This window comes from Felis catus, chromosome X (assembly GCF_018350175.1).
Source record: "Felis catus isolate Fca126 chromosome X, F.catus_Fca126_mat1.0, whole genome shotgun sequence".
In the NCBI taxonomy this organism is placed as follows: Eukaryota; Metazoa; Chordata; class Mammalia; order Carnivora; family Felidae; genus Felis; species Felis catus.
In genome coordinates this window covers 83,809,448-83,881,536 of record NC_058386.1, presented here as the reverse complement: position 1 = coordinate 83,881,536, position 72,089 = coordinate 83,809,448, and the positions used below count along the sequence as shown (strand labels likewise).

Genomic DNA, 72,089 nt, shown 5'->3' with positions numbered 1-72,089 from the left:
TATTTGAGGGGTGTCTGAGTGGCTCAGTTGGTAGAGCATGTGACACTTTAGAGTTCAAGCCCCATGTTGGGTGTGGAGATTACTTAAAAATAAAATTAAAAAAATTAAAAAAACGTCATTTGAGTTTATTACAGTAAACCATAATTTCTGTACAACTTATAGATCATTAGAACAGGCTAAGACCCCTCAGTCTTCTGCCAGACCTGATATCTGGGATGAAGAAGGGTGGATAAATTGAGCAGCTTCATAGCATGCTGAATGGTCATGGATTGATAACAAAATATATGAAGGAGGATTTGAGAGAGTAGACTTAAGGATGACTTCCATGTTTTTGCCTTGGCTTTCTGGAAGGATGGTCAATATAAGATAGGGGCTATAAGAAATAGAGCAAGTTTAGAGGAGAAGATGAATTCATGTTTGGCCACATTTGAGGTACCATCCAAGTCAAAGTACATCTGAGTCTGGAAGACTGGAGAGAGATCTGGGATGGAGATTTATATTGAGGAATCCTCAGTAGATAAGTGATAGATAAGGCCATAGGTGTAGAGGATATAACTAGATAGTATATGCAGAGTGAGAAGATAATTGATAACAAAGCCCAATAGTTAAGGGGAGAGCATAAGACATGAGTCACTTTAGGAGACTGAGAAACAGCCAAAAAAATTAAGGGCAAACCAAAAAAATGTGGTATATAGACGCCACGGTAGGAGATTTTCATGAAGTAGTTAGTGGTTAATAGGGCCCAATTCAGCAGAAAAACCAAGCAAAGCAAGCACTGAGCAGTATGCATTGGATTTAACAACTAAGAGGTCTTTACCTCAGAGATTGTGATTACAGTGGAGTGACAAGGAGTGTTGCCCGATTGCAGTTGTTGAGGAGTGCACAACTATGATAGATTTTAACATGTGGCTCGTATTGACTATTCCTCCCAATAATCATGCCCCTGTGTTGTCCCCTATTCTTGAATTAGGTGGTCCCTGTAAATAAGTTTAACTGCTAGATTGCAGGGAAATAATGATGCTTGACTTCCAAGGGTAGGTCATAACAGGCCTTGAAACTTTTGCCTTGGTCTTTTGGAGCCCTAAGCAATCATGTAAAATTCTGATCACCCTGATGGAGAGATCTTGAGAACATATGGAGAGAGAGAGAGAGAGAGAGAGAGCACAGCCCAGCTGTGCCCAGCATTCCAGATATCCCCACTAAGGCACCAGGCATAAAGGAAACCGTCTTGGACCCTCCAGATCAACCTAGCCATCAGCTAGATACCACTGAATGACTCCAGTGGATGCCATGTGGGGCAGGAGAGTTGTTCAGTGAGCCTTGCCCAAATTTCTCACCCATGCAATCATGAGTATAACAAAATGATTATTGTTTTCCCCAATTGGTGGGGTGGTTTATTACACACCAATGTATGTCTGGAATGTTGGGATTGAAGTAATGGAGACTGTAAATGCATGTTATACTTTCAATAAGTTTGGAAAGGGAAAGATCAGATGGCAGCTGGAAGGTCTCATAAGATTGAGGTAGCACTTTTTTTTTAAAGATGGTAGAGACTTGAGAATGTTTATATGCTGATGTGGAAAGAGTTAAAGAAGTTCAAAGATGAAGAGAGAAGAGATGGCTGATGCACTAGGTTTCTCAGAAGGGAAGGTATAATATCTAAAATACTACTGGAGGGGCTCATCTTGGACACAGGGGTAGTGGGATACTTTATCCTCTAAAATAGGTGTCAGCCACCCTCTCACTCAGTCTTTCCATGTATTGAATCTGAGGGAATATATGATGGTTTGTTGGACAACAATAGATCTCTCAAGAATTGGTTGACTGAGGCACTTTGGCTTATTCACTTACTCTAGACCAGGAGGTGACTTGAATTCATACCCTTAGTTTTATTTTTCCTCTGTTAAATAAGAGTTGATTCTGTCTACTGAGAATATTGAGAGCAGGGATAGGTATTGGGCTCAAGGATAGTGACGATTTGGAAGAGCTGTTGTGAGAAATGAGGGCAGGAACTGACTAAAGTTTTGTGAGAGGATTTCCAGGCAGTATTATTGGTTGAAAATCACAAAAATGGGATGACACTAATCATCATATCTACAATACTTTTTTCATCAGTGCTTAGAAGCCATGGCATAAGATAGAGAAGACAATTCTTGGATGGATTCAGAGCTGATGTCTTGTGGGTAAGATTTGGTGAGCATATTGGTCAGAGAGGTTGAAGCAATTGATTTTAATATGTATGCTAAATAAACAAGGAAATGGGAAGACATACTGTGAGAAAAGTAGAGGGACCAAGGAGGTCTCAATAATGTTGCAATGTTGGGGCAGTGGGAATAAGAGAAGGAATGAGATGCAGAGATAGTAGTAGACTAAAGTTCATTGTTTCAAGGGTAAAGAAAATTCTAAGTGATCACAAAGTTCAAGGCATGACCATGGAAGAAGATCATTGGAGATAAGATGATCAGGGAATAAGAGGCCAGGGTATTAGTTGAGTAAAATTGTGAAACTTGAAATCACTTAAGATAATGGGAATACTTGGGGGTGGAGAAGTAGAAATTAATTGAGATGTCATATCCCTAAATGAATATAAGGGAATGAACAGGGATCAGTAGCTGATACAGCAAGAAGACGGTGATATGCCTTACAGAGAAAATGCATGTAACTAGATAAGCTTCATTCTTGAATGAGTTATAGTGTTGTTGGCTGTGAGTTCAATTTATTGAATTAACAGTACAGTACATCTAGAAAAGGAAAGAGGAAATTTATCTGTAAGTGATGCTGCTCCAGAAAGTGCTAAAATATTATTTATTGTGTGTGATGAAGCTATGGAAAAGATGGAAAAGCAGGTAAATTTGTGGATTCATGAGATAACAATGTAATTGTAAAAAGCATAGTAGACAACGTTGTTGTAAGGCTGAGAGCCAGAGAAATTTCAGATCATGTTACTCAGGGTCAGGAAAATGTTAAACCCTTTACAGCTAGTGTTTTATTATAAATAAATGCTGCATATAAATCATTATTTTGAGAAATATAAAATAAGGTGTCTTTAAACAGAAGCACAAGTGAAACAAGGTTATATATTGATTGGTTGATGGGAATGTGACCAGGGGTTTGCAGGGACCTCACTCTGCATTTTTACTAGGAGCACTAGCTCAGTATTTGTTAACTCACTGCTAGTGGTGATATTATTGAACATAACTACTGCATATAATGAGAATTTACATGTGTGTATATGTTTTAGAGTATTTTAATTCAAATTGCAGACATTCTAACATTTACTTTGTAAATTTCTCCAGCACTGCGATTCTCCAAGTGTGGTCTGACTCTAGGGACAGCTGACACCTGAGACCTTTCCAAAGGTCTGGGAAATCCTGCTTTTTCCAACTACATATCTCCATAAGGTTGGATTTTTTTCATATACTTCAACCAAAACAACCATATCACAATGCAGAAGCAAATATGAGAATCTGTCTTGTATTAAGGCAGACATTAAAGAGATTTTCAAACATATAAAACATTTCTAAATCATTTTTTATTTTGGAAAATATAGTTATTTTATAAAATATATTATTTATGTTAATAAGTAGTAGGTTTATTGGTATTTTTGATGAATTCATAAATACTTTTAGATAATTTCAGTTTTGATTTCCAATACAGTAAATATTGGTAGATCTGTAACCTACATAAGCAAAAACTCTTTAGGGTCTAAAAATATTAGTAATATCTTTTTACCATCTGAATATAATTTTATTTTAAAATGTATCATAAAAATAACTCAGAATTTTTTTAAAAAAGCACTAGCACACTTCCTTTGAGCACATGTTTGTAAAACTTGCCAAAAGATGGGGAATTTTTAAACTACTCCAGCTATGTGTGGAAAGCAACCAGCAGAATGATTGCAATAATTAAATTTACCAAGGATACTTTTTGAAACTCTGGACACCCATAGTAGCTCTTTAAAAACCATGTGGTTTTTAAATAATTATAGATTCACAGGAAATTGCAAAAGAAATTCATAGAGGCCCGTGTGCCTGTTACCAAACTTCTCCCAATGGTGGTATCTTATGTCATTGTAGTACAATATCAAATCCAGAGAATTGATATTGGTACAATAGTAACTGGACCATAGACCTTATTCAGTTTTCATCATTTTTTACATGCATTTATTTATATGTGTGTGTAATTCTATACAGTTTTTAAATGTTTATTTATTTTGAGAGAGAGAAAGAGAGCACACAAACAGAGGATGGGCAGAGAAAGAGAGAGGAAGAGAGAGAATCCAAGTAGGTTTGCGTTGTCAGCACAGAGCCTGAGCCAGGGGTTCTATCTCACACACCATGAGATTGTGACCTGAGCCGAAATCAAGAGTCAGAGGCTTAACAGACTGAGCCACACAGATGCCCCTACAGTTTTATTAATATTTATTTTGAGGGGGGTGAGGGGCAGATGGAGAGGGAGAGAGGGAATCCCAAGCAGGTTCTGTGCTGTCAGCATAGAGCCTGATGGGGGAGGGGGGGGGTTGAACCATGAGATCATGACCTGAGCCAAAATTAAGAGTTGAACGCTTAACCGACTGAGCCACCCAGGCGCCCCTCTATACAGTTTTATCCCATGTATACATTTGTGTAACCACCACATTCAAGATATAAAACTGCTCTGTTATCTCAGAAGTGCTTCCTTTTGCTAACCCTTTATATTCACACCCTCTGCCCAATCCTTGTACCCTGGCAGTGATTAATATGTTATCAATCTTCCTAGTTTTCATGTGGATTGGAAAGTAAGTAAAACCATTATTTTATGCTTATGTATGCAGAAAGAAGGTAAAGATAAAATTTATAATTATTAAGAGAGATTAGCAAATCAACATACAAAATTAACATCAAAAGATCAGTTATATTTCTATATACCTTCAATAAGAACTTAGAAAGTGAAATTTAAACAAATATTGCATTTACAAAAGCATACAAAATCAAGTACCTTGAACTAAATTTAATAACAGATGTGTGAAACTTTAAGTGAAAATTATAAAGCTTTATTGACAATACCAAGTGTTTGTGAATATATGGAGTAACAGAAACACTTTTTAATTTTGTTTTAATTTTATTTTAAACCAAGTTAGTTAACATATAGTATAATAATGATTTCAGGAGTAGAATTTAGTGATTCATCACTTACATATAACACCCAGTGCTCATCCCAATAAGTGCCCTCCCTAATGCCCATCACCCATTCAGGCTATCCCCCCATCCAACACCCCTCCAGCAACCCTCAGTCTGTTCTCTGTATTTAAGAGTCTCTTATGATTTGTCTTCTTCTCTCTTTTTACCTTACTCAAATTCCACAAATGAGTAAAATCACATGATATTTATCTTTTTCTGACTGACATTTCACTTAGCATAATACACTGTAGCTCCATCCATGTCATCGCAAATGGCAAGATTTCATTCTTTTGATGGCTGATTATTACTCCAGTGTGTGTGTGTGTGTGTGTGTGTGTGTGTGTGTGTACCATATCTTCTTTCTCCTTTCATCAGTCGATGGACACTTCGGCCCTTTCCATAATTTGGCTATTATTGATAGTGCTGCTATAAACATTGTGGTGCATGTGCCCCTTTGAATCAGTGTTTTTGTATCCTTCAGATAAATACCTAGTAGTACAATTGCTGGGTCATAGCGTAATTCTATTTTTAATTTTTTAAAGAACCTCCATACTGTTTTCCAGAGTGGCTATACCAGTTTGCATTCCCACCAGCAGTTGGAGCAACAAGAACTCTTAAACACTGATGGTGGAAGTGGCAGTTGATACAACTTTGGTAGACAGTTTGGCAATCTCTAGTAAAGTTGAAAGTATACATAATTTATGAGCCAGATTCCACTCTTAGAAGTGGGGCGCTGTGATCTGGTGGGAGCCAGTGGTTTAGGCAGTGAAAGAGTTCACCCAAGGCAGAACAAAAGAGATAGAAATTTATAGAGTACACCACAAGGGAAGAGAGGGCAGGACAGCAAAGGAGAGACTGTCTGCAAAGAGACTGTGGTAAGGGCCACCGTTATAGGAAAGAGTATGGATATGTATGGAATTTTCCCTTTTTTGGTAATCTTAAGAACTGTGCCTGATTGTAATTGGTCAGTTGAGGCCTATGGCTATGTCGAGGTGGGTAACTTAATAAGTCTGTTTGCACTCAGCTCTAGTGGTTGCTGTGGGCCCTTTTGCCTTGCTCAAGTTTCCATTGTTCAAGCCCGTTGCCTAAAGTAGCCTCTACACTAGGTAGATGCCCTATGTTTGCACATGTGCACCAGGAGGCAGAAACAAGATGTTCATAGAAACATTTTTCATAATTGCTCCAAACCAGAAACAACCCAAATGTCCATCAACAGTGGAATGGATAGATAATGTCTTGTAAACTCATAGAATGGAATGCTGTAATGCAAGGCTGAAAATGAGCTAATGCTACATGCAAAGAAGGTGAATCTCAAAAACCTAATCATAAAGGAAATGAGCCAGATATAGGATACATGCTATTTATATAAAGTTCTAGAACAAAACAATAGTGTTTGGGGATTCCTATTTGAGTGGTAAAGCTCGAAAGAAAAGAAAGAAAATATTAGATATAACTGTCATGAGTGTGGTTTGATGGGCAGGGACTCAGGGACTTCAGGAAATCTGGCAATATTTTATTTCTTGATCTCTATGGTGGTTTGCTTTATAATAATTTGTTAAGGTGCATATTTACATTTTATGCATAGTCTCATTTTTTCCCCTTTACATAAGAATGCTTTTGAACCTGGGGATAATATTAGGATCTATCTCAGGTTTTATTGTGAGAATGAAATGAAGCCATGTGGAGCTCTTAGAATATGCCTGGCACTTTGTAAGACTTTAACAAATGTTAGCTATCAAAACACAATAGAACATTGCTGTTATTATGATTTTTCTTATTTGTTGTCAGTACTTATAGTTTGGTATTTCTTTTTTATTTCTGTTAATGCTGTCTTCTGAGTTATTGTTCTTTCCTTTATCATTTCTTTCATCACTCTTAAACATGGATTAAAACCTCTCTCCAATCCAGAGATTTAATATGTATTTTCTTGCAGTTTTAAGAGGAGTTGCTTTTTGGGACACCTGGGTTGCTCAGTCGGTTAAGCCTCTGACTCTTGATTTTGGCTCAGCTCATGATCTCAGGGTCATGAAATTGAGCCCCCTTCGGGCTCTGTACTAGGGGTGAAGCCTGCCTAAGATTGTCTCTTTCTCCCTCTGCCCCTCCCTCTCTCTCTCTCCTCTTTCTCTCTCTCTCCGAAAGAGGGGTTGCTTTTGAACTTTTTATTCTTTTTATTCCTTTCATAACAACAAAATATATTATTTCATAATTAGTACACATTTGCATAAAATCTACATTTATTTATCAAATTAATCTGGATTCATATTGAGTGTCATGGGAGAAAGCAAACTGATCTTTTTTTTCCAATTGACTAATGAAGTTCCCCTAGCACCATTAATTGTACAATTAATCCCTCCCCCACTGCCCCCACTGATTTCTGCTGCTATCTCCTCTTACATATGTTAAATTCACAACTGTTTTCACCTAAGGCCTAGAGGGAAATACCACCACCATGCTTGAATGGAGTATGATAATGCAACTGAAGACAGGGGAGGGGGTGGTTGCCAGGCAGCTGGAGTTCTAGCTGCAATACAGGGGGAGAGAAAAAGAAAGGTAGAAAAGCCTCCAAATGTTCCTTAGAAGATTCCATCCTTGTGTGTGACACACACCACTGCTCTTATGACTTTTGGCCAACCACTTCATATGTGTAGACCTCGGTCTTCTCATGCATCATGTGCAGATAGTCATAGCACCTACATCATAGAGTGCTGTGTATGGGAACTAAGGAGTAAGGAGCACTGACTTTGGAGTCAGTCAGCCAGGCATCTCATCTCTGACTCCACCACTAATTAGCTGCATGACCCTCAGTAGTTTCCTAATTTTCCAGCCTCTTTCCTCATCTGAAATAGATGGCAATTAATAGTAATTGAATTAATGTCAATAGTAAATTAGAAATGGAATAGCAATAGCTATGTAATGGGATTACTGTAAGATTAAAGAGCTAGTACATATAAAGGGCTTGGCATTAGGGTGCCTGGCACCTAATAATCTGTCAATAAATCACAGTTGTGGTAGTTTTAATTTTTATTGTGTTACAGAACCAGGCTGGAACGCTGGTGGAAAAGGCAAGCGGCACTCGGAGATCTTGGTGGATCAGAGATTTATTTAACACTGGCGGGCTCAGAGGAGACTGTTTCTCCAAAGATCTGAGCGCCAAATGAAAGTGGGAAGGGTAATTTATACTTGTCAGCTTCCATATCTGTGGTGGGTTTTCGTGCGCGCAGCAAACAAGGCAAGAAGAACCCAGAAGAGGGGTCTCTAAGCTGGAGACCAGAGCTTGTTTTAGTCTCGTCGGCCATCTTTGGCACAGTACTTTATTCATTTCTCCAACATTACCCCGCTTTGATGCCTCTTAAAAAAAACTTTTGGTAGGCATCACTTTTTAGTTTTACAGGTTGGTGCTTTCGGAAGGCTAAGATACATGCTCTAGTTTGGCGAGCAACAGTGTTTTCAACAAAACATACCACAGCATTCAGTATACAAGGGCCGATGGATACAAGTAAAATTATGGAGAGGAGGGGCCCCACCAGAGCAGAAAGCCAGAATACCCAATCTATGAGATCCCATCCTTTCCATTGATTGATACTTTCCTGTTGTCTACCTTGAATTCTTTCCTTGAGTTCCTTAACCTTAGTTGTAACTATTCCTGACTGGTTTACGAAATAACAACATTCCTCCCACAGAAAGATGCAAGTACCTCCTTTTTCTGAAGTGAGGAGGTCTAGGGCTCACCTATTTTGGAGGTCACTGCGGCCAGAGAGTTTATTTGGCTTTGTAAGTTTACCAGAGAATCTGCCACCCATTTCATGTCTTCATTTAGCTCTTGAGATAGTCTATGGTATAGTCCTACGGATGAACCTATGCCCCCATTTTAGTTCCTATTCCTGTCTCAATTCCTGCTCCTATCAGAACGGGTAGCAGGATTGCCTGTTTAGTCTGGGACTTGGGGCTAAAGGATGTTAGGAGCTGATCTTCAGTGTATACAGATATCTCTGGGGTTAGGAAGACGGAATAACATATCTGAGTCCAGTTGGCTTCTAAGCATCAGTAGGCTGAATTAGAACATAGATAGTACACCCTAAGGGTTGAACATACGGTTGTATTCCTCTTTAAGGTTATATTTCTTCATTCTAGAGAGGTACCATTCATACCCTCAGGGACTGTACAGATTAGATTGTTGGCATTTATGAGACGGACCCCAGTGGCCAGGGGTCCAATTAAGACAGAAATTTTGGTTTTGAGATTTTCAGGAGCTTCCCAGATCAAAGGGATGGGAGTGGCTAAGCCCTCAGTCTGAGGGGCAAACACATCCAGCAGGTTTGGGTGTGATTATATGTTTTATGGAAGACTTGTAGAGTAGTGTTGGCCCAACGCTGGAGTGGGGAATTGGTAAGCATCTGATTTAAGGCTGAAAGGTTCAAACCCTGGTAGGCTGCCAGGGGAGTGGTCACATTTATGGCTTGTATACCTATCCTGGGTATCCTTTATAACTTTTTGAAGGGCCCTGTCTTGCACCCCTCCTCCGTCTGAGATCCCCCATTGAGGAAGGTAACTGTAGCAAACTCGCTTCCCTCTCTGGAGGTCCTTGTTGTGACATGGGTTCCTGACATTTTGGATTATCTCTATGGTCCAATACTTAGCCCTTGGGGCACCGGGTGACTGACAGAGAGTGGGTGTTTTTCCCTTGTAGCAATCTTTGTGGAGGGAGGTGAAGGTGTTGAATGCCCTTGACCCCCTTATTGGCATATAACAATCCTGGGGGCAAAGTGGGTAAGCAGCAGTTGTGAGGGTGAGAGAGGTTATCATAGTATACAGGTAATACTTAATAATCCTCCCATCTAGAGGAGGTATGTGAGACCTGGCAAGTATCTTTTGTCCCATGTCCAGCTTGTTGGTGCAGTCTCTATCAGCCCAACAGTAAGAAGTAAAATCAGGGCTATGACACCAGTAAGGGGCAAGGGCTGGCAGAGTTGCATCCAAACCCCTGGGCTAGGTTCACACAGTGATTCTTCAAGCTTCTGCCGCACAGGCCAGCCATCTTCTGGGGTGTGGCAGGAGTAGGACTGAAGGTCTCAGGGGCCAGTGTCTTTTTGAGGGTCAGTTTAAGCAGGTTGACTGGATCTGGATCACTTTGCCAGGTTGTGGGTTCTTCTGAGTTGGCCTTCTTAACTCTGGAGTGATGGACCCATGGGGTGATACCTGTAACTTTAAGGGCTGAATCCTTTATTTGGCTGTATGTCAGTAAAGTCCACCTCTATGTCTTCAAAATGGGCGGCCCCCATCCTTTGTGTGCTGGGGGTGGGGCGTGGGGCAGACGGAGAATTGTTTTTGGCACACGTTACACATTGTTCACCGAGAGCTCGGCATAATTCCAGTAGCTGGCTGATATAGTAGTTCTTTTTGAGAAGGGCCTCCAGTGCAGTTTTCCCTAGGTGCGTGAGTTGGTGATATTCCTTCACTAGGTGTTTTCCCATAGACGACAAGACAAAGATGTGCCCATTTGGCATGACCCACCACCCTTCTTTGCTTACTGTGCCCCCTTCTGTCGAGGCCCAACTTCTTTCCTCATTTGTGTACAGGGGTGGGGAGGCATCTCTCTGGGGTGCAAGAGTCATAGTTTAGGTAGGAGCTTTGCCTAGGTCAGGCCGCTCTGGCTCTTTTGTTGTCCAGTCGATTTTTTTTTAATATGAAATTTATTGTCAAATTGGTTTCCATACAACACCCAGTGTTCATCCCAACAGGTGCCCTCCTCAATACCCATCACCCACCCTCCCATCCCTCCCACCCCCCATCAACCCTCAGTTTATTCTCAGTTTTTAAGACTCTCTTATGTTTTTGCTTCCTCCCTCTCTAACCTCTTTATTTTCCTTCCCCTCCCCCATGGTCTTCTGTTAAGTTACTCAGGATCCACATAAGAGTGAAGACATATGGTATCTGTCTTTCTCTGTATGACTTATTTCACTTAGCATAGAATGCAAACTGGTGCAGCTGCTCTGGAAAACAGTGTGGAGGTTCCTTAAAAAACTAAAAATAGATCTACCCTATGACCCAGCAATAGCACTGCTAGGAATTTACCCAAGGGATACAGGAGGGCTGATGCATAGGGGCACCTGTACCCCAATGTTTATAGCAGCATTTTCAACAACAGCCAAATTATGGGAAGAGCCTAAATGTCCATCAACTGATGAATGGAGAAAGAAATTGTGATTTATATACACAATGGAATACTACATGGCAATGAGAAAGAATGAAATATGGCCTTTCGCAGGTGAGTTTTTTGAGTTATGGGGTCGTCTCCTTTCTGATGTCCCTTACAGTGTAGGATAGCTACCTTGTCTGGCAGCCATACGGCCTCAAGAAGCTTTAGTATTTCTTCCTTGTTTTTTGATAGTTTTCCCTGCAGCAGTAAGGAGGCCTCTTTCTTTATAGATGGCCCTGTGTACATGCACAGTAGTGAAGGCATACCAAGAATCAGTATAGATGTTAACTCGTTTACCTTTGCTAAGGATGAAGGCTCAGGTTAAGGCATACAGTTCAGCTCGTTCTGCCAACCATTCTTCTGGCAATGCCTTGGCTTACAGAACTTCGGTGGTTGTGGTTACCGCATATCCTGCTCTTCGGCTGCCCTCTTATAAATAGATGCTCCCATCGCTGAACAGGATGGTTTCTGGACTTGTTATAGCCTGGTCTTGGAGGTCCAGGCAGCTGGCATGGACTTCATCCACTACTTTGGAACAGTCATGGTCAGGTTCTCCCTCTTCTGTGGGAAGGAAGGTGGCCGGGTTTAGTGTTCTTACTGTTTCGAGAGTGACCCTTGGGTTTTCATGGAGAAGGCCTTGGTATTGTGTCAGCCAAGAATTGGAGAGGAAACGATATCCTTGGGTGCTCATGAGGGACATGACTGCTTGTGGGACCTTAACATTAAGTATTTGTCCCAGTGTGAGTTTGTCTGCCTCCTTGAAGAGCAGGACTGTGGCTGCTAGTGCTCTGAGGCACAGGTGACCATCCTGCAACCACAGGATCAAGATTTTTTTTGACAGGTAGGCTAATGGCCGTTTTCAAGGCCCCATGCTCTGAGTGAGCACTCCAAGGGCTATTTTGTCCTTTAATGTACGAAGAGGTTAAAGGGCCTTTCTATGTCAGGCAAACCCAGGGCTGGGGCTCGTCCCAGAGCCAGCTTTATTTCTGTGAAAGCAGCCCTTGCATCCTCAGTTCATGCGAGGGGGCTCCCAGTCTGACCCTCCCAAGAGGTCATAGAAGGGCCTCACTATGGCTGAGAATCCAGGAATCCAAATGCGACAGAACCCTGCGACCCTTAAAAATTCATGCAAGCCTCATTTTTGGGGGGGAGCTGTGGCAGTGTGGTGATAACATTTTTCCTTTCTGGTCCTAGTTCTCTTTTTCCTTTTGTGAGGAGGAAGCCTAAATATCGGACCTGCTTCTGACAAATCTGTGCCTTTTTCCAAGAGGCCTGGTACCCCAAGTAGGATAGGAGCTGCAGGAGGGCCTTGGTACCTTTCATACAGTTTTCTTGGGTGTCGCTGGCAAGGAGGAGGTCGTCTACATATTGGAGGAGGACACACCCTGTGATTTCCCTCAGAAAGTTGATGAGGTCGGCAGCTAGTACTTCCCCAAAAAGAGTGGGCAAGTTCTTGAAGCCTTGGGGAAGTTGTGTCCAGGTCAGCTGCAGCTGGAGCCCTGTAATGGACTCAGTCCATTCAAAGGCAAACAATGGCTGTTGACTTTGAGGAGCCAGGCGGAGTCAGAAGAAAGCATCCTTTAAGTCGAGGCATGTAAACCATCTGGCTGACCCCGGAATTTGGCTGAGGAGTGTATACGGGTTCAGAACCACTGGGTGTAAGGAAACACTTTGTTAATGGCCCTCAAATCCTGTACTGGTTGGTATCCTCCTCCTGGCTTCTTGACTGGCATGAGTGGGGTATTCCAAACCGATTGGCACACAGTTAGAATACCTGCTTCTCTGAGCTTGGTCAGGTGCTCTTGTATACCCATTCTAGCCTCGAGTGGAAGGGAGTACTGCCTTTGTCTCCAAGGTTGGGCTCCAGGGATCAGGTCAACATGGGGTCCAGTTCCAAGCTAGTCCAGGTGGGTTATCTTCAGCCCATACAGAAGGGAATGTAAGCCTGAACTCTGAAGGGCTACAGGGTAGGGCCTGGGCGCAGAATAGTCTCCATTCTTCTTCCCTTGGCAGGGTAATCACCACGACCAGGGTATCCTTCTGCCTTGAGTTTAACTGGAGGCTAATGTGTCCAGTGGGTTCAAAAGTTATCTGGTCCCCAAGTTTAGAGAGCAGATCCTTGGCCCAGGAGAGGAATTGAGCAGTCAGGTAAGTAGAGGAACTCATGCCGGACCTTGTGACCCCCAGGTTCACATTGTCGAGCTTGATGGAAGGGCTGCATCACTGTGTCCCAGTAGCCCCAAGTATGGTTTCCATCTTTTGGCTGAAGGGCGCCACCAGGGAAGTAACAACCGAGTGTTCAGCTCCAGTGTCAACAATGAAATTTATTGTTTGGCCCCCTACTTTCATTTCATGGGGGCCAAGAGAGAAAGAGCCCTGTCCCTTCAGTCTGATTCTATCCCAGCCAGACTGATGAGGTTCTTGCCTCAAGGTTCTTCCCGATATCAGCAGGGCTTTGAGGGGCCCTTCCAATTTGGACATTCATTTTTCCAGGGTCCCTTCTATTTGCAGTATGCACATTGGTCCCTTGCTAAGGGGGCTCTGGTCTTCCCCCCTTTTGGTGGTTGGGGTCTTCCCATCTTCACAGCGTCTGTTTCTTTTAGTGCTGCTGCGAGAAATGTGGCCTTCTTTTTTAGTCTTCTCTCTGCTTCTCTTTTGGCTGTGACTTCTTTGTTCATGAAACTTTACTGGCAACCTCTATCAGCTGATTGATATTCATCCCGGCAAAGCCCTCCAACTTCTGGAATTTTCTTCTGATGATATTTTAGTCACGTTCATGGGCTTTTTGGCTCCAGCTTGGATTCTCCCAAGGAGGGCTTCCTGGTATCATCGGATGTGGGCTTGTCCTTCTGTGGTGAAATCCCATGTTGGGCGTTCTTCAGGCACAGCAGCTTGAGCCCAGACAGCAGGATCATTGATCCCCGGAGGTGTGTGATCTTCTAGATACTGTCATGTTTCTCTCATTCTTCTTCTTTCTTCTGTATTAAACAGAGTATGGAGTAACTGTTGACTATCTTCCCAAGTCAGTCGGTGGGTCTGGAAGAGGGACTCCATCAAGTTGACCATTGCTTGTGGCTTTTCAGAGTATGATGGAGTATTGTGTTTCCAGTTGAGGAGGTTGGTTGTAGAGAAAGGTTGATAATACATCATGGAATGGCTGGCTGGACTGTTCCATCCTCATTCTGTCTTTCAGGCTCTCGTCTCCCTTACAGGCATTTGGAGAGCGTTAGGTCTGGGTCTGGGGTGCAGTCTGGCTGCTGGCCCTTGTCTCCCGGGAAGGGTTCTCTGGGTGCAGGAGGTGAGGAGACATGGGCAGCAGTGGCAGCAGAGGAGAGACAGATGGGGGAGGAGTTTCAAGCTCAGGGGCATGGGGGAGGGAGCCTGGTGAGTCATAAGGTGGCAGAAAGACGGGATCTTCCTCCAGGTGTCATGCAAACACTAGGGGAGTGGTGAGTTTCTTCTTTGGCTCCCTGGGTGAATCTCCGGATAAAGCTGCTAAAACCTTTGCCTGACTCTGCTTGCTATGGATGAGTCGCACCTAAGACAGAGGATTTCAGGCAATTTCAAGTCAGGAGTTGATGTATGGAAATTTATCAGGGTGACCTGGGTTCCCATTGATTATCAGCCAAACCCGCTGCACTACTTGAGCATCTAATGTCCGTTCCGGGGGCCATCCTACATTCAATATAGGCCATTCTAGTTCACAAAAGGTCCTTAACTTCCTGGGTGTCATTTTCACCCTGTGATTGCCTGAAAATCCCTTTTTAAAATTTTTGAGCGTGACCTCTAAAATTGTAGGCTTACTCTGTTTTGATCCCATTATTAATTCCTTTCTCGTGTTTGGTGTCAGGGAAACAGACAAAGGGAGGGTATCCGCTCGGATGCCCTCAGGACCAACCAGATACTCCATTGGTTGTGTTCCCAAGGGAAACTTTAGGTGAGGCTTGGCCGTAGCAGACTCAGCTTTGTGACTTGTGATCGGAGTCTAATCTGATGCCACCCTGGACCGTATGCCTTTCACTGAGACTCAGGAGAGCCCACTCAGACTCCGTAGAATTTTGGGACCTTAAGGGTGCCCGTCCGTGGAGCCACAAACTCGAACTCAAGTGGCAAGCCTGGCCAAGCCGCACATTCTCTCTCTCTCTCTCTCTCTCTCTCTCTCTCTCACACACACACACACACACACACACCAGAGTCTATTACATTCCCTCCTGTAAGATTTTCTACCTGTGAGACCACTAAGGTCTCCAGGAAGTGATCAAGTCCCCCCCTTCCACCCTTTTGGTTGGGCCTGACTACTTTGGTAGTCTCACTTGTGAGGTTCTCACTTCAGGTCCAGGTCCTCACCTACCAGGTCTCTTTGAGTCCAGCAGGAACGACAGAACACAGCCAGCCCCAGGTGACTGAACACGGGACTGCCAAAATTCAGTCAGGACACGCCTTCTTCTTTATGATTCCTTGCTCCTTGCTCCGTCACAGCCTAGCCATTCTTCCAAACCAGTGGCAACAATGGGCCAGCGCGGTTAGGTTTCTCAGTCAGGGAACCAAATATGTTATGGAACCAGGCTGGAACAGTGGCAGAAAAACCAAGCAGCACTCAGAGATCTTGGTGGATCGGAGATTTAGTTAACACCGGAGGGCTCAGAAGAGACTGTTTCTCCAAAGATCTGAGCGCCAAATGCAAGTGGGAAGGGTAATTTATAGTTGTCAGCTTCCATATCTGTGGTGGGTTTTCGTGAGCGCGGCAAACAGGGCAAGAAGAACCCAGAAGAAGGGTCTCTAAGCTAGAGACCAGAGCTTGTTTTAGTCCCATCGGCCATCTTTGGCGCAGTACTTTTTTCATTTCTCCAACAATTGCTGTTATGAAAGGATCAGGAAGAGAAAGAAAATTTAACAAAAGAGACTGAGAGGTAGGCACCGAAAAGATCTGAGGGAAACTGTGAGATAGGGGTGTCATAGAAAACAAGGGAAAATAGTATCTAGAAGAAGAGGGATAATGCACAAGAAGGTCATGCAAAGGCTAGTTTCTCCTGACAAAAGATTCATTTCATCTCTTAGCAATTCATGAGAGTGAAGGGAGAAGGGGAAAAATAATCTCAAATAAAGGGTACCAGGCACAAAATTCTCTAAAAGCCTTATTTTGGTTAATCCCCTTAGTTTGATCTGAATTCCCAGGTCCCTCGGGGAAGATACATATGTCCTGAATACTGGAAAAGCAAATGCTACACAAAGTAAAATAAAGGATCAGGTTTGTGTCATTTTGGTGAAATAAAAACTCAGACAATTTTAGGTTTACAGGACAAAGAAGATGATGAGGGAAGGAAGTAATGGGGATTAATCAGAACAGTTTTACAAAGCAGTTGTCTGTACTGAACTCCCAAGCTAAGGCCAGTGAAAAGGAGGGCAGTGGTAGGTGTTGTATTTATTTTTCTTTTTACCCTACCTGGTCCCAGAAAGAAATTATGACAGCATAAACTGTTTATTTGGGTAAATTATTCAACAAGCATTTATAGAGTAAAAATGAGAAAAGGTGAGGAGAAAAAGAAAGGATACATTAATCTAGGATAGATAAATGGGCAGATCCCTTCCAAGGGTAGATTTACAGAAGAGTAGGGAGGAATAAAAGACTATAAACCAAGAGTCAGGGAATGTTGTTGGGCCCCTATGGCTTTGGGGGCCTGAGTGGAACTCAGGGGATAGGGGTCTCTTTTGATGCTAGAAAGATGGAGGTGGCTACCAGGGGTCTAGAATTGTCCCAGAGGGATGCAAGAAGTGGGCCTCATGAGCCTTTGCTCCTGGCCAGTTCTCAGCTAGAGGGTCCAAGGCAGAAGGGCCCTCCCAGTCTCCTTCTGGCCATGGGGTTAAGGAGGTGAAGCTGAAGGCAAACACAGGGTGCTAAGGGGAGGGGAGGGGTGCTGGCAGAGCACAGGAGGCTGAGCCTCCACACCCGTCCATAGAGAGAGAGTGTGTGGCTGGGGGAGAGGAGAGGTGGGTTGAAAGGTCGGATTAAGGGGTCAGGGACAAAGCAGGAGCAAGAAGCCAGGGAGGAGCTGATGGGGATGATTCTGGAAGGAGAAGCACTTCATGGCAGGGTCTGGGTATGGCAGTCCGGGGAAGGCTGCAGTGGGCTTCTTGCAGTGCCTGGCTTCTACCCCTCCCCAGAGGCCTGAGCCTACACCCCTTTGTCCCTGTTGAGGGGCCATTAACTGCTAGCATAATTAGAGCCCCAATACCCTTCTTCCCTCAGGACCACACAGCCCAGGGTTCTGTGTGAAACCTCCAGAGTCTGCCATTCCTACCAGTCTAGATGTGAATCCCCTGCCCAGTCAAGGTGCCCTCCCCTCCTCTCCCTGTCTTCTCCTCCCCCAATCTCTACAGCTCTATGCTTCCTCTCCTCCACACACTACCTTCCACCGTGCCACACTCTGTCCTCTCAGCCATATTTCCTTCCTCACAAACCCCTCAGGTCTGTATTCATTCCCCTCTATCCCCTGATTTAAATTAAAACATCCCCTATCAACCTTGTCTTGCTCACAAGGATAGGAACTGATATACCTACAAAGAACAGGGAGACCCTTATGCACAGAGGGTCATTTTTTATCACTTTCCAATGTGAGGCCATGAGATGGGGCAGGAACAGGTGTCCAGGAAGGTCCTTCCGTGATCTCTCTTTCCTATTGATGTCCTCAGTTCTAAAAGGGTATATGGAGGGGTGCCTGGGTGGCTTAGTAGGTTAAGCATCTGCCTCTCTTGGTACATGAAACCAAGCCCCATGTTAAGCTCTGAGCTGACAGCATAGAGCCTGCTTGGGGTTCTCTCTCTGCCCCTCCCCACTCAAAATAAATAAACACTAAAAAATAAAAAGAGTATGTGGACTTTCTAATTCCCATGTATTTTCATATTCCCTGGCACCCAGATTCCTTGGGTGTTCCTTCCTTGGGTATTCCCATTTGTTGGATCAGAACAAGGTTAGCTTAGAGTCCTTGGGCTGCTGTCCTCTACAATGTAGCCAGGGGGAGCTTGGGAGGTGCTGAGGTCCCTGGTACTAAATTCTGATGAGTAGCTGCTTTCTCAGTACTGAGGGAAGAAGCATAGGGTAGTGTCAGCCCAAAGGACAGTCTTATTGGTGCCACCAGGTATTGTCCAGAAGAAGCAGTAGCAGCAGTCTAAGGAATCTACCCAGGGGAGGGAGAGCACTCCTTCCCAAAGTGAACAGGAATAGAACCCCTGAGATACCCATTCCCCATTTTTCTCCCAACCCTTGTCCATGATCACTTTTCTCAGGATGCATTAGGGAAGAAAGCATTGGGATATTATTAACTAGTGGATGCAGATTTGACCCTGACCTAGGACCATGCCAGTGTGATAAGGGGCTTTTGGGGAGATACTCAGCCCATTTCAGCTTCCCTTTTCCTCATCTGTAAGTGAGGCTGGTAAAAAACTCCATTTCACAATATGACCCCACCCCCATTAGAGCTTCTATATTTGGTTCTTATTTTTTTTTCTTCTATATTCCTAAAAGTTACATCACACACAGAGACATACACAGTATAGAACATACACAGTATAGAACAGAACTTACATTTGATCACTTTTATCTATACATACCTGTACACAGTTATAGGGAAATATCTAGAAGGACATTTATCAAAGGGCTCACAATGTTTATATAAGGATGGAGAGTTTCAGGTAATTTGTATTTTTTGTATATTCCTTCATTTTGTGAAGGTTTAACAGAGTAACACTTCTTTCATAAGAAGAATAAAGTCACCAAGGAAATGGACACAGGCAGAGAACAGACCCTTAGCAGGGACAGAGGGCAGGCCATCCTCTCCACTTTGGTGGTATCCAAGACCTCTCCAGTCCAAAATAAAGCCAATTTATGGATTAATTAATGCAGATAGAAGTCTACCCACTCTCATTTTCCCATCTGAATACAGTAAAGGATTCACTTAGGGCTGGGTCTAGCACCTTACTAGAGGCCCAGAGAGGTCATGGTGTCTGCTAGGGACTTCTTTTGACCTCTCCTTTTCTGTATGTGTCAGCTCCTGCAGAATGATGATCAGATTCTCAAACACCTCAGCCTTGTTGCTCTCACTGTCACAGGTTTCCTTTGAGTGGCCCTCCTCACTGCAATACGAACAGAAGACTGTGTATTTTCGCTTCCTGGCTCTACGCATATCCCCAGGACCATCATTCTTATACCCAGAACCCCCACTGGTAGAAGGAGATTGAGCCACAGAACTGCTGGAAGAATCAATAACCACTATTTGATCCAGACATCTGGTCCTGCCTCTGAGAGGAGGGACATTCATGGATGTAAGTGGAGGGTCCTGAGACTCAACTAGGATCACATCCTCATTTGAGTCATCAAGAGTATCGTCTACCTCTATCACATTGCAGTCATCATTGCTGATTGCTATTGGCTGAGGGCCCTGAAATGCCATGTGGCTTGCTGCCCTCTCCAAGATTAGCCCAGACCTTTTGAGTCTCTTCGGTTTCATAAAAGTGTCATTTCAATCCCCTTCCTCCCTTATCATCTTGATTAACTCCAAAAAATTAGGACGATGCTCTTGATCATTTGCATACATCCTAAGAAGATGCTTCAGCTTAAAATGCAGGTCCATATTCAGCTTAGCTCCTAAAAGGAGTTGGTGCAGGCAAGTCTTGTTTGCATCTTTCTGAGCTATGATCCCTGCGTGAATAGCATTCTGAAGCTGCACTTCTAAAAGAATCACATAAAGGGAGGCTTTCTCCCTTGTGCCTACAGAGTGTTAAAAAATTTACCATGGGCAGCGACACTGCTTTCAGACTCCCCAAACACCAATTTCATTGCCCGCAAGAAATCAGCCACTCTTAGATTGGGGTTGGCAGCCTGGAGCAAACGCATGACCTCCCTGGCAGGGCCCCTAAAGGTTTTCATCAAGCACTTGAGCTTTTCCTCCTCAGACATACTCCAATTGGGCAGGACCCCATTGACTTGGATCAGTTTTCAAAGGTTTCTTCCCCTTGGGCTGGCACCACTCTCCCTGAGAACAATTTCACATTTCTTTCTGCCATGTTGACACTTAAAGGACCAAGACTCCTCCCCAGAGACCTCAAAATTGAATGGGCCCAAGGTGGCCAGGGTGTGTTTTGCCTCTGGCTGTTACCCACACATGCAATGATGCTAGCCATGATGGTGGATGATCTTCTATCTGAATATAACAAGATGCTCAGGCTTTTCAGAAAAGCCTAATCTGTATGAGGAATCCCCAAAGCAATGTTCCCAGGCTCTGCTTTCCTTGTATCTCAATAGGGACTGTAAAGAAAAGGGGGAAGAAAAGGTCAGTAAGTAGTAGATTGCAGGGAAGTGGTCTGCAGTCGCTCTACTTCCATGAACACCCTGCAATACATTTTATATTTGCTAACTGACCTAAAAATATGCTGCAGGAGACTGGCTATTACAACTTTCTGGAGATACTGGATGTCTTTGTGCTAGCAGGGTACTTTTCAGAGCTACATCCATCACTCCTGTAAGTCCTACAGGAGGGAGGGCAACTGTTGCTTTGAATTCTAGGTGAAATTGTGTGTGGGACTGTTACTGGGCTCTCAAAATAGAGTGCAAAGGTCTAAGTCTCATAGATTTGTGATAATAAATAAGATATCCATTAAAATAATTGTGTGTCAATCATACTCAAATAAAAAAAAATGTAAAGATATCCCTTAAACTCACTTCTCGGATCTCAACCACAGCCCCTTCTCAAAGTCCCTCACCCCTTATTTCTTAGATTATAAAACATAAGCTAGGAAACAAGTGCACGCCTTTATTTCACTTCCAGCCTCTGCAACAGGTGCCCTCCTGAGAAAGCTCGCTGTCGGAGTAGGTCGACCTCTGTCCACTGGGGGTTGCAGATCCCAGCCCTGACTTCGGTCCACTGGGGGTTGCAGATCCCAGCCCTGACTTCGGTGCACTGGGGTTTGCAGATCCCAGTCCTGAGGACGTCAAGACTGCGTGGTCGGGGAGGGCCAGACAGAGAAGGAGTCAAGTGCAGCCTCATCCCTCATTCTTCATCCCACTCCCTCTCCCCCCTCTGCCCCCCCCCCCACCTCCGCTGTAGCCAGACGGAAAATTCTATCTCCCACCTTCAGACAGAAAATTCCCTCTTCTACCTTCTGAATACAAGCCAAAGCAAACCTTTCCATTACTTTTCCCTGGAAAATCGTTGGCCTGCCAGCTCTGCAATCAGCCGCAAAGAATTCAAGTTCTGATTTGGCTTTGATGGCCTGGCACAGAGAAAAGGAATAAGAGTTGGACATGCACACCCACATATATTCCTCCCCAGGAAGAGATGGGGATATGCAAAAGGAGTTCAAAGCAGACAGTTTGTGATTCTCTTCCCCTTGTCCCTCCCTTACCACCCTTTGCAAATGCCCCCCCTTTCAATTCAGGCAAATCCTACCCATTTGGCAGCTTCCAGCAAAACCCCACCTCCTCCCTTAGCTAGCGGGGCCAAGGGAGTGCTCCTTCCCTGCCTCGCAGTTCTTGATTCCCTAAGTGGTGAGCCGCCCCGTACTAGTGGAGCTTCCCCTTCCTCTCTCCTCTCGGGGCAATCGCGCCCCCCCCCCCCCCGCGTTTTATTATTTTTTTTACCTGTGCTCTGCTGGTGGGCAGAGGATGCTTCGTCTTGGACAGCTGTGGATGTCTCCTCCCAGTCTCCGCGGCCTTGCATGGGGATGCTTCTTCGACCTCAGAGCGAACGGGTGCTGCCCAACGGAGCTGCTCCACAGGGCAGACCAGTAAGTGGTACCTAAGCCTAAGCAGCACGGTTCCCAAGGCAGCTGCGGCCGCCCCCGCCCACCCACTGGGTCCTCCCAGCAGCCGCCGCTAAGGTTAGCCTCTGCCCATTGACACAAAAGAGCTTGATGAGCGGGGCGGCGCGGCCAATCAGCGGAGCGCGGGGGCGGCCTCCTCTCTCAGTCTACCGCCCTGAGGCCATTGCCAGCCAAAGGGGGGAGCCGACCAGCAGGGGCTGCGGCACACGGGCGACAGAGCCAGCGAGGTGTCAAGTGCAGCTCGGACGCACGGACCGGGCCGATTTGCATTTTACCCGTGAGTTTGCTGCTTTCCCCCTTGCTTTCTTTCTCCCTCTCCCCTCCAACTCAACTCTCCTCCCTCTGCGCTTTGAGACCGGATGCCTTAAACACGAGGTGGGACAGAAATCAAGTGAACAATAAGAGTTCCTCACCTTTGTATAGGGGGGAAGGGGAGAAAGCATTTACTGAGCGCTTTCTGCGTGCGAATGTGCTGGCACAGACATCTCATTTATTCTCAGCAGCCCTGTGAAGAAGGTAGTGGTGTGCCTGTTTAACAGAGAGAGAGATCTTCAGCACTCAACCAGTATGGTTAGGAAGTGCAGAGCTAAGCGCTCACACCCAAGTCAACATGTCTGATTTCAAAGGCTACCCCCTGTAAATACTCTCTACTCTTTGAGGGTTGGTGGAGAAAAGCCAAAGTGGAGATGTGAGGGCCCATTTGGAACTATATAGAATTAGTGAGCAAGGACTATTATCTTCATTGTACAGATAGGGAAACAGAGAGGTCAGGCGTCTTGCCCAGCATCACACAGCAAATAAATTTCAGCATCCGATTTTGCATCCAAGTCTGTTGTTCTAATGCCAACTATTTGCCTAGCTGACCTACCTAGACAGTATGTTTACATCGGTGGTCTCAAACCACCAGGAGTCTTGGTGTGATAGTAGTGTTCAGTGAGAGGGGGAGGGGAGGGAGTGGGGTGGTGGAGTGGGGTAGGGGAAGAGGTAGGCAACTTTTACAGTACCCACTATAGAAAAGAGGAAACTAAGGCACTTTTCTTTCTCATTCTACACTATACTTTATACTACAATAAGCTGTTTGTTTATTTAAAAAAATAAAACATTATTTCTACGGCTTATGAGCTCAAAGGAAACAAGGCTCAGAGAAGTGAGATGACTTGCCCGAAATTACAAGGTGAAGCCAAAATTTGGACCAAATCTCTCTGACACCAGAAACTATGCTTTTAACCAAAGTATGGGTACAAGACTGGTTGCCTCAGAATCATTTTGGAGAGCTTGTTAGAAAGGCATATTCCTTAGCTCCACCTCTGGGAGATTCAGATTTGCTAGGACTAGGGGTGGGGAGTGTGATTTATATTTTTAACTAGTGCTGTGGTTAATTCTGAGGTGTAGAGAAGTTTATGAATCACTGCTGAAGACACCACATCATGCTGAGGGTAATAAGTAAATGGCCTGGTGCCAATGTATCTGGCCACAGCACATCTGTCATGAAATGTAACCCCACTGAGCAGAGGTTCCTACCCAGGGTTCCTTATGAAATTGTCTGCAAAGAATTTGGACTCTGTATATTTTTCTGAGTTCTTAGTTTTGTAGATTTTTCAAGATAAGTTTGTGGCCCAGAAATGGTTAAGAATCATTCCCCTATAATCTTTCTTCATAACATCTTTCAACTTGTACTTCAGGAAGAAGTGTGAGAAATGAAACAGTTTGATCTAACCGCTGATCCACAGCTCTCTACCGCTGATACAGCTCTTTCATTTCCTGGCTTGAGGACAGGTTGCTAGGTTGCCCTTCTGTGAGCTCTTGAGGGGACCTCTCCTTTGCTGTATTTGGCATCACTGGCCCCAGAGAAAGAATAACTCCATGGAAACGGCATGCAAGGCTATGCTGGTCATGCAGGGCCACCAGCTTGAATGGGCTGTGAGGCCAGTGGCTGGGAAACCTTCTCTATATTCTAGGACTTCTCATTCTTGGAGAGCAGGTCTTACTTTCCTTATGTAAATTGTGGCTAGGAGGCCCCTGTGGGGCTTGTTCTTGACTCCTGATGTTTAGAAGCAAATGAACAATCTAATGCCCTTCCACGACTATTGTTGGGTTCATCTTCAACATGCCAAGGTATTTCACCTGCTCCTTTCTGCCGTCTTATTTACAAACCCAATACCTATGGTTCTTTGAAGTAAACAGTTCAAATTTGGAAATGAGGACTTTTATCTGAGGGACCTTTCTCTTGTGGATGGAACAGTGTGGAAGGGGTTGTGGAGGCTGGAGGGTATGGGAGGTAGAGAGAAGGCTGACCTCACCCAGTCAGCAGTGATGCTGGCAGTAGCTCTTAGGCTTCTTGAGACTTTTGCTTCTGCTCCCCAATACCATGAAATCGACCCTGTGTCACAGCAGATTCTGTGTTTAAATTGTCTTCACTGCCAAATTAGGTGATCTGCAGGTGGACCTGGTGGGGATGGGATCATATAGGAGAAATAGATTCTAAAAATCTGACCAAAAAAGTGAGAAGAAATGGATTATGTAAAGGTGTCTAGATTGGGCCCTTAAAACTAAGCTAAGGTCTCTTCCAGCAAGGCTGGGAGGAGGATTTGCTAAACTGGCTCCAGTTGGATATAGAGTATCCCTTACCTCTGGCCTCATGTGTGGGAGTGTGTTCCAATTCATGGCTCTGATGAGACCACATTTTCCAATTTCAACAAAGAAACCTTAAAAGTCTGAAGGTTAGGGAGATAAAGCTTTTCAGCTGAAACAGTAATAGCTTCGCTGGCTGCCTGCCTCCTCTGTGCCAGGAACTTTCCATCTGTTATCTTTACATTTAAGCTTCTCAGCAGCCATATTAGATAGTCATTGTTATCCCATTTTGCAGATAGGGAACCTGAGTTTCAGGGAAATTAAGTAACTTATATAAGGCCACACAACTAGTAAGTGGAGTTACTGGGACTTCAGCCCCCTCAGGGCTGTCACACTTTAAAGCCCATGAACAACTTTGCTGTCTCCCAAACAAGCAATTTAAAATGCACTCTGCAAGGGCACCTGGGTGGCTCAGCTCACTCAGTTAAACATCTGACTCTTGTTTGGATCAGGTCATGATGTCATTGTTTGTGGGCTCCATCTGGCTCTGTGCTGGCTGTGTGGAGCTTGCTTGGGATTCTCTCTCCCTCTCTCTCTGCCTGTTCCATGCTCCTGCTCCCTGTCTCTCCCTGTCCTTCCCTCCCTCCCTCCCTCTCTCTCCCTCTCAAAATAAATGAAATAGACATTAATAAAATAAAATAAAATCTACTCTGCAGATGACCCAGTGCATTAGACTGATTTCAGCTTTTAGAAGAAGTGTAGTTGTAATCTAATCTTTATTTCTGGGATCTTTTTTTTATAATGAAACTAGTAATATAACTTAGGGAGCAATTTATATACTGAGTACTGTGTTAAGAGTGTTATATACTTCCTCTCATGCAAGCTTCATGATGATAATTTTAAAGATAAGGATACTGAAGCTCAAAAAAGTGAAGAGACTTGGCCAAGGTCATAAAGCTAGGAAGTGACATGGTGAAATTCACACCCAGATCTGTTTGACTCCAGAGCCTGTGTCTTTATGCTATAACACTTTTCAGTGGGGAAAACAAATATGACCCTTTTTCTAAATCCACTCCTGTCAGCCACAGCTCTATCTCCTTCCCACGGCCTGCATCCAGAACTGTGCACCATTCATATTTTTAGGCCTCTGTGCCTTAGGCCTCTTCCTCAGCATAGAATGCCTGCCATCACTCCTTCACCTAATGAAATCCTGGTCATTGGTTAAGGATCAAGTCAAATGCCCCTCATGAGAGAAATTTCTTCACTGCTCCCTGTCCCAGGTAGAATAAATTGCTCTTGTCTTTCTGCTCTTACCTTGATTAGTGTACCTTTAATTTTGCCTTCCAATATAGTTTAGTTCATTGTTGACCTGTCTCCCCGACTATATTCCCAAGCCCTTGAAGGCAGGTACCAAATCCTATTCACCTCTAGCTTCACAGTAATTTATCCACAGTGATTTAGTACACAATCAGTACATGTTTGTGAGCTGAACAAAGACTGACTGAGGGAGACCCTGCATGAACAAATAAATGAGGGGCTGGATTCTGGGATGATCACAGTCCAGGGTGATTCCCCTGGACTCGACTGGCCAGGGGAGTCTGGAATCCCCTGGGCTCACTTTATTAGGCTTTAAACATAGGAGACACATCATGAGGTATAGGGAATAACTACTCAAGACTGACTCCAGACACATTCTATGGTCTGTACTTTGAAATTCATGTCAAGGGGCCAGAACAGTTTATAGAACATCTTTGCATTCACAGAAGAAAGGTCTTCTCTGCCTCATATGTGAACACAGGATTTGTTCCACCATACCTCTTTATCTGGTTCTGGCTGACCTGATCTTGCAGGAGTATATGCTCTATGGAGACAGATGGCGAAGTCAGGAAGCATCTCTCTATTTTTTTTAATATATTTTATTGAGGTCACCATGATATGGATGCTTAACCACTTTCTCCCATTTTGTTTTATTAATCTTTGCAACAATCTTTTGAGGTCGGTCTATTGTTGCTATTTAATGGCTAAAGAAACAGATTGAGTATAGTGTCTTGTCTAAGGTCATATAACTAAGTGGTAGAGACAGAATTCGGTTTCTTTTTTTAATGTTTATTTTTAAGAGAGAAAGAGAGGTGGGGTAGGGAGAGAGAGGAGGCAGAGAGAGAGAGAGAGGGAGATAGAGGATCTGGAGCAGGCTCTGTGCTGACATCAGAGAGCCTGATGGCGAGGCTGGAACTCATACATCACAAGATCATGACCTGAGCTGAAGTCCGACGCTTAACTGACTGAGCCACCCCAGGCACCTCCAGAATTCAATTTCTGATCTGTCTGCTCCCAAAGCCTGGCATCATAATGGGAGAATACATGGGAAAAAATGTGGATTCTCCTTCTCCCCTATAAAATAGGAAGAATTAAATTTATAAAATGATGAATTAGATATTTAAGCTGTTTCTAAATTATTGTTCACCTTTAATTCCTGAAAATGACTGAAAAAATTGGCAGAAGGAATTGGGGATGGAAAAGAACAATTCTGCTATCAAATATTGGCCCTAATTCCTCCATGTTAGCCCCCAGTGACGTGCACAATATGAGAATGCCTATAGAGCATTTCACCCCATCAGCTGATTGTATTTTATTGTTTTATTTTATTTTATTTTATTTTATTTTATTTTATTTTATTTTATATTTTATTTTATTTTCAAGAGAGTGAGGGTGAAAGTGAGCGAGGGGCAGAGAGGGAGAGAGAAAGAATCAATCCCATGAGGAGCAGAGAGAGAGGGAGAGAGAAGAGGGGCTCATGCTCACCGGAAGCAGGGCTCGTGTTCACCCAATGAGAGGCTTAAACTCATGAGCTGTGAAATCATGACCTGAGCCAAAGTCAGATGCTGAACTGACTGAGCCACCCAGGCACCCCATTCCATCAGTTCTGTTATAACTGAGATGGATCAGACTCCAAGATGTCAATGAATTTCTAAAGGTCATACAGGAAGATAATAATAGACTGGCACTTAGAATGCTAGTCTGCCAAATCCTAGCCCAGTTTTTCCCCTATGTCAGCCTGCCTTATGCAGTCAGTCAACACATGTTTATGGGTAACTCAGGAAAATGTGGGCAAGAAGTGGAACATCACTGCACTTTGAAATAGAATAGGGTGCAAACATTTCCCTCATTAACTGTCCTTATTTAGATGCAGGTAAGACTTGGGGTAGAAGTTCCTTAGTAGTATATTTGGGGGGTGTTGGGGGTACCTGTGGCTTTGGAGGTATGAATGGAGCTCCTGGTGGCCTGGAGTTGAGGGAGGCGTCCTTTTGGCTCTAGAGAGATGGAGGTGGCTACCAGGGGTCTAGAATTGTCCCAGAGGGATGCAAGAAGTGGGCCTCATGAGCCTTTGCTCCTGGCCAGTTCTCAGCTAGAGGGTCCAAGGCAGAAGGGCCCTCCCAGTCTCCTTCTGGCCATGGGGTTAAGGAGGTGAAGCTGAAGGCAAACACAGGGTGCTAAGGGGAGGGGAGGGGTGCTGGCAGAGCACAGGAGGCTGAGCCTCCACACCCGTCCATAGAGAGAGAGTGTGTGGCTGGGGGAGAGGAGAGGTGGGTTGAAAGGTCGGATTAAGGGGTCAGGGACAAAGCAGGAGCAAGAAGCCAGGGAGGAGCTGATGGGGATGATTCTGGAAGGAGAAGCACTTCATGGCAGGGTCTGGGTATGGCAGTCCGGGGAAGGCTGCAGTGGGCTTCTTGCAGTGCCTGGCTTCTACCCCTCCCCAGAGGCCTGAGCCTACACCCCTTTGTCCCTGTTGAGGGGCCATTAACTGCTAGCATAATTAGAGCCCCAATACCCTTCTTCCCTCAGGACCACACAGCCCAGGGTTCTGTGTGAAACCTCCAGAGTCTGCCATTCCTACCAGTCTAGATGTGAATCCCCTGCCCAGTCAAGGTGCCCTCCCCTCCTCTCCCTGTCTTCTCCTCCCCCAATCTCTACAGCTCTATGCTTCCTCTCCTCCACACACTACCTTCCACCGTGCCACACTCTGTCCTCTCAGCCATATTTCCTTCCTCACAACCCCCCTCAGGGTCTCAGATCTACGCTGAGCATTCATTTCTTCTTGGTCCTGAGTTTTCTTCATGTGTCCTGGATCCCCAGTTGCCTCTCATCTACCCCATCAGCTCCCAGCCATTTCTGCAGTGGGATCAGTAGTTTGGTGCCCTTGTACTGTCTTTCCTCTAGTACATTGATTCTGAACTAGTGGTGATTTTGCTTCCCAGGGGACATATGGCAATGTCTGGAGATAATTATATTATTGTTGGGTTGATCCCACCTTGTGCTGCTGGCATTCAGTGAGTGGAGGCCAGGATGTTGCTAAACGTTCTATAATGCACAGGACAGACACCTACAACAAAGAATTGTCTGGTCAAAAATGTCACATGTGTCAAGGCTGAAAATCCCTGCTCTATTATATAGCTACAGGTCTGCAAGGATAGGCTTGGAAATTGCCAGGTATAGAGATTTTTGGTGCTGACCTTCCAGGAACAGCTACTCTCTCTGTTCCTCAGTTGGGTGGGGGCAGGGCATTGCTAATGAAACAGTTACAACAGTGTTAGGAATCTGCAGGCAGAGAGACGAGGGAGATTCCCCACTCCCCAGATTTACTACCAGCTTTTAGAGAAAGTATTGGAATACAACTTCTGAATGCCTTTCTGCTTCTTTGAGATAGTACCACTTTTTGGAAAGAGAATAGCAACTTATTGTAGCAGTTTACCAAATGCAAAATTTCATGTGGTGAAAGTTGAATGCAATATGTTTTGGAGCCCTGTTTTCCCAATTTTATTTTCTTCAATCACAAACCTTCTTTGAATATTAGAATATTTGATTTATTGGTAAACCACTGCACAGGTGACTCTGTTCAGAATAAAAAAAAACTTGGCTTTTTTTTAATGCTTATTTTGAGAGAGAAAGAGAGAGCACAAGAGGAGAAGGGGCAGAGAGAGAGAGAGGGAGAGAGAGAATCCTAAGCAGTCTCCACTGTGCTGTTAGTGTGGAGCCTGGTGGGGCTGCATCTCACGAACTGTGAGATCATGACCTGAGCTGAAATCAAAAGTCAGACACTTGGGGCACCTGGGTGGCTCATTCGGTTGAATGTCTGACCTTGGCTCAGGTCATGATCTCCTGGTTCTGTGGGTTCGAGCCCCATAGCAGCAGGCCTGGGCTCGGTGCTTACAGGATGGAGCCTGCTTTGGATCCTCAGTTCCCCACCCCACCCCCGACCCTTCCCTGCTTTCTCTCTCTCTCTCAAAAATAAATAAACATTAAAAAAAAAGAGTTTCAATTTCTCTACATTCTCACCAACACTTAAAAAAAAAGAAGAGGAGTTGGAAACTTAACTGGTTGAGCCACCTAGGTGCTCCAACACTTCCTTTGTTTTAGTTTGAGGCTGATGAACGATTTCTTAAGAAATATTTCTCAGAAACTCATCCAAAGTGTTGCTTGTTTCCTTAGAGCTAAGTTTCTTGGGACTCTGTTTGTAAGTAACGAAAATGCCACCAACAGATTTAAGTGGTCAGTAACCTCTTTTTTTTCCCACTCTTGCCAGTTTTCTTCCATCTGCACCCAGTTGTCTTCAGCATGGCAGAACAGAACCACTCTCCTAGAAAGGAACTTCAGCACAGGACACGAGCAGAGTCTCCGGGAAAGAAAAGCTGGCATTCCCAGGCCTATGCCCTTGGGGCCATTTCCAACTTTATGTCTACTTTTCTGACCTTCCCTATCTATAAGGTTGTGTTCCGTCAACAGATACATGCTATGGTGGTGTCAGAGGCTGTGCGACAGCTTTGGCATGAAGGCCCTCAATACTTCTACCGGGGAATATACCCACCTCTTCTCTCCAAGACATTGCAAGGGACTCTACTGTTTGGGACTTATGATAGCCTGCTGTGTTCTCTCTCCCCTATTGGGCCACACTCACTGGGACACCGCTGGACTGCAGGGCTCATGTCTGGTGTGGTGGAGGCTGTGGCACTGAGCCCCTTTGAAAGGGTGCAAAATGTGCTCCAGGATGGTCGCAAGCAAGCTCGCTTCCCCAGCACCTTCAGCATTCTCAAGGAATTCAACTCTTATGGGCTTTGGGGGCGGCTGTCACTGGGCTACTATCGTGGTTTCTGGCCTGTCCTTCTCAGGAACAGCCTGGGAGTGCTCTGTATTTTTCCTTCAAAGACCCCATCCAGGATGGCTTGGCAGAGCAAGGCCTGCCCCATTGGGTTCCTGCCTTAGTGTCTGGGAGTGTCAATGGAACAATCACCTGCCTAGTTCTGTATCCTTTGATTGTGCTAGTGGCCAATATGCAGTCCCATATTGGCTGGCAAAGAATGCCAAGCCTATGGGCCTCTGCCCAGGACGTGTGGGACACTCGGGGCCGAAAGGTGTTCCTCATCTACCGTGGCGGCTCCCTGGTCATCCTAAGGTCCAGTGTGACATGGGGCCTCACTACTGCTATCCATGACTTCCTGCAGAGGAGATATCATTCCAGGAAAGAGCTGAAAGACTAACTGTAGAAAGTGTGGCCATGGCAACTTTGTTATCCTAAGCCTTCCCAGTTGGTCTAAATAGCTTACATCTTTGGCTTGGTTACCTAATGCAACAACTGTTTAGCATCTTTGAACTGTGAGTGCATGGGAGAAGTTGTCAACCACCAGCCTGTTGGGCAAAGACAAAGCCCAACAGGGTTCCTTGGCCAGAAAAAAGAAAGTCACCCCAGTCCATCCACAGCTTCAACAGCCTCAGACCCAGGAGGCCCTTAAAAAAGCTTGTGACCCAGGTGAAATGTCATTCCTTTAAAGAATTCCTTGAGGGGTGCCTGGGTGGCGCAGTCGGTTAAGCGTCCGACTTCAGCCAGGTCACGATCTTGCGGTCCGTGAGTTCGAGCCCCGCGTCGGGCTCTGGGCTGATGGCTCAGAGCCTGGAGCCTGTTTCCGATTCTGTGTCTCCCTCTCTCTCTGTCCCTCCCCCGTTCATGCTCTGTCTCTCTGTCCCAAAAATAAATAAACGTTGAAAAAAAATTAAAAAAAAATAAAGAATTCCTTGACAATAAGAGTAAAACTTTAAAAGATGACCTTAGTTAGGCACTGTGAGTTCTGGGACCCCTCCAGTTGTCCTTTGGACTAAACTTAGTGGAGGACCAGATACTCCAATTTCAAAGAACTATGCTTGACTTAGGATGCAGATTCCATAGAACATCTCAGATGACTGCATTTTCATGATATTGTTCACTACCCCTGCCACCATCACTCTCACTTCTCAGGGCTGTAGGTTCTTGTTTCAGTCAGTCTGGCATTCGTGGCTGGAAATCCTAAATTAGGCTTGCCTCAACTGATCAGATGTCATAAGAACTGATGGGGCTGGATATAGGGGTGGGAAGAAGTATTGTCACTTATGTCGCTAGATGGAAGGAATAGACTTTGAGGGAAGAGATTTAGGTCATGAGAAAAATTTACTATAGATTGCTTGGTATTATCTGCCAGTATATTTTTGATAGCAGGGCAATAACACTGCCTAGAAACCACTTGAGTTTCCCTAATAAATCTGGAAGTGAAATGACCATATCTCTTCACAAATAATTGCATATTTTATTGTGTGGATAAATACAGTTATAGTGACATAAATATTAGAAATCTTAGCCTGCAGTTCAAAGCTATTCAAAATATGGTCTCCATATAACTTGCAGCATTTTATCACACCACTACCACTTACATAGATCCCATACAACCAGCCAAACTGAACTATTGTTCTCTCCCCCAAAATGCCATGAACTTTCCCATGGCAGTGCTTTGGCCCACACTATTTCTCCACCTGCAGTATCTGTTCCCCACATGCTAGTCTGCCAAAACCCTTCCAGGTCCTCAAAGCCTAGCTCACATGCCACCTTCTCTGTGGAGACTCTTCTGATTTCCCATAACTGAATGTTACATTAGTCTCTAGTGATGCCCCTTTCCAATAACACTTCATACATGGCACTGATTCCATTATGTCACTGATCTCATGGTGCCCTGTGTTCTTCTTGATGTTCTTCAATACCTCCTACTAGACTGTAAAACTCCTTGAAAGCAGGAATTCTTGTATGCATTTTAAAATCTCCCATTGTGCCTAGGTGCTCAATAATGTTGGCTGATTACCGAATTGATTGTCAAGCTGTGATATGATCTTTATCCTCAGGGTGCTGTCCCTTGTACATGAAAATGATGTTATTGACTCACTGTCAGCAAGACACATACCTTTGAGGTGTGATTTTGTTTTCTTTTATTAGTGGATTTAGTTTTGTGCTAATGATAATGCTGCTGCTGATAATAATAATAAATGACTATTAACTTGAACATTTGATGAGTTTGTGTTATTGATGGCATGTTTGCTATTAGCAACACCACAGGAACTAAAATTTTGCAAACAGAAACACATTGCATAACTATCCCATTCATTTCAACTCCAGAATTTTGAAGATTTCCAAGATGACGTATGTTGCAGTTTTCCCTTTGGAGATAATATCATGATAGTGACCTCCACTTGCACCTCCTTACCTAACTGAATCTGTCATTTAAAATGACCTACTTATAGATCCTAGCAGTGAGAATTCCTCACTTAACATCATAGAAATTAAAGATACAGCAGTAGGCAGTATGAGATCAGAGAGCATTTGCCCGCAAGGTCAACAGAAAATGGGTGGTCCAAAAGAGCTGTAGATGAGTTCCCACATCTGATCCTTGTGCAGATTTGGATGGGGTAGGACAGTGCTCTGCTGGTGGATTTAAGGGCAGGGAACATGGGGTCTGTACAAGGAAAGGAAAAATAGAACAGCAGCTAGTGATATTTCAGCATAGTTATATTTATGTATTCCTTCTAACTCTCAGAAGGAACAAAATATTTCTTAAAAATTTGTAACTTAGCCTATAGCTTTTTTTTTTTTTTGAGATAGGGCACAAGTGAGCAAGGGGCAGAGAGAGAGAGAGAGAGAAAGCAAGAGAGAGAAATGGGGCTTACCTGGTGTGGGGCTCCAGCTCATAGACCATGAGATCATGACCTGAGCCAAAGTCAGATGGACTGAGCCACACAGGCACCCCTATAGCTTTTTTTTTTTTAATTTTTAAGTTTACTTATTTATTGTGACAGAGACAAGTCAGCACAAGTAGGGGAGGGACAGAGAGAGAGAGGGAGACAGAATCCCAAGCAGGTTCCACACCGTCAGCATGGAGCCTGACATGGGGCTCGAACCCATGAAACTGTGAGATCATGACCCGAGCCGAAACCAAGAGCTGGACGCTCAACCAACTGATCCACCCAGGTGCCCCTATAGCTTTGTTTTTTAAGCTGAAAAGGAGATAAACTACTGTACTCCCCCACGTTTTAATCCAAGAGATGCATTTATTACCAAGTACAATGTCGATTTCCACTTATGCCACTGTGTCAGTTCATGTCCCTTTATTCATTTTAACTTATTTAGAAGTTTCAAACTTCTTGAAACTGTAATTTCAAACTTATAGAAAAGTTGCTAGTGTAAGTCAAGTTTAAAGAACACCCACATACCCTTTATTCAAATTCCCCTGTTAACATTTTAGCCCATTTGCTTTACTGAACATTCATTCTCTACCTACACACACACACACACACACACACACACACACACACACAGTATTTTTGCCTGAACTACCCAGAGTTGCAATTTTAATATTTCTTGATTCAATATTTGTAGATTCAAATTTTCAAAGACTGTGTTTTAACTCTATGACAGTGGCACAGTTACTATATAGACGATCCCCAAATTAACAGTGATTCAGCTTAGGATTTTTTGACTTTATGATGGTGTGAAAGCAATAGGTATTCAGTAGAAACTGCACTTTATGCATAAAGTGCATAAAGTGCATAAAGTACCGACTGGGTGGCTCAGTCGGTTGAGCGTCCGACTTCGCTCAGGTCACGATCTCACGGTCCGTGAGTTCGAGCCCCACATCAGGCTCTGTGCTGACAGCTCAGAGCCTGGAGCCTGCTTCAGATTCTGTGTCTCCCTCTCTCTCTGGCCCTCCCCCCATTCATGCTCTGTCTCTCTCTGTCTCAAAAATAAATAAATGTTAAAAAAAAAAAAAGAAACTGCACTTTGAATTTTGAATGTTGATCTTTTCCAGGCTAGTGATGTGTGGTAGATACTAATGTGAGCTGGGCAGCAGCAAAGAGTTGAGGCTCCCAGTCAGCCACAAGATCACAAGGGTAAGCAATTAATACACTGACAACCATTCTGTACCCACACAGCCATTATATTTCTAACTTTCAGTTCAGTATTCAACAAATTACATGAGGTATTCGACATTTTATTACAAAATAGGCTTTGTGTTAGATGATTTTTTCTAGCTGTAAGCTAATGTGAGTGTTCACGTTTAAGGTAGGGTAGGCTAGGCTATGATGTTCAGTAGGCAGGGTGTATTACATACATTTTTGACATAAGATATTTTCAGCTTATGATGGGTTGATCAGGATGTAACTCTATGCTGAGGAATAGCTATAGAATATTAGAAAATGAAAGTTCATGGCATATTTTAAAGTTACATTGGTGGCAATTGTTTAAATGTACTATATATGCCTTTATAGAAACTTTGGATTTACATTGTGTTAATAATTGAAGCTATGCAATTCTAATATTAACATGAATTTACAACTAAAGCATGTTATAATTTAAATAATTGATTTTTACAAATTGCTTCATTTAAGAACCTAAGCAAAATTACATATCTTTTTCCATTTTAAGTCTTCTGAGCAAAGTTTAAGAGTGTAATAGTTTTCTAGTACTTTAAATTTTTTTCATCATTATTTTTGAGACAGAGACAGAGAAAGCATGTAGTGGGGAAGGGGCAGAGAGAGACGGGGATAGAGGCTGAAGCGGGCTCTGTGCTGACACCAGAGAGCCAATGCAAGGCTTGAACTAAGGAACTGTGAGATCATGACCTGGGCAGAAGAAGCCAGACACTTAACTGACTGAGCCACCCAGCCGTGCCCCAGGAATTTTAAATATCCATATTTAGTTTTGTGATGTAAATGTGGTTATATTCTCTGACATTTAAAAAATGACTTTTGGATTTGAGATAAACCAGGAGGTAATAAATACCTATGTATGTTTAAAACTCATAAAATGTAGAATTTAGTGCTAAAGTTGCTTAGTATAAAAAGTTGAAAGAAAAAGAATAAAAATCTCCATATGAGCCCTGTATATCTTTGTCTAAATATAAACTATATCAGGTTTTCTAAAGCTCAAGGTGAAATAAGAACTAATATATTACTATTATTGTTATATGGTTTATTAAGACTTCAGTTTGCTCTTAAAATTTATTTTTAAACATTATATAGTATTATAATTTAACTACATTTTTGTAACAACTGCATATAGTATAGTATATTAAAGATAATAAAATAATGTTCCATATGAGAGAAAAAGCAGCATAATAAATCAGGAAAAAAGTGAGAAGTGTTCATAAATAAATAAATACTATATTTCCATATATTCTCCCATTTCTGTTTCTTTCATACCACCTTTTTTTCCCTCAAATCTTCAACACTTCCTCACCCCTCCTGAATCGTAGTTGTTGACCTTGCTTTCCATTTTATTAAGAAAAGAGAAGCATTCAGAAGAGAGCTTCCAGTTAAAAGAACATTTATAATCACCCATGTAATGACCACCCAAGACAAGAAATACAACATCTTGATAACTTCCACCCCCTCATTTTTCCTGCCTCCAGTCCCCCACCACTGATGGCCTTCTTCTCTCCATCCTAGAGGTAACCCGTGACTATTGTGATATCATTTCTTTGCTTTTCTTTATAAGTTTATCTTCTATGTAAGATTCTCTAAACACAGTTTTGTTTCACAGATATTTTAGCTTTATATAATTTATGTATTTGGAATTGTGACTACCTTGTTTCACTCCACATTATTTGTGAGATTCATCCATGTTGTTGCAGTTAATTGTAATGTTATTTCTTTTTTAAAAATTGTGATAAATTTACTTAAAAATTCTTTGTTTCTTAGAACAGTTTTAGAGTCAAAGGGAAGGTACAGAGAGTTCCCATCTACTCCCTGCTCCCACACGTACATAGCCTCCAGTATTATCAACATCCCACACTACACTGATACCTTTGTTGCAATTGATGTACCTACATTAATACATCATTATCACCCAAAGTCCATAGTTTACTTTAGGGTTCATACTTAGTGTCTCATGTTCTATGGGTTTGGACAAAGAAAAATCAGGAAAAAATAGAGACCAGAGTAAATAATAACATACCATTGAAAGTAATGACCAGTTTTCCAAACAAAACAAAATTGGCAATGCTTTAACTACATTAACTAAGAAAAAAAGAAAGAAGACTCAAAAACTGAAATGAGAAATGGAAAAGAGTACAACAGATAACACAGAAATATATAGTGTGATAACAGATTACTATAAACAATTATATACTAATAATTCAGATAACTTAGAAAAAACCCAAATAATTCCTAAACACGCACAAGTAACCAAGACTGAATCATGAATCTTATATCCAAGAAATAGGAAATCATCTTAGACCAATAAGAAGAATGATGGTTGAATTAGGAATCAAAAATCTCCCAGCACAGAAAAGCCCAAGACCACATGGTTTCATTGGTGAATTCTACCAAACACTAAAACAAATTTAATGACAATTTTTAGCAAAATCTTAAAAGTAATAGAATAGAGGGAGCACATTCAAAATCATTCCATGAGGCCAATACTACCCTGATACCAAAGCAGGGTAAAAACAATACAACAACAAAAAAGTCTAGTTTATCCTATATAAGCACTGCTACTCCAACTTTCTTTTGACATCCATTTGGGTATTAATGTTTCTCCATCCCCTCACTTTCAATCTGTATGTGTCTGTAGGTCTAAAATTTGCTTCTTGTAGTCAGCATAAAGATGGGTCTTTTTTTTTTTTTTTTACCCATTCTGACATCCTATGTCTTTTTTAAAAAAGGTTTATTTATTTTGAGAGAGAGAGAGAGAGCACTCATAGCCAGTGGAGGAGGGGCAGAGAGAGAGGGAGAGAGAAGGACCCAAGCAGGGGCTCTGACATGGGGCTGGATCTCATGGACCATGAGATAATGACCTGAGCCGAAATGGAGTCAGATGCTTAACCAACTGAGACATCCAGTCTCCCCATGGCATCCTATGTGTCTTTTGATTGGAGAGTTTAGTCCATTTACATCCAAAGTAATTATTAATAGATATGTATTTATTGCCATTTTATTACTTGTTTTGTCCTTGTGTTTGGAGATTTTCTCTGATCCTTTCTTGTCTTTGTCACTTTTGGTCTCTCCTTTCCATTCAGAGAGTTCCCTTTAATATTTCGTGCGGGGCTGGTTTAGTGGTCAGGAATTCCTTTAGCTTTTGTTTGGGAAACACTTTTTCTCTCCTTCTACACTGAATGATAGCCTTGCTGAATAGAGTATTCTTGGCTGCATATTTTCCGATTCAGCACTTTGAATATATCATGCCAGTTCCTTCTGGCCTGCCAAGTTTCTGTTGGGAAATCTCCAGCTAGCCTTATGGATTTTCCCTTGTTACTTCTTTTGTCTTGCTGCTTTTTCTTTATCACTATATTTTGCAAATGAAATTACAATATGTTTTAGTGTTGGTCTGCTTTTGTTGATTTTGATGGGAGTTTTCTGTGCCTCCCGGATCTGGATGCCTGTTTTTTTCCCTCCAGATTAGAGAAGTTTTCTGCTATTATTTACTGAAATAAATTTTCTGCCCCCCTTTCTCTCTCTTCTTCTGGGACTCCTATAATACAAATGCTATTATACTTGATGTAGTCACTGAGTTCCCAAAATCTATTCTTGTGTTGCATAATTCTTTCTCCTCTTTTGCTCAGCTTCATTATTTTCATTATTTTGTCTTCTAGGCCACTAATTCATTCCTCTCCTTTTTCTGGCCTGCTATTCATTGCACCAAATCTGTTTCCACTCTCATTTATTGCATTGTTCATCTCCAAATGATTCTTTTTTTTTAACTCATTGTAAGTTGTAAGTTTAACTCTTATTGTATGTTGTAAAGGTCTCACTGATGTCTTCTATTCTTTTCTCAAGTCCAGTGAGTATCCTTATGATTGTTGATTTAAATTGTCCATCTGGCATATTACTTGTATCTGTTTCACTTAGATATATGGCCATGGTCTTATCTTGTTCTTTCATTTGGGATAAATTCTTTCATCTTGGCATTTGATATTGCCTCTTCTCTCCCGTTAGTTGTGGATTTTGTTCTGTCAGCTGATTTCTGGGGTATTTATGATGATTTGATAGTTATCTAGTTGTGTTCATGGGACAAGAGGAACCTAGGGTCCTTTTACTACACCATCATCTTTGGCACTCTCTAGATAGACTTCTTTCACTTAGTAATATTCATTTAAGTTTCCTCTATGTGCTTTTGTGGCTTGACAATAATATTCGATTGTCTGGATGCATCACAGTTTATTAATTCATTCATCTACTGAAGTGCATCTGGGTTGCTTCCAAGTTTTGCCAGCTATGAATAAAACTGTTATAAACATCCACGTGCAGGTTTTTGAGTGGATATAAGATTTCATCTCCTTTGGATACCAAGGAGAACAATTGGTGGATTGTATGGTAAGCATATGTTTAATATTATAAAAAACTGCCAAACTGTCTTCCAAAGTGGCTGTACCATTTTACATTTTTACCAGCAACGAATGAGAGTTCCTGCTGCTCCACATCTTCATCAACATTTGGTATTGTCAGTGTTTTGAATTTTGGTCATTCTAATAAGTGTGTAGTATCCTATAGTTGTTTGGTTATTTTACATCTTTTTTAAAAAGTAGGCTTCATGCCCAAGGTGGAGCCCCAAGACAGGGAGCCCAGTGAGAGATTGAACTCATGACCCTGAGCTCTAGACCTGAGCTGAGATCAAGAGTTGGGTGCTTAATCGACTGGGCCACACAGGTGCCCCGGTTATTTCACTTTTATTGTTGTACATACCATTGTATGAATATACCACAATTTATCAATAATTACTTTAAGAAACATTCTGATTGTTTCTAGTTGTTGACTGTTGAAAAAACAGTGCTACTATGAATATTCTTGGTAATGTACGTAAACACAAGTGTCTCTAGGATATTTACTTAAGAGTGGAATTGCTGGTTTATACTGTATGGGCACCTTCAACGTTAGGAGATTGTGCCTAACTTTTCCTAAGGGCACGTACCAATTTACACCCTTACTAGCAATGTCTAACATTTCCTATTGCTCTCCCTGCTGGCCAACAGTTGTATCAGACTTTAATTTTAGCCAATCTAATAAGTGTAAAATGGACTCTCACAATTTTATTCTCCTGATTATTAATGATGTTGAGCATCATTTAATTTTCTTATTGGACATTATGGTTTATTATTTTGTGAATAATTTATTCAAAACATTTGACATTCTTTTTTTTCTATTTGGTAGTGTACTTTTTCAAATTAATTTGTAGGAGTTATTTATATATCTTAACTTTAGTCCTTTGTCCTTTATATGTGTTGCATATATTTTTCCCCACTTTGTCTCTTATATTTTGATAATTTTCTTGATGGTATCTTTCAATAAGCAGGAGTTCTTAATTATAATACAGTCAAAGTTTTCTTTATGCATAGTACTTCTTTGTGTCTTTTCAAAGAAATCCTTCTCTGTCCCCAATAACAGAAGATATTCTGATATGAATATGAATATGAAGATATTTCATCTATATTAACATTTAAAATTTCTAATTTTTTTTTCCTTTTACACTTAGGTTTTTAATTTTTTTATGTTTATTTATTTTTGAGAGAGAGAGCAAGAAGGGTAGGGGCAAAGAAAGGGAGACACAGGATCTGAAGCAGGTTCCAGGTTCTGAGCTATCAGCACAGAGTCCAAGATGGGGCTCAAACTCACAAACTGTGAGATCATGACCTGAGCCGAAGTCTGACGCTCAACCAACTGAGCCACTCAAGTGCTGCTACCCTTAGGTTTTTAATATACATGGAATTATTTTTTGTGCAGGGTGTGAAAATAGAGGTTCAATTTTATTTCTTCCTTATAAATACTCAATTGCCCCAATATCATTTGTCAAAAAATCTCTCCTTTCCCCACTCATTCACAATGCCAACTCTGTCAAATAGCAAGTGTTCACATATTCTTAGGACTATTTGTGGCCTCTCTATTCTATTCCATTGATCTATTTTTCTAACCTTGTGCCAATATTGCATTGCCTTATTTACTGCAGCTTTGGTTTTATTTTTTAATTTTTTAAAAGTTCTATTTATTTATTTTTAATTTTTTTAATGTTTATTTCTTTTTGAAGGAAAGAGAGACAGAGTGTGAGGGGGGAGGGGCAAAGAGAGAGAGAAAGACACAGAATCCAAAGCAGGCTCTGGGCTCTGAGTTGTCAGCACAGAGCCTGATGCGGGGCTCAAACTCACAAACCATGAGATCGTGACCTGGGTCGAAGTCAGACACTTAACCGACTGAGCCACCCAGGCATCCCAAAAGTTCTATTTATTTATCTTGAGAGAGAGAAAGAGAGAGGGAGTGGGGAGGAGCAGAGAGAGGGAGAGAGAGAATCCCAAGCAGGCTCCACGCTGTCAGTGCAGAGCCTGATGCAAGTCTTGATCTCATGCTGTAAGATCATGACCTGAGCCAAAACCAAGAGTCAGACGCTTAACAGAACCATCCAGGCACCCCAATTACTGCATCTTTGTAATAAGTCTTGATACCTGGTAGGGAAAGTCTTCCTACCTCATACTTGTTCTTCAAGAGTTTCCTAACTGTTCTTACCAATATCTACAAAAATAGATGCTGAGATTTTATTTTCTACAAAAATTATTTTTGAGATTTTAATTGTAGCAAAAGTAACTTGAGTTTTAATGTAAGGAAAAATAACGGTTGAGATTGTAATTTTAATCTTTATCAAAGTTTTACATTTTTCAAAGTGTCTAATATACCTTTTGTTGGATTTTTATTAGTTGTTGAATTTTTTAAAAATTGCTAACAGTAGATAGAATTCTCAGGAATGGGATTATAATGGGTTTCATATAGGTAATGCTCTCCTGTTTTGTTTTAAAAGAGAATATATATCTTGTGTTAATAAACAGTTTATATGTGTTGATACCTGATATTGACATATTTAATATAATATAGTATGAATTGATTAACATAATATACCATTGTCTATAAAGATGCCAAAATTTTGTTGTTTTAGTATATGTGCTGCCGAAGCGAGCACAAAATTTTGTTGTTTTAAAACAATAACACACCTTAAACAAATTACTATGCTAATGGAGAGGAACTGTGGGATGGAGCACAAAAAAGCTCAAGACATCTATTTGCGACTGCCTACTTGACATTTTGAGAGGTATATTATTGGCATCCCAAAGATAATATTCCAAAAATCAAACTCACTATTTTCTCTACCAACCTGTCCCTAGTCTTCCAGTGGTATCATAATTTTTTGATACTTTCAGCACCAAGAGTCCTAATATATGTTTACAGCAACATTATTTATGATAGAAAGATATGGGAGGGATCTAAGTGTATGTTGATGGGTAAATGGATAAAGGAGATGTGGTGTATATACATCTACATCTACATCTACATATGTGTGTGTGTTTATGTTATATACAATGGAATATTACTCAGCCATAAAAAAATGAAATCTTGCCATTTGCAATGAGATGGATGGACTGAAAGGGTATTTTGTTAAGTGAAATAAGTCAGACATCTAGAGATCTTGACCTTCTCAGTCACCACTGTATTTCAGTGCCCAGAAGAGTGTCTCACACATTATAGGTGCTCAATAAATGTTTGTGAAATGAATGAATGGTCATTGTCCTTAAGAAACATTTGATTAAGAATTATTCAACAATACATACAAAGTAGAATACAGAAAAGGCCAAACGATTTTTGTCCCTTTTTTTTTCTACTGTTAGACCTGCAGCTCTTGTTCAACCCTTCATTATTTTATACATAAACAACTGCCACAACTCTTTGTAATAGGACTTCTCACCACCTTCCAAGGTAAACAGCTTATAGGATAAAATCCAAACCACTTAACATGATATTGCAGGTTCTTCATGGTCTGACATCAGTTTCTACCTTATTTTTCCCTACTTAAACGTTATGAATCCTGATGTTCCAATGATTCAAGACTGATGGCTATTCCCTGAGTTTACTCTGTACTTTTCTTTGTTCTTATTTCCCCTCTTCCTGCAATTCCACTGCTCCCATTTCTTCCTTCACCAAATGATACCCATGTATTATGACACAACTCAATGCCATTTCCTCTATGCACATATCCTTGACTCTCCCAGGTAGAATTTGGTTTAACCTCTTTTACACTCTTCCCTGGTAGTTAGTAACCTTGATGTATCACTTACAATCATAGAAGTAATAGAATCATGATGTTAGACTTGGAAATAGTCTTGGTGATCATGTGGTCTACCTTCCTCATGCTATGGAAGGTCAGAGTGAAAATCCAAGTCTTTTCATCTACCTTGCCTCATGACATTTCTGTGTGTACATATTTTATATCTTCTGCTTGACAGGTCAATGGGGGCAGAGTTAGGGTCTTATTCATCTTTCTGTTCTCCATGATACCTAATGCTACCTATTACACATAGCAGATATACAATAAGTGTGTTTTAAGTGACTTGAGAATTAATTCCACAGAAATGGATAAAGTAGAGGTAACATTCATAATAGTTAAATGTTTATTGAGTGCATGCTTTGTGCCAGGTAGTATACCAAAGCTTTATAATAATTATCTAACTTATCACACAGTCCTATGAGATAAGAACAATTATTAATTTTCATTTCACCCAAATCTCATAGCCAGTAAGTTGTAGAGCCTGGGCCAGAATCCAAGTTTGTCTGATTCTAGATCTTTTGCTTTTAATCACCATGCTATAATGCAAAGCAACATGGTGTGAACACAAAGATTATAAATCTGGAAGATGGTTAATGGATGAGAAGCTAATTTTTACTTTTTGGAGAACTTAACAGCTGTGTTTAGAAAGGTAGCCTGGGGCTAAATTGTGTAAGGCCTTGAATGCCAGGCATGGTATGAGAAGTCATCTCCCTTCCCCTGTTTTCCATCTCGCCAGTCTAGATCCTGATTACCTTTTGAGGCCCAACTCAAACACGACTTATTGTATGAGAACTTCCAGAATCCTCCAAGTAACAGTGAATTGCCCCTACTTCCACAGTACTTTGTTTATATCTCTGCTATGATACATAATATTACTTTCTTAATGGTAATATTTTGTGGATGTGGCTGTCTTCTTCACATTTTGTAAATTCCTTGAGAGCAGGCATCCTATTTAATTTATGGTTATATGCCTTTCATTCCTTATTTAGCAATTGATCCATAGTAGATGTTCAATAAATGTTTCATTGGAAGACTAGTGACATGAATAAGGCATGGTTTTTGCTCTTAAGAAAGGTCTAAAGTCTATTGAGGGAAACAATATATTATTCCATTTGAGTAGCCACACTACTGATGTGTAACAAGGATGCAGAATTCAAAATCAATTAGAAAATTAAATAGAAAAAATAACTCATTTATGGTAGCCCCCTTATGCATAAAAGTGTAAAGTTATACTAAAGGAAAAAATTTAAGGGGCACCTAGGTGGCTTAGTCGGTTTGGCGTCTGACTTCGGCTCAGGTCATGATCTTCCAGTTTGTGAGTTTGAGCCCCACATCAGGCTCTGTGCTGACAGCTCGGAGCCTGGAGCCTGCTTCAGATTCTGTGTCTCCCTCTCTCTCTGCCCCTCCCCTGCTCATGCTCTGTCTCTCTCTGTCTCAAAAATAAAACATTAAAATAAATTTTAATTAAAAAATAAAGGAAAAAATTTAAAATATCTAAAAGTGGAGAAATATCAGTGTTAATAACTGCACAGGGTCTGGGATTTTACCCTGTATATAAGCTAACACATTAACTTGCCATAGTTTTATGAACTCTGGCATAAGACATGAGAACTTTGTGTGAGAGACAAAAGATTTTTATTATTCCCAGCAAAAGAAGTAGCCAGAGTTTCATATTGGTTTGTGTCTGTTCCCAGTACAAACCAAAGTCCCACCAGGGACTTGCAAAGGACACATGATGGATAACTGCACATATAATGGATTGCATTGCAGGAGAGGAACAATGAGTTTGCTTTTGTAGAAAGCAGAAGCAAGCCTACTCTTTGTGGGGAGATGTTTACTCATCCCTCAGCGTTATTCACTGCAAACAACCCTAATAAATGGCTCATATAAAGAGTCATCAGGGGCTTGCATTTTTTGTATATTCGGCAAGAACACGTAAGGATGCTCAAGGCACATGGTGGATTGTCTCTCCCCAAAATACTGCATTCATGCATGGGAAGACTTCATGTCAGTAAAGTAGCAATTGTTCTGAAATTAATCCATAAATCCAATAATACTCCAATCAAAATATTAAAAGGCTCATTTTTTGGTGTAACTTGAAAACTTGATTACAAAATTGGAAAATACACATATGGTAAATTGGTATATGAAAGATATAGCATTGCAAAGGTATGGAGAAAGGATGGGTAATTTAATAAATATGATTGACAATTGGTCTTCCTTATGTAAAAAATCTAGATCTATGATTTATACAGAATAAAGTGTAGATGTGACACAACCAAAAATGTAAAATCAACTAAAAATATAGACAAAAATTATAATGTCCTATTCCAGAGAATAATTTCCTGAACAAGACACAAAATTTGAAGAAAAATATTGATACACTGGATTTCATGAAAATTGTATAATAAAAGATATAAAGTTAAAGTCAAAAGACAAGCAACAATTGGTCCACACTTTTTGGAAAATTAGTTGACTGATTCTACTAAAGCTGAACCTGTGTAGTGCCTGGGTGGCTCAGTCAGTTGAGCATCCAACTCTTGATTTCTGCTCAAGTCATGATCTCATGGTTCATGAGATCAAGCCCTACATCAGGCTCTGTGCTGATAGCATAGAACCTGCCTGGTATTCTCTCTCTCCCTCTCTCTTTGCCCCTCCCCTGCACACTCTCTCTTTCTCTCTCTCTCTCTCTCACACAAAATAAATAAATAAACATAAAAGAAAAAAACTGAACATATGTATGTCCTATGACCAGAAATTTCACTTCTAAATATATGCTCAAGAAAGATGCATATGTATGTTCATTAAAAGGCATCAGTAGGTATGCTTGTAACAGTACTATTTGTAATAGCCCTAAACTGGAAGATAACTCAAATGTCCATTAACATTAGAATGAATAACTAGTGTTATACTCATATATTGAAATGTGGTACATTAAAAGAGAACAAACTACAAATACACATGACAACACAGATGGATCTTGCAAACCTGATGTTGAGCAAAAGAAGCCAGACACACAGAAGTATAGACAGGATGATTTCATTTGTTTCAAGTGCAAAAGAGGCAATACTGTCAGGAGAGTGGCTAACATCCTTGGGCATAGTCACTTAAAGGGGACCCAAGAGAGGTTTCTGGGGGGCTGGTTGTGTTTTGATTTGGAGGCTGGTTATATGAGTGTCTTCATTTTGTGAACATTCATGAAGATGTATACTGAAGATATATCCATTTTTATGTATGTATATTATATTTAAATAAAATGTTTTGAAAACCTGCCTAATAGTATACTTTCTTATACATGGTTCCTACCAGTTGAGTTGCATGTGTACCAAAACTAATTTTTCCCTCAAACAGGGTTATTCTAGTTACACACACTTGTTGTAAAACAAAAATATATATATATTAATGAACAAAAATTTTACAAGATGTATTATAGACCAATAATTAGGCTATAGAATATGTAAAGCATGAATAAGAAGCAATACTAGAAGACAGACAAAAGAAAAAATGGGTAAAAGATATCAGAAGGCAATTCATATAAGAGGAAATATGCCCAGAAAACCTGTAAAGACATGCTCACCTCTCAAAATAATCTGGGAAATGTATTCAAACACCAGAGAGATGCTCATTTTCACCCATTAGATTGGTAAAAAGAAATTGAAATACTTATTTGCAAGAATGTGGGAAAGTGGAAACTCTTCTACACTGCTGATATGCACATAAATAAGTTCAGTTACTGTAGTAAGCTATTTGGCAATCTAGTCAGGTTGAAGATGCACATACTCTCTCATTTAGCAATTTCACTTCTTCTTTTAAAAGTTTATTTTGAGAGAGAGAGAGAGAAGGGGCGGGGCAGAGAGAGAGAGAGAGAGAGAGAATCCCAAGCAGGTCCTGCGCTCTCAGTGCAGAGCCCAATGTGGGGCTCAAACCCACCAACCATGAGATAATGACCTGAGCTGAAACCAAGAGTCGGATGCTTAACAGACTGAGCCACCCAGGCACCCCTTGTAATTTCACTTCTAGGAGACATGTTTATAGAATAATAGGAGGCTGTAGCAATAATATCAGTTGCAACATTGTAATAAAAAAAGGAAACAACTTAAGTGTCCACAAGAATGGCAATATATAAACTATAGGATATTCATAAAATGGAATATTATATATCAGTTAAAATGTTTGTACATATCTTACAGAATAAACATGGGTAAATCTAAATAATTATAATGTTGGGTGAAAAGATACAGAGTGTGATACACAAAAAAATTATTAAAACAAACTATTAACAACACAAGAAACTATTAAATAAATGCTATAAGACAATGGAATAACCATTTGAGGAAAAAATTAAGCTGATTTTTATATAACAACTTTTAGTATACATTCCAGAAGTATCAAATATTTAAATGTAAATAGTAAAAGCAAAAAAGAACTAGAAGAAATGAGTAAATATTTTAATCATCTCAGGGTATGAGCAGTCTTTCTGAGCATGGCAGGAAAAGGAAAAAAAAAAACACCAGCAAATAATTAATTTAAAAAAGCTTTATTTTGTGTACAATGCTAGGCACATGGGATTAGGGAACAAAATAGAGATCTTTGCCTTCGTGGACTTTACATTTCAATGGGGGGAGATTGAAATAAAACAATAAACAAAGTAAGTAAATAAGGTGTGTAATGTATTAGTGATGAAAGCAAAGCAGGATAAGGCAAATAGAACAGGGATGGGCAGGTTGCAGTATTAAATAGGATAGTTCAGGTAGGCCTCATTGAAATGGTGAAATTTGAGGTGTGAAGGAGGTTAGAAAGTTTAATCAAATGCATATCTTGGAAAAGAGCACTCTTTCCAGAGGTACATTGCAACGGACTTACGGCAACAGTGAGCCTGGCTTGTTTGAGGAACAGTAAGGAGACCACAGATTTAACAGAGTGAGTGATGAAGCCAGCAGATACAGAGGTCAGAGATATAATACAAAGGTATAATGGAGAACCAGAAAATGTAGGACTTTTGTATTAACTTTGGCTCTCACTCTGAGTGTAATTGGGTATCTTTGCAGGATTTTCAGTACAGAAGTACCATGATGTGATTTATATTTTAAAATGATCCCCTTCAGGGGGGCCTGGGTGGCTCAGCCAGTTAAGTGACCGACTCTTGATTTTGGCTCAGGTCATGATCTCATGGTTCATGAGATCAAGTCTCACTTTGGGCTCTGCACTGACAGCATGGAGCCTGCTTGAGATTCTCTTTCCCTCTCTGTCTCTGCCCTTCCCGACTCATACTCTCCCTCTCTCTCTTTATCTCTCTCAAACTAAATAAATAGACATTTAAAAAATGGTCACCTTTATTGTTGTGCTGAGAATGCACCATAGGGGATCAAGGATGAAAGCAGAGAGACCTGCTAGAAGGTTATTGCTGTTATTCAGATGATAGATGATGGTGGATTAGACCTTATATGTAGCAATGGAGAGAATGAGTAGTGGTTGGATTTTGGATGTATTCTGAGGTACAACCAAAATGATTTCCTGATGGATTGTATGTGTAGTGGGAGAGCAAGAAAGGAATTGAAATGATGTCAAGATTTTTGACCTGAGCAGATGGGCTGATGGACTTGCCATCAATTGAGATAGAGACAGCCATTGGAGAAAATATTAGGAATTCAATCTGGAAAATTTTTAGTTTGGGGTGTCTATTAGACATCTGAGTGGAGGTGCTGAGTAGGCAGCTGGATATTTTAGACTGTAGTTTGGGATACAGATCTGGTCTGTAGACATTAACTTGGGAGTTGTCACCATCATAATGGAAATAATTGGACCACAATTGGACTGGAAAAGACCACCAAGGGATTGTGAGTAGGTTGGAAAGAAGAAGAACAGGGACCTTGCCTTGAGGCACTCTCATTTTAAGAGGTTTGGGAGAAGAGGAGGAGCAAGTAAAGGAGACTGAGAAGGAGAAGCCACTGAGGTTAGAGGAGAACAGGAGACTGTGGGATCCTAGAAGCCAAGTGAAGACCATAAACAAAGGAGGAGGGGCTCATCAACTGTGCCAAATGCTGTTGATGTCAAGTAAGATAAGGACTAAGAACCAACCTTTGGGATGAACAATGTGGACACTATTCATGACCTTGATAAGATAAACTTCAGTAGAGTGGTGGAGGTGCACCCCTGATTGGAATGTGTTCAAATGAGAATAGAAGGTGAAAAATTCATAACAATTAACAGAGACAACTATTACAAAGGAGTGATGGAGTAGTCCAAGTGACTATTTGGGGGCAGAACATTCCTGACAGATGTAACAGACATTCAAAAGGTCCTAGGCAACAGCCAATATGCCTTTTTGAGGGACAGTAGAGAGGCAATAGCTGAGACAGAGTGAATGAGGTGGAGATCAGGCAGAGAGAGTAGTGGGCTAGGGAAGAATGGTCATCTGAGGATCCCTCTTGACACCAGATTGATCTAGGTAGAATGGGGAATGCAGTCTTAGACCAGGAACATTGATTCAAATGATGTTTTTAAATACTTTACATGGAAATGTATATAATATGTATGTATAAAAGAGATTTGAATCAAAAGGGGGCAAAGAAATGGGGTGATAACAGGTGGGGGAGTGAATTCAAGATAATGTATATATATAAAATAATGCATATATAATGATGAAAATGTATATATGTAAAGATAAGAAATAATAGCATCATTGTATCCTGATAGAAATGGCCTAATATAGAGGACAACATTGATGGTGTTAGAGATAAAGGGGGGAAAGATGGTAGTGGTATTGTTGAATTGGTGTGAGAGAAAGAAATCTAGTGGTAAAAGAGAGGTTGGCTTTAGAGGAAAATCTGGCAATATTATATTAGTTTGCTAGGGCTGCCAAAACAAAGGACAACAGACTGAGTGGTTTAAACAACATAAATTAATTTTCTCACAATTACAGAGGCTAGAGATCTGAGATCAAGATATCTACAGGGTTGGTTACTGGTGAAACCTCTCTCCTTGGCTATCAGGACTTGTCCTGGTGTCTTCAGTCTGTGTTATCTGTGTCCTAATCTCTTCTTAGAAAGATACCAGTCATATTGGATTAGGGCCCACCCATATGACCTCATTTCACCTTAATTACTTCTTAAAAGAGGTAATTGAGTCACATTCTGAGCTACTGGGGTTTAGGACTTCAACATATGAATTTGGGGGGATATAATTCAACCCACTAAAATCATATGATATCACAGGAAGGCCATATATACAGATGCAGGTGTTGGTGAGCAAAGCAATATGGTGATAGGGGTTTGTGGAATTTCTCTTCTGGTGACTTACTTTTCTAGTAAAATAAGGAGCACAAGAAGTGTTAAGATGTGGGGGTGGTGCTGGAAGTAAGGGACAGGAGACCCATAGAGTGATTGCTTTGTAAGGGCCTGATTGACATTTGTGGCCATGAATTTAAACTGAAATTAGTCATGTGGTTGTGTATTTTCTTCTGGATAGGTTTACCTGTGTGGGGTTAGGCTTATTGAAGTGTATTTGAACTTAGCCAGAGCTATGATTTTGTCAGGGAAGCAATACAAAGTGAGAGAGGGGCAGAAGAGTGGAGGGTATATGTAAATGAGTGGCTATAAAGACTGGGCATGAAATTTGAGCTATAGAAGAAGGGGAGAGAAGACAATAAGGGCGCAAGAGATGGTGAAAATATGGTAGGACCAATGAACTGGAGATTCTGGTGAGGTTGAAGGATAGTGGGGTCTGGACACCAAAGGGAGTGAGATGGAAAAAGAGGAGGTGATGGTCATAGAGAGGGATATTTGAAATTGAGATTACTGAGGGGTTGCTAAAATTGCTATGACAAAGCCCAAGGTATGGCCATGCAAATAAGTAGCTGAGGTTGAGTCAAGGACAATGACACAAATGAGAAATTCTCAAGAACTGAAGGAGTCTGTATCAGAATGATCATTCTTGAGCTCACCAGGAATTAAGATGGGAGTACTACCATCAAGAATGACTCTGTTCTAAGAGCTACAACCTTTGAGAAATTGGAGGGGGATGTAGTTTGGTAGATGACAATAAAAATAAAGGCTAATTGGTGACAAGCTGTAAAAAACTAGAGGTTTTCAGGGATGTGGGAGATGAACAGTCTAAAGGTAGTAATGAGGAGCAAGGATGATCAAGGAAGACCTGAACTTCAGGCTCTGTAGTACAATGGTGGTGGGAAAGAAAAACCATCTGCTTCTCTTGAGTGGGCTTTATGGGACACAGAGTCCACAGAAAAGATATTGATTTTTGTTAGAGGAAGACAATGATGGGCACATTCAGAGAAGAGGTTGGAGATATAGATAAATTACTGATGGTGCTTTGTGTTTTAGGACTAGGAGAGGGATGTGAGAAGTGAACTAAAGGGGGGATGTGCTCAAAACCTTATGGAGGTTAAATGCAGGAGTTGAGGGGTATTGTGAGGATCCTGGAGTTCTTTTGGTGACTAGCACAAATGGGCATAAACATCATTACTAGATGAGTTATGATGGATTCAAGACAGACAGATTCAAGATAGATTTTGAAGTTTGAGCTACAGAGGGGTGGGTGGGTATCTGGGAATTCCTGTTTACCCCAAGTAATGTGGAAGTTCAGTCTTTTTTCTTTTTTTTTAAATCCAATTTAGTTAACATAGGAAGTTCAGTCTTATACCTAGAGCACTTTGGACCAGCGTTCCATACTGTTCCTGGGAACAGAGATTACATAAATCTGTAATGATAAAAAAATGATCTAGAAATTACACTTCACATTCAGTATAGGAATATCCCTGGGAAAGTGGGAAGGTGAATGTACATGGGATGAGTGTCAAGGGAACCTCAATTTTTCTTTACTGTTTTTATTCTTAGAGAAGAGATAGTAAATATACCCAAATGTTAACAATATTCAAATCTGAGTGATGGAAACTCTCGTTTTTATTATATTTAATGTCTGGGATATTGTAAGTACTCAATAAATATTATTTTAAGTGTATTTATTTTGAGAGAGAGAGAGAGAGAGAGAGAGGGAGAGAGAGAGAGAGAGAGAGAGAGAGAGAGAGAGAGAGAGAAGGGGGGGCAGAGAGAGAATCCCAAGCAGGTTCCACACTGTCAGTGCAGAGGCTGACATAGGGTTCGATCTCAAGAATCATGAGATCATGACCTGAGCCAAAATCAAGGGTTGGGCACTCAACTGACTGAGCCACTCAGATGCCCCAAATATTATTTATTGAATGAGGGTGGCTTTCTGCTTTAAAATTTTCTCCAACAAGCATACAAAACTCTTAAATTAATGTGAAGTGTTACAAGAGCATAGCGAAAGGAATGAATGGAGAGAGATGGGGAGGGCTTGAGAAATCCTTGTGGAAAGAGTGGTAGCTGATCTATGTATATCTCTACCACCATACATGAGCCATATGGAAAATATGGAGTGCAAGCTAAAGACATAGTCCTATCTCCATATTACCTTAATGTTCTAAGGTTCTGGGTGAGTATCCAGAAAGTGACCTTGAACATTTAGTCATTTCAAGTAACTACTGGATCCTCACTCTTCTCCCCAAGCATGGGCACTGTGTGGTGCTGCTGTCCAAAATTTCTGTTCTATCATGGATGTATTACTTCAACCTGCAGACAGGTACTTATCTAGTGTCTCCTGTGGGTCAAGCAAAGTGCTAGGGATTGGGGAGATAAAGATGAATAGCCTCAGTAGATCCTCTTGTTATTACCCTAAACTGATTACTACCATGTTCAGGGATTTAAAAAATTGAACATGTGACTTTTTACATAGGAAAGTACCACTGTCACAGCAATGTTAAGCTGTGGGGTGAATGACTCTGAACTGCCCACCTTTTCAGTGAGCACCCCTCCTCCATGACCTAGCCAAGGATTAGAACAGACATCACTGAGCATTGCTACCAAACCATTATTTGGTTATCACAGTGTACTTAGGCTCTATGGCTATAAAAAGTCCAGAGAGCCTAATTACAGCTCCTTCAGCTTGGATCTCCCAGTTCCAGACGTTGAAAGCCAACTGGACAATAAGTGTCTGCTTACTATAGAGGCCCCAATTATCTTGGAGGGGTGAATAAACTTGGAAGGAAGGAAAGTGAAATCTTCAGCACGAACATAGTAGGAGAGGCGGAAGAGGCAGGCAGGCTATTCCTCGCGGAATCAGAGAAGGCCTGGACGGGGTCTGGCGAGGCAGCTTGGGTATAACGTCACCAAGACACTGTTGCAGGGCCCAGGTTCAGAGTAGAGAGGAGACAGTGGGGGACGGCCACTTTGCTGAAAGAAGAAAGTGGGGGGAAGGGCGAAGAGGCGGGCCTGGGATCTCCCAGCCAATCAGAAAGGTCTGGGGCGGGGTCTGCTCCGTGATTTATAATTTCAGAGTTCCGCGCAGGAACACTAACCTCGCCCTGAGTGCGGAGAGGCGTTGGTCTATCTGTAGGTCTTTCACTGGTTTTCAAGCCTTTAGGTGAGGACGTGTGGCCCCCCCGGAGCCAGAAGACTATGGGGACAGGAGGGTGCAGCAGCTGCGCGGCGGGAGGTGTCGGTCTTTCGCTAACTGGAGGGGCCAGGTTGGGACTGGCGTTTTGTAATTTAGCCTCCTGGCGAGTCCGCGCCTTTGTCTTCTGTGGCGCCGCCTTCTGTGCGTTGCCAAGTCCTCCCCAGGTGGGTCCTTGGAAGGCCCGAGGGGGCGACCGCTATGGCTGCAAGGCCACAGGAGAGGAGAGGGGCGGGTCCGCTGTGGCTGCAGGCCGAGCCCGAGAGGAGGAGGAGTTTGGGGGCTCCCTGGAATGGGCCATCTGGGGCTGGCCCTTCGAGCTCTCTCCTCCTGTGACCAAAAAGAGGTAGGCTGCGCGCCTGACAAGGATGATAGTTATTTTAAAATGTAAGAAAACTTTTCCTGACAAAATGCCCCACGCGCCCAGCCCTTTATGATTTGTTAGCCCCTGTTTTCCTACCTCTGGAGATTGGCGTCTGACCACTCGTCAAAGGAGGGTTTTAGGGTAACGTCGACGGAAGGGAGGCATATTCAGGACTTCTTGCTGCTTGGGGGCCTCTCCATTCTACTCTGGGCACTAGACGTGCCTTACCCCACCAGGGTGGGGCCAGGTACATGCTTGAGAGCTCTGTTTTCAGGTCGCTGGGGTCTCCTGTTGTCTCTTCCCGTACAAAACCAGAATGGTCACAGGGCATCTCATCTCCTAACCTCTCCCTGTGCAGAGAAAACATGGTGAAAGAAAAATCAATTCTATTTGTTTACCCCATTCTGCTGAAGGCCTTGGTATGATCCTAATCAGCTGTGCCTTCTTACATTTACAAACCAGTGTCATAAGGACCTATTATGAAATCGAATCCCTTCCCTCTTTTATTGTGGCTCCTTAATTTAATGTCTTGGGGCAGATAAAATGGTAAGAAACTAGTACAACTTATAACACCCTTTTTTAATGTGCTGTTCCTATCCCTTAAGAAAAGTGCCCCCAAAAGTAATTAACTAGAAAGTGAAGACACTCAAATAGTGCTATCTCCTGTTATAAATTCATCAGCTGGTTAAACTTAGTCCTTAATTTTTCTTCTATCCCTATCTGCTCAAGGGTTTTATCACCTCCATTTTACCTTTGCTGTGATTTTAAGAGTCAGATATATTGACTCCAGTTTCTAGAGCATCTTGGTTTCTATGCATCTTGATTCAATGGCATTTACTGCTGATCAGAAGGAGAGTAATGACGTGGAATAAAAAGTATTCTCATAAAAACACGACTCTTCTAAGATCTGCTCATTTCCTGTTGAAAATCTGCAGGTAAAATACACATTAATATTAAATGCGAGAATTTTGGCTGTCATTCCTTAGTCTGATAATCTACCGGATAGGTTTGTTAAGTGTTTCTTTTTTTCAGTCTTTCTTTTGGTCAAGAGGGGTGATAAGCCAGACTTATCTGAAGTGGAGAAGTTTGACAGGTCAAAACTGAAGAAAACTAACACTAAAGAAAAAAATACTCTTCCCTCAAAGGAAAGCAAGTCATGGGGGCTTTGTAGTTGAGGCAAACAATGGTAAAAGTTGATAGGGTCAGTACATAAACTCTTCTAGTAAATTTTGCCACAAAATAAGCAATAATTAAAGTACCAATGTATTGGGCACCTGGGTGGCTCAGTTGGTTAAGTGTCCAACTCTTGGTTTTGGCTCAGGTCATGATCTTACGGTTTATGAGTTCAAGCCCCACATTGGGCTTAGCGCTGCTGGTATGGAACCTGCTTGGGATTCTCTCTCTCTCTCTCTCTCTCTCTCTCTCTCTCTCTCTCTCTTTCTCTCTCTCTCTCTCTCTCTCTCTCTCTCTCTCTCTCTCTCTCAAATAAATAAACTTAAAAAAATAAAGTACCAATGTATTTAATGCAACTCCTAAAAATATCAAATAGTTGCTTCTTCCCTGGTTTATATAAACGGTTCTCACAAAATAGGCCCTAATAGTAATGGGAGAATTTTTATAAAAAAAACTGGTTGTTGAAAAATTACTAAAGGCCACATTAAAACAAATCTTAGAATATTAGATTCAGTATTAGAAACATCTTAGTTTTGTCTGATTTTTGGTTATTTGTCATTTTTATGCATCTAATAATTGGGTTTGTGATCTCATCCCTAAAGAGCCATATAAACTTTGTGGCTTTGTCTTTCTCTACCTGATGACAAGATGAGGTGGGAGAACGAGTTTAGTTCGTGGGTATACTCAAGTCTTCCAGGGATCAGTGGATCAATTTTGGCCTCCTGATTTACAACCTTCTGGAGAAACTCCCAAGTCAAGGGGCACATTTTTTCATGTCAACATTTGAAAGTTCCAAAGTTAGTCAAAATTGTCTGAAATGGTATAATTTTCCTTTTTTAAATTTTTTAAAACATTTATTTATTTTTGAGAGACAGAAACAGAGCATGAGCTGGGGAGGGGCAGAGAGAGGGAGACACAGAATCCAAAGCAGGCTATCAGCACAGAGCTGATGCGAGGCCTGAAATCACAAACCGTGAGATCATGACCTGAGCCAAAGTTGGACGCTTAAATGACTGAGCCACCCAGGTGCCCCTGAAATGGTATAACATTCTAATTGTATAGGGATAGATAAATCTTAATAAAATGCTTCACTTCCTCTTTAGTCTTAAAATAATCTGTGCAAATATGCAAAAATGGCAACAGCATAAATCTACCTCTTAAATGGGAAAAAAAACCCACAGTTGATGTAGGCTCTATTGCACATTCAGGTGGTATACACACACACACACACACACACACACACACACACACACACACACACACCTGAAAGCAGGTATGGCAGCCTTCAGTGACTTGGAAAAGTGCTTTTGGGGAAGAAACTGAACTTAATCTTAGGAAAATACCTTCCTAATTTTTTTTATATTTGTTTTTTCCCCCCAGCTATCCAGCAGGAGAAAGAGTGTGTTCAAAGTTTGTAAAATGAGAATCTCCTCCCAAGAGCAGATTTAAACATTGCCTAAGTGTCTCAGTTTTGGGATTCTTTTTTTTGTAATCTATGTGCTTGTAGAGATTTTAAGCACCTTCTGATGTCTTTGCACCCATACTCCCTTGCTAAGAGGTCAGGAGTAGTCAGTGTTCACTTATGTTCATTTTTAACCTTTCCATTTGTACCTAAACTCCAGCTGGTAAATGCTGTCAATAATCCCACTATTTATGACCTTTGTGTGTGAAGACCTTTCACCCCCTTTAGGATAAGCTACTTTTAACCTTCTACAATAGTTGCCTCCATTGCTCCATAATCTTCATGAATTGGTATGCATTTATAGCTTCTCACAGTTTATTTTCATTTCTAATGTAGCAATAAAATAATAAATACAATCAATATGATAAGGCTCCTGTGGTTCATTCTTAGTGGTCTTCTAAGGAATGGAAGTACCAAGGGTACTCTTTTCAGCCAAACAAAATGATTGCAGGAAAGCCACTTAAGCAGATCACACGGAATAGGCTCTCTTCTGTCCAGGTGCAGTGGTTCCTGACTTAGTGATGCTAGGTGCTTTTGCTGTAAAGTTGGAATCCTACAGTTCGAGAAGAAAAGGTCATGTGGACTAGCCCCCTTATCTCAGAAATGAAGAAATGAAAACTGGGTCTGAAATTATGATCTAAGGTGAATAAGAGCTGGAATTTTAGTTGGGCTCTCTTGGCTACTCAAATGTACTTTTAAATTTAATGGAAGGAGATGCCCAAACTGGGGGTGGATGGGGGAAGGGGATAGGAGGCACATGCTAGCATACCCTATGCTAAGCACATCACATCTTACTGTTGAGCAGAAACAGATATCTAATACCTGCTGATGAGCCACAGCACTGAACCTCTGGATTCCTTCTTGTCCTGAACAGAATTCACTGTCTTATGAACCAAGTATTTCTGGTATTCATTGTGAGCATAAGTGTTATGGACTGAATTGTTCTCCCCTACCTCCAAAATAAAATTTGCATGTCGAAGCCTTAACCCCAGTGACTGGATCTGGAGATAGGTATTTAGGAGATAATTAAGGTTAATTGAGGTCCTGAGGGTGGTGCCCTAATCTGATACAACTGTGGCTTTAAAAGAAGAGGAAGAAGCACCAGAGATTGATCTCTCTCTCCCTGCCTGTGAGGATCAAGGCTTTCATCTGCAAGCCAGGAAGAGAGTTCTCACCAGAAATTGACCCTGCAGGACCTTGTTCTGGGACTTCTATCCTCCAGAACTGTAAGAAAGTAAATTTATATTGTTTAAACCATCTGGTCTATGGTATTTTGTTATGGCAACTCTAACAAATACAATAAGGAATACATATAAATAGGCAAGCCCTGATACCTGCCCTTACTTTCATCACTTAAAATTTATAAGAACCAATTACTTATAATACCACCAATTACAAGTGTTAGCATTTGAGTGTATGACAATCCATATTGTGGTTTATTAATATTCATACCTTTTCCTACAAAAAGGGATTATGCTGTCTGTACCTATTTGCAACCTCAAGTATTATCTTACCACTTCCTTCTAAGGGCTGACATCCTTAAATAATCATTGGGTTTATAGGAAAGTGGAAGCTGTTTTCTCTGCAATAACGTAAACTTCAGTAAGTAAGACAGCAGGTGGGTTAAATGTCAGTGAGGTAACACAATCACAAGGCTTAATGTATCCAGAGGATTTGAGAGCTTGAAGTAATCATGCTGGTCATCAATACCTTACCTCTTGCCTGAAAAAATTATCTGGCAAAGTCATTCAGCTCCTTGCTGTGGCAGGCTGCTTACATTGTGCCCAAACCTGCCTCCCTATAGCTTATATCCAATAGTCCTAGGACTTCTTGCTGGATACCCACACAATGTAGTTGACCCTCATCCAATATTTGAAGTCAGCTGTTGTATGCTTGCCTGTATACCTCTGAGTCTTCTGATGACATTTCCCTGAAACTTTGGATCTAACTTACATGAATGGGGAACATCCTGGTTGCTGATGTGCTCAAGATTGCTCATCTGATCTCTCCATCTTGATTCTGTCATCTAATACATTTGCTCTCCTTTCAACATTGCTATTTGCAAATTTGAGAAAGATAATATATATTCATGATAGATTCGAAACCTCCGAATTAGCATATCATTTAGATTGTATTTGCATAAAATTAGGATTATGTTGAAGGGCCTAAAAGAAAGAATGAATGTTGACAGGTGAGCTGGGATTGGATAATAACTCATACTATTCAATTTCATTAACAAATTGATTCCATTCTGAGCAGTGTAAGTGTTAAACTGTGATGTGCGGTACATGGTGGCAGGCTAAAGACATGTAGCTGCTAAGTGAGTACTCATAGAGATATAAGATGGGAAAACCAATTGCTCACCTAGAGTAGTTTTATATAGCATTTCTTAAATATATAATGTGGGGCTACCCTTCTAGTTATTAGATTCACTAGCCTGTCTAACCAGAACAGATATTTTTGCTCCCAATAAGCCTGCTAATAGTAGAGATAGAGATTTAGAGCCCTAAACAAACAAGGGACAAGAAATATGTAACACACCTGTTTCCTATTTCCTCCTCAGTCTCCAAGGGTGAATACCCAGGAACACTTATTAGTTCACCCTGATCACCTGCTTCACACTTTGAGCCAATGGTGCAGGGTCTGCAGGTCCTTCACTGGCTGAACCAGTGGAGTGTAGGGCTTGGGCTACTCTCATTGGATGTTCCCATCATCCCTTGAGTCATAACTACAGGTCCTGAAGCTTTGCATTTTATTTATTTATTTAGTCAGTTACTTTCTTATTTATTAATTACTTTTTAAATGTTTGTTTGTTTTTGAGAGACAGAGGCAGAGTGTGAGGGGGGGAGGGAGAGAGAGAGAGAGAGAGAGAGAGAGAGAGAGAGAGAGAGAGAGAGAGAGAATCCAAAGAAGGCTCCAGGCTCTCAGCTGTCAGCACAGAGCCCAATGCAGGACTCAAACCCACCAACCCTGAGATCATGACCTGAGCCTAAGTCGGAAGTTTAATGGACTGAGCCACCCAGGTGCCCCCTGAAGTTTCCATTTAAAAAAACAAAAGACTAGACCAGAAAACAATAAAATTGGATAAATATGAGCTAGTTAGACTAGTTACTTCAGTTCTAGGAAGCTTGAAAAAGGTACTATTCCATGAATTTTTGATTTAGCTGTTTCTGTACTGTGTTTGGATCCTTGGTTATTTATTTAAATGAACTCCACAATAAGGGTCATGTTGAAAAACGTCTGTATTGGGTATTTTGGTTTATGTATAAGGTTTCCCCCAGTTTGATGCCTGTAATTTCTTATTTACAGCAGCAAAGCTGTTTCTTTTATTTAAAAAGTCTTTTACGTAATGTGATACCAATTTATTAATAATATTTGAAGTAGAATTTTTATATCGTCCTTTATAAATGGGACTTCTCAGAAATTTGTTTAGCATGCTTTCTTCATTAGGATTTATCATCATATTTTCTTGAAGTAAGCAATAGGTATTTTTTCTTTATTATCTGGAACTATTTTATTAGTACTAGAAATACCTGATCCTTGAAGGTCTGACAAGATACACCCTGGATACCAGGCCATTTGGGACTATAGCTCATTGATGACCTCTGTTTCTTCATTTTTTCTTTTGTTTGATTCAATTTCTATCCTTTGTTTGGCTTTGTAATTTGGTTCAAATTTTAAACTGTTTTACATTCGTACATATAGAAATATGTTTACATATATCATCAAAAATTCTTGAAAGATTGGGCTATTAAATTTAAAATATTATCCTTTAGTGATTCCTTTTCTCTTACTCTTGTTGTTTCTTAGAGTGCTAAGGTAATACTTGCTTCTTAGAGTATGAAAGTAATCATTTATATACATTTCTATATTTAGAAATACCTCTTCTATTTTATCATCATTTCAAATATCAAAGGTATTTGGGGGGCATACTTAATGTTAAAAAAACAATTTACAATTTGGTAAATATTAAATACTTTTGTTATTTTTATGAGTACCCACCTTTATCTTTGTGTTCAGCCATTGGAGAGTGTGGCTTTGCTGTTCCTTTTTGTGACTTACATAGGAATTTGATAAGAATGGAGGTAACAGATAGTCAATGATGTCGCAGGAGCACTCTTGTGGCTATATCAGAGAGTGCCTATACAAGTGACAGGAAAATGGAAAGAAGATTCTAGGTTAGAAAAATGATCCAAACTGCCCAGAATCATTCTTATGGCAGCAAGAACTTGAATTATGGAGGTCAGACTCTCACAAGAAGCTCAGACTAACTTATCTTCAATTTAGATGATTTTGGTGACATCTTTTCAAAGTTCTCATGCTGTAGACAGCAATCAGCTGATATAAGCAGATGAAGTTTTGCTCTGTGAGGCATCTTTCAAGGATTTCCCAGAGGCCACAGGAACTTTAAAGGGTTCTAGAATCCTACTGGGATGGCTGTTGATGCAAAAGGACTATCACATTCCATATGACACAATGACAGGTTTCCCTGCATTGTGTTCTACTCAATCACATATGACTAGATCAGATTCCTCCCATTCTTATTTGAAACCTCTAAATCTACTGTTTTTAGGCAGCAAATAGGGAAAACAGTTGGTCTAATATAGCGGCCAAAAAAGTGTCCCTCAAAAGTAATTGAATAGAAAGTGAAGATACTTAAGAAGTACTAGCTCCAATTAAAATTCATTGACTGTCACTCGGTTCTTATTTTTTTTCCCCTATCTGCTCATGTATTTTTATCACTTCCATTCACCTTGGCTGTGATTTTAAGAGTACAACACATTGATTCCAGAGCATTGTATGTCTAGCACATCTTTAACCAATGGTACTTACTGCTTATCAGAAATAGAGTAATGATATGAGATAAAAAGGATTTCCATAAAGCCAAGACTCTTCCAAGATCTCCTGCTATTTTGTGTTGAAATTCAGCAGGTAAAATACACCTCCGAAGGGAATGTTTGAGTGTTTTTCTAACAGACACCACAAGAAGTTTAAGTTACCTGATTCCCACTATGATTGGTTGATACGAAGTCAAGCTCCAGGGTGTGCAAACACATGTGACACAGCCTGGCATAGTGACCATCTTCGCCAGCCAGTGCCTACCCTTCCTGCTGAGCTGTCAGGAAGGTGCGCCCCACGTGGCTGTGCTTGGTGGTGAGACCTCTTCTGAGGAAAGCCTGTGCATGAAGGAGCCTGAGGCAGCTGACCCGAAGAGCCCCAAGCAGAAGCAGGAGCAGCTAAGGTGCCACTGCTGCCACGGCCATGCTGTAGCCACCACCACCCCGACAGTTTTGCCACCTTCTTCCCCAGAGTTCTGAAGCAGGTTCATGAGGGCCTGAGCCTCTCACAGGAGGTCGTGGGCATCATGGATTTGTTCGATAAGGACATCTTTGAGTGCATTGCTCAAGAGGCTGCTCCTCTGGCCCTATACACTGTCACCTCCAGGGAGATCCAAACAGCCATGCGCCTGCTCCAGCCCCAGGAGATTGGCAAGCACGCGGTGTCTGAGGCCACCAAGGCCTTCATCAGGTACACCAGACACAAATGAGCTGCTTCAGGACCAAGTGACCACATCGCAAACCAAAGGCTCTTTTCAGAGCCACCTGGCTTGGCCAGAAAAGACCTGTAGCTCTCCACGAAGTGCCATCTACTCTAGTGCTTGACTTGTGTCATTCTGCCGATCCCTGAAACACTTTTACTGTTCATGAAACATTACCAAATGTATCAACTCTACTTTATTGCATGTCTTTAGTGCAAAGTGTTCCAAGGAAAAATCATTGGTTTACATTAACCATATTGCATTCATTTGCATGCCTAAAGTGCCATTTCTGTCAGTTACTGGACCTGTGCCATTCTGCTGATCTTTAGCTCATTTGCATCATGAATGAAACATTATCAAACGTCACAACTCGACTTTAATATATGTGTGTAGTGCAATTTGTTCCAAAGAAATTCGGAATTGTCCTCAACCATATTGATTTTCATGGCTTTCCTAAATGGTCATTTCTGTTAGCTATTTATCTAAGTCAACCTTATGGGGATATTTTTGTAATGATATTTACCTTTTTCACTTTCATCCTCTCACTAGTGTATGGTGGAATTGTCCAGAAGTTCATTATGTATGATAGGGCGACAGACAAAATGCAGAAGCAGATGTAAGAATATATCTGAGTTCTTTAGATCAGATAGTAAGGAGATTTTCAGACATCTGAAACAATGTCAATTTCCTCTCTACTTATTTAGAAAACATACTTTTCACACACATTTGTAATGTCAGTTTCCTATTACTTTTTAGAGGTGTTAAAGTTTTTCTGAGACCAGAAGTCGTTCTAAATATTTACTCACTCTGGAACAATCGGATCAGCTGAAAATAGCCTTCTTTTTGGTGGTCAAGCTTTTCAAAAAAATTCAATACCTAACATTCATGAAGACTTTCAAATCCTATTGCTAACTTAAATGTACTTTATAGAATCCTCAGTTGACTTTAGTTCCTTGGACTAATGCAAAATTGAGGAAATTAGTGAATAATTTTAGTTTATCTGGAGACTTATATTGAATTAGAACTCACAGGTACAGCCAAAAAAAAAAAAAAAAGGATTTCAAATCATAATGCTGACAGAAAGCTTTCTTGTCACCTTCCTGACTCAAATAGAAATGGCAGTGGCATTTATTTCATCAGCAAACATGGTATTGGACTATCACTTGAGGTCTGTGTGTTCACAATAACATCTTTGGTTTTCTAAGTGCTTTAGGTAGCATAATAAACCTAAAACACTCACACATGCCATTTTAGCAACTATTGAGATTAATATGTTATTTTTTTATCTTTTGGCTTATTCACATAAGTCATATTTATAGATTCTCCAATAGTAAATCCTGCTAGCATTCCTGGAAGTAAATCCCCTTCTCCTGGATGTCTTTTCCTAGACACTATTTGGGTCATTTGCTGTGCTTATTCCTGTGCAGAGTCAGCAACAGACTAGAGCTCAGATTTCTCATTACTTCTGAACCTTTGGCCACTTGCTTTTTTCAACTGTCGCCAAAGTCTGACTGTGTCCTGGGGGCTTCAATTTCCCAGAAGCAGTTTGGACCCAAGGCTTAGTTGGGCTCCATTTGCAGAAAGAACCTGTACTGTGATATAAGGCAAACCAGGGGCCAGTGGAGTGGGCTTGACCCCTAAATTAGGCTTTCCTCCAACTGTTTATGTCTGGGTGTCCAACTCTCCATGCCCCTCATATGTGAGGCACAGCTGTGCTGGAGAGAGCCAGTTGTGCTCAACCTTGTCTGCCCCCAAGTAAGACAAGTTCTGCATTCTGGGCATTCCTCCATGTCTTCCTTGACCACCCCTGCCCCAACAAGCTGGATTGTACTTGGAATCCCCTGAAAATCACATTGCTAGCTTGTTTATTCCTTGTTTCCTCCTCAAGGAGTGGCTGGCTACTCCTCCCAGAAGGTCTGACTCCACCCTCACCCAGCAGATCATTGTCCAGCATGTGTGTCAGGGTTGCAAAAGGACCTGATGTGTGAGGCTTCTTTGTTTCTTCATAGGTGACGTGACCATATAATTTCTTGTCCAACTAATGCAGATGGTTTTGAGGGTAAAAGCATAATTATGCTGGGACAACAGGCAAAATCAGTACATGTGGACAACCTTCTAGGGAAAAGGTCTGGGGATAGAATGAGGACATCTCTTGGGGCTTAGAGATTTGCAGAGCACAAAGGTTAGTGGGAGAATGAGAGTGCATCACCTTTTCCATAATTTGTTCTCTTCGAAGTTCTGGTGCCTTTGTTTTCTGAGGACAAGTAGTGTCACTAGGCTGCATTGACAGGGAAAGAGACAACACGGTCAGAGCATCTGTTTGGATCCTATAGCTGCTGTGAGCTAGTGGGACTAGGCTCTACAGCAAGAGTGATTAAGGGCACACGTTTTGGAGTCAGATTAGACCTGGGTTCAAACCGCAGCTATGACTCTGTGGTGTCGTGGGTAAGTGACTTTACATCTTTGAACTTCAGTTTCTTCCTCTGGACGATAGGGTCTACAAGATTGTTGTGAGGATTCAGTGAGATAATGCAGACAGAGTGGTCAATGAATGGTGCCTATACTTAGTCTCAGTCCAGAGATTCATGCCCTCAGGCAGTTGGAAGGATGGGGGTGAGATTTGGTGCCAGACAGCTGTATGGACTTGCTTTCCTGGCTACCTTGGCCCCATCTGTTTGCTTAAGGCTGACGATGAGATAAGGGAGGATGGCTTTTCCTTCCTGAGCCTCATTTAGTAAAGTTGCAGAGATAATGCTGCTCTGAGTTGTGATGGGAAGTTGCTAGGGAGCAATTGGAAAATGCCTTGTTAACTTGTTGACTTTGGGCATTGCCGAATCAGGGTTTTGATGGCAAGCTGTTCCTCCTTTCTCCCACTCACCCTCACCCTCTCACCCTCTCTCTATCCAAATCCCACTCACCTTACAAGTCTTAGCTCAGATCCTACCTCCTCTGTGAAGATGGTCTGACCATCCCAGCCTACAGGCACTTCTCCCTCCCTGAGTCTCAGGACCTCCACCTGTAAAATGGGTATATTCTTTATAATGTCCCTACATAAGAGCCATGATTAGGATTGAAATGAGAGAATAGATGTAGTATGCCAAGTGCAGTGTCTGGTATAGGCCTATGGTGAATTCCCTGCCTCTTTCTCTTCTTACTTGCTGAAACCCCCACAATACATGCGTCCTGGTCTTGACTAAATGCAGCCTTCTATTGGTAGTCATTTGGGAGTGTGCCTGTGCTAGCTCTCTATTCAATTGTAATGTCACAAAAGTTAGGGGCCACATCTTATCTTTTCTCACCTTCTAGTATTCAGCACTACACAAATCGCCATAATAAACATTCTTTAAATTAAAAAAATTGAACTCTATACGATTCTATGTGGCAGGCACACTTCTGTATATATTATACACACATGTGTGGTATTTTTCCTTTGCCCCATATTTTCCTTCCAGGACAGGTAGGCATAATTCTTTCTGTTGAAGAGAGTGAGGCTTAGAGAGATTGAGTTATCTACTACCCAAGCTCACATATCTAGCGAGTAACCTAGCCAGGAATCAAATCCAGTTTTGGCTCCTATGCTACATTAAGTTTCCAATGAATGCCTGTAAATGGGTGGATGGAAGGATGGACAGAAGTAGAGACCAGAATAGGAGTGCGTGCGCCTTTACTTTTACTTAGTAGAGGGAGGCCTGCTTGTGAAAAACCTATAGGTAATAAAGATATAGTATTCAGAGGGTCCCCAAGCCTAGGTAAGGTACCTCTTGGATAGAAAAAAAAGAAGTGGGGAGAAGTGATGGGTCAAGATAAACCATACAGAATTCCATGGTGGCTCCAAGATCCCAAAATCTAGCAGTGAAGGAGGTGAATAAACATATGTCAAATGAGTCTCCTCTGAAGAGGCTTATTAACCTAGAAACTTTTGCATTCCCTTGGGGTCAAGGTTGAGCATTTCACTCCAGGAGAATATCAAGCATGGGATCTATGATCAGGTATGGAGGTAAGCTCTGCTCTGCTCTGGCATCAGAAAAAAATGGAGGAGGTTGGTTATTTAATTCGGCAGACCTCAAATGTGGTAGGACTTCAGACTGACCTGGGAACCCATGGCTATGACCTCACACAGTAGACTAGAAGGCTGGTAATCGGAGGCCAAAACACAGTGCCAAAACCTCCAGCCCCGGGCCTGAGAACTTCAGGGTCATGGGATTGTGCTCAGTGAAGCTTCACTTGGATCCAGTAGAGCTAGGCCTCCTACACGTGAACGCTTCAGGGCTCCACGAGCTGTCTCTTTTGGTCCCTTCAGATTTTGCAGAGCCCTCACTCAGGTCAAAGGGAAAAGCCCTTCCCTGGTTGAGCCCCAGGGCTTCCAGCTCTACCTCTGCCCTGGGTCCCAGGGATTAGGATTCGGGAAGCCTCAGCGAGGGAGCGCGGGATATCCAGGCTCTGCTCCTGCCTCAACTGGCCCGCCACAGCAGCATCCAAACTACGCTACCTGCTTCTATCCATAGGACCCCTCCGCCTGCCACCTCCCCCAACCCTATTCAGGGAAGGAGCAAGAAGCTAGTCTGGGTGTTAGGTGGAACAGATGTCTAATCCTGGCTTACCTGCTTCCTGAACTGTGTAAGCATGGCAATTGACTCAATTTTGTAGTCACAGGTTGATACTTTGTCTATCAGGGGTATAAGCAGTATGTACTTCATAGGGTTTCAGAGATCATGAAGGGGGTATTGTGTGCCCCCCAACTTCCCAGGAGGGGGGAAAATCCACTCTAAGAAGTGCAATAAAACTGTCAAATCTGTGGGAAATCATCTAGTGATTGTCCACCTTAACTTGGACTACTGTTTGCTGTTGTTGTTCTCTGTGACATAATAAAAAGGGGAAACTGTTAAGGTGGGGGGAAAAGGAAAATCTGGAATCCTCACTTTCGAGTAATGTTCAGTTCTCCACAATATTTTAGCCATGCTATCCTCAAAAAGGGTCAGGAAATCTCATGTTAGGATTTACAGCACAGCCTGCATTTATCTATTCAACAAACATTTGCTGTGTACATACTATGTCAGGCACCGCTAGGTGCTGAGAATTCCAGATGAATAAGCTGAGAGCCCATAAATTGGTAAGAATCTAGAGGGGGGCAGATACTTTGGTCAAATATTTATAATATATTAAATGCTGTGACAGAGATGTGCCCAGGTTTTTTTGGGAGCCCAGGGGAGAGGCATTGGACTCAGACCAAGGGCTAGTCAGGAAACTCATTCTGGAAGAGGGGAGGTGTAAGGTATGTGGGTTTTGTAGTGTATTTCATGTTTCACATCATATTTTGTTTGTTTTTTATTGTGAGTCCTGTTTTCAGAATGAGGAGGCAAAAGGAAAAGGAGACATCTCAACTGGCAGAAAGAGCAGGAGCTGATTCCCCTGCGAAGCAGCTTGGAGGCTGGGGAACTAGGGCGACCAACTGTCTCAGCCTGCCAGGTACTGTGGTGCTTCCTAGGATGCAGAACTCTCAGGTTTAATACCAGGTCAGTCCCATGTTGCCTATGACTGAGGGGCTCCCATGAGGTGGGACTGTCCGTGCTGAGATCAGAAAGACCCTAGGCAAACCAGGAGGAACTGGTCATCCTGTGCAAGAACTGCAAGTAGTTTGGCATCTCTGGAACTTCAAATGCAAGGCAGGAAGTGGTGTCAGATGAGATTGGGGGGAAAAACAGGGACCAAATCATGAAGGGCTTTGTGTGTCATATTAAGTAACTAGTACCTTGTCCTCTAGACAATGGGGAGACTTACAGGGTTTTAAGCAGGGAAGTGACAGACTGTCGGGATTGTGTTTTAGTTACATCATCTGGTAGTAGTACAGAGGCTGGATTTGAAAGGGCCAGGACTGGAAGCAGGAAGTGGTTGCCTTAATCTGTGCCCCCCGCACCCCTCCTCCCACCTACCAAGGTGATGGTGATGAAGGCCTGGTAAGAAGCAGCAGGGATGGAGTGAAGAGGAGAGATTCTGGGACCACTTGAGGAGTAAAACTGGAAGTGTGACTAACTGGACGTGGGGAAATAAAAACAGCAGAGTTGACAATGATCACCCCAATTTAGAAAAACTTTACACATATTTTGGATAAATGAAAATATAGAAAGAAAAATGGAACTGAGCATCCACCTACCTACCACCGAGCTTAAGGAATAAAACATGACAGATACCAGTGAACCTGCATGTACCCCTCCCACATACCCGTCCTTGACCCCCAGAAGTAGCCCCTATCATTAAATTGATGTTTCTCATTTCCATGAATTTCTACTACAGAGATATTAATTCCTGAACAACATACACTGATAGCATTGTCCTGCATGTTTCCAATCTATATAAGTTATATCGATGATGTAAGTACTCTTCTGTAACATGCTGTTTTCTCTCACTGCTGTGTGTGAGATGTATCCACAAAGATATCAATAGCTCTTATCAAATAAGTGATTATTTGTGTTGCTGAATAGCACTCCACTGTATGAATATATCACACCTTTCTCATCCATCTTAATGTTGATGGCCATTAGATGGTTTCTAAATTTTTGGTTAACAAATACAATGCGGCTGGGGTACCTGGGTGGCTCAGTTGGTTGGGCGTCCGACTTCGGCTCAGATCATGATCTCGGGGTTCCAGACTTTGAGCCCTATGTCAGGCTCTGTGCTGACAGCTCAGAGCCTGGAGCCTGCTTCAGATTCTGTCTCCCTCTCTCCCTGCCCCTCCCCCACTCGTGTGTGTTCTCTCTCTCTCTCTCTCTCTCTCTCTCTCTCTCTCTCTCAAAACTAAATAAACATTTGCAGTGCTGCTAAGAACACTCTCGTACACATCTCCCTATGCTCAGGCCTCTAGTTTGGGTGTCTAGGAGTGGAAGTGTATGCATCTCCTGCGCATTAATCAACATTGCCAGATTGTTCTCCAAAGAAATCAGACCACCTTGCACTCTTATTAGCGATGCATACGATGTCCCCATTGCTGTATCTCCTCACCAACATTTGGGGTGATCAGTCTTTTTATTCCTTGTGTCTCTGATGCTGGGAAATATATCTCATTGTGGTTTTAGTATAGGCAATTCTCAGCCTCCTTGTAAGATAATGCCCTTCCTGTGTAATTGTTTTTGTACATGTATGCCTACTCTTTTATAAAACACGTGGTCAAGACTTCCTAATGTTAATAAGCACTTGAGGCCATATGATCCCCTCTAAGTGGTCCTTACCCTTCACCGCTATTGGAACTGTTTCACAGAGTCACTGTTGTTTTTACATACCCATGTTTTATGGACCTATGTTTTCATTGCCCTTCAGTTTTACTCTGATGTGTCCAGGTGTGTGTCCTGAATCTAGGGAACGATGGCTCTCCTCCCTTCTGGAAAATTACCAGCTATTTACTCCTTGGATATTATTCTTCTGCAATTTGCCCAGTATTTCCTTCAGAAACCCCCATGAGATGTACTTTTCATGTATTTTTGGTCCATGCCTTATATCTCTTTACCTTTCTCTTATCTTTCCTTTCTCTTTATCTTTCTTGGAAGCATTCTCCATAATTCCTTTTCTCTCTCTTCCCATACACTAATTCTCTATTCTGGTGGGTCTAATCAGTTCTTTCAAAATGACATGAACCTTTTCTTCTAGTGGTTCTGTTTTTCACTTTCAGATATTTTACTTGACTATTTGTGAGATTTGGTTACTGCTTCCTTAGGATTGTTTATATCCACTCCTTTACTCAAACATGTTGAACACTTTGTAAATAGTATGCACCTGGCAATAAGTCTTTGGAGGTGTACACATTTAGTTTGTTTTTTTTTTTTTTAAATTATGAGCATGTTAGAGAGGGCTTTGTCTGTGGGAACCTTCTTTTTAAATTGTTTGTAATGTTTATTTATTATTGAGAGAGAGAAAGAGATAGAGTGTGAGCAGGGGAGGGGCAGAGAGAGAGGGATACACAGAATCTGAAGCAGGCTCCAGGCTCTGAGCTGTCAGCACAGAGTCTGATGCGGGGTTCAAACTCACAACCGTGAGGTCATGACCTAAGCTGATGTCGGACACTTAACCAACTGAGCCACTCAGATGCCCCTGTGGCAACATTCTTAAAGCCTCACTTAAGGGTGAGCTCCTCCAGAAAGGATCTGACTTGCATTTTTACCCCATGTCTGGGATTCTGCTAGAATTCACTGAGCCATACTGATAGTGTTCGTTGGAACTCCAAAACCACATGAAGGCAGAATTGTAATTTCAAATTCTCAAAGGAGCCTTCCTGCCCCTCATCCAGACCCAGAGTCAAGAGATACAAATTTCCTTGTCATCTCCCTGTCCCTGTAGTAAAAAAGGGCAACTTTCTGCTGAGACCCTTGTTTATCAAGTGTCAGGGATTGATACAAAGGTCTCAGTTGTCTATTCATCTCTGGCTCTTTTCCAGCTCATCCAAGCAGTTAAAATAATGTTTATGATAATTTTTTTTCAAATATTTGTGTCTCTTTGGAATGGGAGCTTTTTCACTAATCTCTTCCAAATAGTGTCCAAATAAAAAGTGTTAGTGACCCTTAAAGGTATAAATCAGTAAGTCAGACTAGGGTCACTCAGTGATAGTTAGATGATGTCTCAGCTACTCTGCACGGTTTGAGTCAACTTGTGCTCTTATGCCTATAGCCCTGGAGGGGCTGGTTAGAGGGATGGCTCAGCTGAGCCTCTGTCCCACTCTATAGAGTCTCAGAGTGTCTCCATATAGTATTTCCAGCAGGATAAGCAAAATTTCTATATGGCAGGTCACAGCTTTCAACAAACAAGGCAGAAGACACTTTTCCTCTTAAAGATTAGATCCACAATTGGCATAGCATCACTTCCACCATGTTTCATTAGCCAAAGCAATCACACGCCTGCCCAGAGTCAAGAGCATGGGGAAAAAGACAGGACCTCTCAATGGCAAGGGTGCCAAGGACTGAAGAGCCTTCTTGAACTTGACATATAGTGCCATAAAACACACATTTCCTGAGATGCTGCTGGGTGTCGCACATGGGGTATGTCCATACAACAAAGTCTTTGGTTCTCTGGTCCAGAGTGGTAAACTCTAGAATTGTTTTCCACTTTCCTTGCCCTAGTAGAATGACCTGGCCCATGTAGTGGATCCCTCCAATCCAAAGCAATGCCATGGTGCCATTTAGGAATCCCCTAAAACCTGACACTTAATTGTAATCGATCCCTCTCCGTATGCCTACAAAAGTTCATATCCAAAGAATCATAAATAAGGCAGATTTGAGGCCACAGAAAGACTTTAGGGAGAGGAGGGGGAAGCACAAGCAGCCCCATACATAAGCCACCCCAACCTTTTGGAGTTTGTTCAAGACAAGCACTTGCTTTCAAATTTCTATTTGAATTAATTACACAATGGAGATTGAGTAGGTTGGAGTAATCAATACTGCATTTCATGTTTTATTAATGTATTTCCTGTCAAGCAGGTTCATCCAGAGAAGAATGGTTCCTGTGCACCTCTGATGGGCTCAAACATTCAAAGGCCTTTTACACATCTGATGGACCAGACACGAGAGTGAGATTCAAGAGATCAACCAGGGTCCTGGTGTCACATATAGCCCAGTTGCTATGTGATCTTGGGTAAGGCCATTCACTTTTCTGGGAAGATCCCACTGGGGAAATAACTCTGAGTTCCTAGAAGAGATAGAATTCACTAAGCCAGTCCAATTATTCTAACAAGCACAATAACTAGGCATACTATTCATTGCTAAAACAAAATTCCCAGATCTATATGACAAAAATACCTAGTCAAGCATCAAGTCCACCCATAGTCTTCTGGTCCCTGCCTCGCAATGACCCTCAAGGGCTGCCCACCAGTACCTCTTGTAGTAAGATCTTGGAAGCAGAGGTAGTTAAATTATGGACAGGT

The 72,089-nt window shown here is 41.8% G+C and overlaps 2 protein-coding genes across 2 annotated transcripts; one reads left to right on the top strand and one right to left on the bottom strand.

The window, feature by feature from the left end:
• Positions 1-13,659: 13,659 nt before the first annotated feature.
• ZCCHC18 (zinc finger CCHC-type containing 18) lies at positions 13,660-22,196 on the bottom strand. The gene is given in 5 exon segments (XM_045051019.1): positions 13,660-20,110; positions 20,113-20,343; positions 20,346-21,345; positions 21,533-21,621; positions 21,989-22,196. Coding segments are annotated over 3 exon segments (1,209 nt in total). The 5' UTR covers positions 20,533-21,345; positions 21,533-21,621; positions 21,989-22,196; the 3' UTR covers positions 13,660-19,319.
• A 129-nt stretch (positions 22,197-22,325) lies between these two features.
• Positions 22,326-31,543, top strand: SLC25A53 (solute carrier family 25 member 53). The gene is given in 3 exon segments (XM_004000763.5): positions 22,326-22,447; positions 30,323-30,910; positions 30,913-31,543. Coding segments are annotated over 2 exon segments (918 nt in total). The 5' UTR covers positions 22,326-22,447; positions 30,323-30,354; the 3' UTR covers positions 31,275-31,543.
• The last annotated feature ends 40,546 nt before the right edge of the window (positions 31,544-72,089 follow it).